The 72,089-nt window shown below is 36.0% G+C and overlaps 2 non-coding genes across 2 annotated transcripts; both read right to left on the bottom strand.

The window, feature by feature from the left end:
* Positions 1–17,963: 17,963 nt before the first annotated feature.
* LOC125998451 (small nucleolar RNA SNORA51) lies at positions 17,964–18,096 on the bottom strand. The gene has a single exon (XR_007492019.1). It is a non-coding gene; the product is annotated as a small nucleolar RNA SNORA51 (small nucleolar RNA).
* Positions 18,097–41,272: 23,176 nt separating this feature from the next.
* On the bottom strand, positions 41,273–41,439 carry LOC125998326 (U1 spliceosomal RNA). The gene has a single exon (XR_007491916.1). It is a non-coding gene; the product is annotated as a U1 spliceosomal RNA (small nuclear RNA).
* Between the last annotated feature and the right edge of the window lie 30,650 nt (positions 41,440–72,089).

Raw genomic sequence — 72,089 nt, 5'->3', positions numbered from 1 at the left:
GTAGTAGCAGATAGTTGACAGCCTCTTCTAAGATGATAGCTTGTCATTGGAGCTAAGTTTTTGAGTTCCCTGGTGCATGCTTAATTATCTCACTAGACTTAATTTATAAAACACAAATATATTTATTTTGTTATTTGGATCATATCCAGTGTTATACAGATCTTGAGTTTGGTTGTATACTTAGATATTATTGCTGGCAGTGTTGTTGTGGACTAGATAGAGTGCTAGGAATTGAATATAATTTGCCCACATTCAGGGCAAGTGCCTTACCCACTCTATCTTTTGAGTCCCTGACACAAATATAAAGAATATATATATTTAAAACTGTAAAGAGAGGCGCTAGAGTGATAATACAGCAGGTAGGGCATTTTATTTGCATGACCAATTGACCTTCACTGAATCCCTGGCACCACACATGGTCACCCTGTCAGTAGTGATCCATGAGTGCAGAGCCAAGAAAAACACTGAGAACTTCTGAGTGTGGCCCATAAAGAATAAAAAATTAGAGTGTCAAGAGAGTGATCTAAAGCATTAAATCTTGAGTGTGTTTAGATTAATGTGTGACTAATGGTGAAATATACTCTGCTTATACATGTTCTCCACTGTGCTTCACTTACTCATTTGCCAATGTTAGGTTATAAATGGATTTCATTTGGACAAAGGAATGACTAAACAAACACAATTGAAAAGACAAATAATAAAGGAATGAGGTAATTAATTATTAATCAGATAAACCAATAATCCATTGCTTCTTTTGAACATTTGTACCAGTAATTAGCTACTTCCTAATGATCAAAGTGACTAAAGCACAAAGAACTGAATGTTGTGTTGTAGGCAAAAGCTTTATGTCATGTTGTTTTCTGGGTTTATCCCAGTCTTCCAGAGGGTTGATAAAGAGAAAATAGAGTAAGATGGATGGCATTGGTTGTTTGCTAGCATTGGGCATAAAATTCACAATTTTCTCAGCTAAATTCTAGTTCTGAGCATTTTATCTACTTTGTATTTTAGCTATAGTATATCTGGGGACCTAAGGGGAGGCAAAACAGTAACATATATTGCTGTTTTATAGTATGTCAATACTGTCTTGAGTGTTTTTCAAATCATATTTTCTTGTATCATTACCAACCAAATAAGGATGTCAGTTCTTACTGTATTCACGGTGAGAAAATGGAACCCAAGAGAAATAAAGTAAATTGATTAGAAACCTTCTTATAAATAGTATACAAGAAACTACAACTGTTTTTTGTTTTTGGGGGGGGGTTTTGGGAGGGGGCACAGCCGGTGACGCTCAGGGGTTACTCCTGGCTATGCTCTCAGGAGTCGCCCCTGGCTTGGGGGACCATAGGGGACACCTGGGGATGGAACCTCTAGCACCATGGCGCTGGCCCCGAGACTACAACTTTTATTTTTTATTCCTAACTCCTAAATCTAGACGTTTTTTTTTTAATCTTCAAATAATTGAAAAAATTTACAATTGTTTATTGGTTATATTTGTTTTGTTCTTTTTTTTTTTGAAAAAAATTTTTGAAGTTTGAAGCCATTCCTTTTTGAAACAAATAGATCATAGTGAAAGAATGAATAACATATTGATTGAAAGCCAAAATGATAGTTTTTTTTTAAAACTTTCATTAGTGGCACTGTTTAAAAAAAAAAAACTAAACATTAAGCTCATTTGAAGATTGTATTTGAAAGAACCAGTAATCTTGAAATGTAGTTCTACCTCCTTTTCTATTTCAACAGAGCTAGAATTTCTTCCTTTAGTAATTATTTTCTGTCTCTTTTGTCTGGTGACATTTAGGTGAATAGTACCCCCCAAGGTGTTATAAGCAAATTAGACATACAGATAGTAATGAATAATTAGCCCTGTCACATTTTTTGGACTGTGAGCTCTGCATAAGATTTTATTGGGTAGATTAATTTCACCTAAATACAATGCCTTCTGCTCTTATAAGAAAACGAAGATTGTTATTCCCTTATTTATAATACCAGTTCTAAGTTTGGGGTTAGATGCTTTTGAATGGTCCAATACCGCCACATAGGATTTTAATGGAAATGTGACATAACAACTCTGCATTAATTTCTAAGCGGCCATAACAGCTATCATGCCCTAGAAATATTAGAATAAAGCTTTAAAAAATATTAACTCATTCTTTTCTCTTCACAGAACAATTATGTAGCACCATTTGTGCATAGAATTTTTGTTGTATGGAATATTATGCCGCCATCAGTAGAGATATAGTCATAAAATTTTCCAATACATGGAAGTACTTGGAATCTATTAAGCTGAGTGAAATAAATCAGAGGGAGAGAGATTGGCACAGAATAGCCTCACTCATCTATGATTTTTTTAAAGTAAAGAATTATTGTAATAATCACAAAGATAATAGAGTTTAGGGCCAGAAGGACCGGCTCACAACATGAAGCTCACCACAAAGAGTGGTGAATGCTGTTAATGAAATAACTACACTAACAACTAGCCTGGCAATGTTAACAAATGAGAGAAGTAGAATGCCTGTTTCAAATACAGGCAGTGGAAGGGGAGGAGGGAGATCGGGGGCATTGGTGGTGGGAATTTTGCACTGGTGAAGGGAATTCCAATTCCAATGTCAACCTGCTCCCTAAGAAATCAAAGGTTGGAATATAATATTGGAAGCTGCGGATTTTAACAAATGAATTTTAGGGACAGATGTATTCATTATATGACACATGCTTTACCCCAGAAAAAATATGAAAAGGGACCTTAGAGAATCTGAAGCAAGGAAAGATGCAGTTGAGAGAATAGGAAACACTTTTAGAATTTACAAAAAGAGGACAAAGTGAAAAATTGGAATTAAGTCATTTCCTCGGGCAAAGGAACATAATCTAATAAGAGTTTGTAGAGTTCATTGTTGGAAGCAGAAATTTATCTGATTCATTTATTTATTTGGTCATTGAATTTAGAGAACCATCAGAGACTTGTAAAAAGGGACCCAAAGTTTTTTGGGTCCCTAATTTGCTAACTTAGATGAGATTTGGGTTATCATCCTATTTGCAGATTCTCAGAACTCTGTTCAATAGAGTAATTTTTTTTTTAATATTTTTATTTATTTATTTATTTTAATATAATTTTTATTTTGATCATAGTGGCTTACATATTGTTGACAATAATATTTTAGGTACATATTTACATAAAATCAGGGGGGATTCCCATCCCCAAATTTCAATAGAGTAATTTTTTAGAATAAATGAGTTTCAGTAAATCATTCATATATTTCCTAAAATATGCTAATTAAACTTTTCTGTTAGAGCACTGAACTAGATCCAGATAGCGTGTAGAGAGTGATAATGTGGATGACCCAGTTTTATTCTCATAGCATAATCTAGATCATTTTTCTCTGTGTCTTGTGAAGTAGCCATAAGACTCAGAATCTGCATTTTTAACTATATCCAAGGCAGTTTATATAAAAGCTTCAAGAGTTTGAACTTGTAATCCAAAATGAAATAGAGGAAATAAACTGTAACTATGATGCTCTGGTGAAATCTTGATGGTACAAGTGAAGGATATATATGTGAGGGCTTTTGTTTTCTTTATTGAGAAGGAAATATGAGTGTTCAAAAAAAGTTCATTTAACCAATGGAGGGAAAGAGTAAAATCCTGGAAAAAAAAGTTGAATAATATAAAAAGCTGGGTTTTATTTCTGTCAAACAGCATTAAATAGCTGAAACCACCTGGATTCATTTGAAGATGACATGCAGAAAACATGCACTTTGTCAAAAGAGTTCCTGGGGTTTGAAAACAGGAGTATAAATTGGGATAGAAATTGATTGTTGCCTAAAGTAGAGACCTTTTTAAAATAAACAGTTATATCAGGTTCATATTATTAAGTTTTTTGTTTATTAAAGCTGAGCTTCAACAAGGATAATACTTCAAAACTAGTCCTGCTTAAGCAAATAAAATGTTGTCCTGTCCTTGGGATCACCACCATTTTTTGTGGACCATCTCTGAGAAGGATATCAGGAAGAGTATTGGAGACAACAGTTCTATGGGAGCATCTGAGGATTTTTTCCTTGTAAGATTTTGCTTAGTATCTCTCAATTTATGCATACAATAACATCAGCAATTACCAAATTTAAAAAGTGCTTATACGCCATGCAGTGATTTTGCAAATGTGATCATATTTGAGTCAGGGGCCGCTTCCTGAGGAAGATTATCCAATCATGGCATCTTGTAGAATTTTACAAGAATCAGCTGTAGGTAACTGGTTCAGCATCCGGGTCATTTTCAAGCTGATCGCAAAATTATTTTAAGTGTGGTCATCCATTTTTTTCATCTTTAAAGTGGAATACAAATACTGTCTCTGTGGGTTTGTACTGATATTTGAAGATCAGATACAATTTTAAATTCCTATAACAATGCACTATGCAGATATAATATTCAGTAATTCATATTTGAGAGCTAGATGTTCCAAAACCATGCAGGTACAAATATAAACAAATCCAAGTGATATCTTTTGTACTATATTTTATGTCAGTTATATGTTTTCCCCCCTTCCTTTTGGTTTAAGTGCCAACTGTTTGTTATACCTGTTAATGCTTGGCTTTTATTGAAACGCACTACTCCTCTTTGCACTCAGAAGGTTCTTTAGGGAACTGTTTTACAAAATTAGATTTTACCTAAGTTTTGAATGTTGCCCAAGGAAAATATGGGCAAATATCTAAGTGTCAGTAGGGATTCTTTTCTGAGAAAAATTCTGTTTAGTATAAACTTGTGGCAATTAAGATAAACGTTCTGACTGTCCCATATTGGTGAAAAAACAAAACCTGGTTTTATCCTGTATATTGAGCCATTTGCCAATAAACTGCTCATCAGATATTAAAGATGCTTTTTGTAATTACAAAAAAACCCTTTGATTTGATCCATGGACAAGAAAAATAATTAAAGGTCATTTAATAAAAGGAGTTTAAGGCAATTATTCAAGTAAAACTTATAAACCTTCAATTTAAAATCTAAAACAGGCAAAAATGTTAACATATATTTCTATATTTACTATATTTTTGTTAAAGCTATTATTTCCTTTTTAAAATATTTTAAGATAATAATTTATTCTCTTAAAATGTGGCCATTTATAATACAAGTGGTTATTGAATATGGTAATGGAAAACTACAATATCCTACCCAGTAAGTTGAATAAAAAATGTATGACTTTTCACTTGATAAAAATTAATAAGGTTATATTTAAAAAAGATGCTTTTTAGGTGATCAAAGGAAGACACAGAAATGAAAACCCCTATTTTTGTAACCACTTTTTGTTAATTAAGATTTCTCTTTCTGTATTTCTTCCTTCCATTTCTCTGTTCCTTCTTTCCCTTTTCTTCTTTTATTCCTTATTCCTCCTGTCCTTCCTTACCTTCCTCATTCTCTTTCTACCTTTTCCATCTTCTGTTCTTTTCCTTTCTCCTACAATTCCTTCCCTTTCCTCCTTTTGTTCTTTCCCTTTTCTCCTTCTCTTCCTTACCTTTTCTCCTTTCTTCCCTTCCTTCCCTTTCCATCTCCCCTTCCACTCCTTCCCTTATCTCTTACCCTTCTTTCCTTTCCTCCTTCCCTTCCTTCCTTCCTTCCTTCCTTCCTTTCTCCCACTCTTGCTCCTTCCTTCCTCCTTCCTTCCTTCCTTCCTTCCTTCCTTCCTTCCTTCCTTCCTTCCTTCCTTCCTTCCTTCCTTCCTTCCTTCCTTCCTTCCTTCCTTCCTTCCTTCCTTCCTTCCTTCCTTCCTTCCTGTTTCACTCTCTCTCTCTCTCCTCATATTTCCCATTTCGTAGTGTTTCCTGAAATGTATATGGCTTGTGTTTTGGCATTTTCTTATTTGTGAGCTGTCATATTACCTGCAAGTGGAATGGTATACAAATGCATATTTGAAAGTGGCAACTCAGATCTTATTTTCCCCCCGCAGTGGGGATGGGGAGGAGTTGCTGGGGGGAGAAAGAAATCGCTCTTTAATGAACTCAGTGCTAAAGTAGATTAGCTATTTTCTTCTGGTAAGATGAATGATGCTATCAACATTATTAAGTCACTAGGTCTGAATTTCTCTCTGTGCAAATCCAATGTAATAAGGGCTATTATGACCCCTGTCAATCCATCTTACTGATGTATTTTAGTGTTTTGGCCAAAAAATGAAATAAAACAAGTTCTGATTAAATAGTTACTTTTGTTATCTATTTTTGTTTTCTTGCTTCTGATGGCATGACTTTAGATACAGCCATTTGGCACTGGATTTTACTTCCCAATCATTTCATTCTATATTTGATAACATATGATTTGTTCAATTATATAAGACAACAAAAGCATAACTAGATTAACAAAGACGTTCCCTTTTATCAACTCTTATTCAGATTTTGTATGGGTTTTTTGTTTTTTTATATGCACATGAAACAAAACTTAAAAATTTCTGTAATCCTGGAGTCGGAGCGATAGCACAGCAGTAGGGCGTTTACCTTGCACACAGCTGAGGCAGGATGGACCCGGTTAGATCCCCGCTTCCTATATGGTCCCCCAACCAAGAGCGATTTCTGAGTGCATAACCAGGAGTAACCCTTGAGCATCACTGGGTGTGCCCCAAAACAAAACAAACAAACAAACAAACAGAATTTCTATAATCCACTCAAACTTACTGAAGAGACAGCTCACTATAGAAAATTGTAAAGAGGGCCTGGAGAGATAGCACAGCGGTGTTTGCCTTGCAAGCAGCTGATCCAGGACCAAAGGTGGTTGGTTCGAATCTCGGTGTCCCATATGGTCCCCTGTGCCAGCCAGGAGCTATTTCTGAGCAGACAGCCAGGAGTAAGCCCTGAGCAACGCCGAGTGTGGCCCAAAAACAAAACAAAACAAAACAACAAAAAAACAAAACAAAACAAAAAAGAAAATTGTAAAGAATGTTCTATTAGGATGGCTGATTTGAATAGGAAGGCCATGCTCCTGGGAAGAGACAGAGTATTTCTGACAATCGTGGGATTGATAACTGCAAATCCTCAGAGAAAATCGGGGAGAAAATTAGTAAATTTTATGTTATGCTAATTGGAGGGGGTGGAGTTAAGGTGAAGTTTTGTGGATGTGGTGTTAAGCTACTGTAACTTAATGTTTCCTTTACTATTAACAGAATTCTCTTGCCAATGATACAAGTTGCCTTTTAAAAAGGTAATAGTTTCAGGAATGTGTCTCAGAATTGTGTTACATAGGCCTGGCATGTGCCTGGGTCTCAGTTGGAGCCTCAGCATCACATGACCTGTATAATTCTGGTGGTTCCCCAACCATTGATCTATCAAGTTTGTATGTTATTGGAGCGATCTCTACCTATTCTTTAAAACCACTGCATGGGCATGACCTTTATTAAAAAGAAATTAAACATTGAGAATGTTCATAATTAGAGGTCAATTTGGTTGTTGCTTATTTAAAAAAAATTTTGGTTTGTTTTTGGGCCATGCACAGCAGTGCTCAAGTCTTCCTTCTGGTTCTGTGTTCAGAGATCATAGACAGTGCTGTTTCAGAGATCATAGACAGTGTTGGGAACCAAACCTTTGTCAAGTGCATGAAAGGCAAGAAGCTTACCCCTGATAATCTCTCTAGACCCCTGGTAAAAGTCTTCATAACAATGTTTTGACTTTGATTTGTGTATGCAATTATTTTTTTAATTAAATTTAATTTTATTGAAACCATTGTGATTTACAAAGTCTTTCATAGTTGAGTTTAAGATATGCAATGAATCAGGCCCAATTCTACCTCCAGTGTCAACTGCCCTCCACCCGTGTTCCCAGCTTGTTTTAAGTTTAGACTGTTAAAGTTTGGGTCTCTTGATTCCATTGTTGTTGACTTTGGTTTGAATATTTAATTCTGTCCTTTTTGTATCTCCACCAATACACTGAGTCCACTTGGCCCCTGACCTCCATCCTTTCATATTTATGTTTCTCCTCCTCTACTCAGTTTTTTTCCTTCTCCACACTATACTCTGGGGATAAGGGTGTTCAAGACAATTCCCATTGAGACCATTACATTTCTTCATGTAGTTATTCTAAATATCATATATAAGTGATATCATTCTGTATTTATTCTCCTTCTGACTTACTTCATTTATTACTTCTTCTGACTTCATCACTTCTATCTTCCAGCTATATATCTCTGCTCATAGAGACATTTTAGAAAGATTGAAATGCTTTCCTTTTATTATTATGCAGCCTCCTTGAGGTCAAATTTGTTACTGGCTGGTTTTGTGGAAGTTCTGAGTAAAATTTGCCTTCAGGCTTTCTTGGTTTAAATCCACTTGAAAGATTGTTGAGAGCCACTTGTGCCAAAGGGTACTAACTGAGCCTTATTTGCTGACATGGGAAAGCTAAATGACCTGGGAGTAACTAAAATTGGAATTTGCCTCTTTGATTTTTAAGAGGAGGCAGCTGTTGAATATTTGCAACATAATGTCATTCATTGAAGAAATGTGCTTACATTAATGTTCCATAGTTCAGAAGTTTTTTATTTTTACAAATAGACAAGTCATAAATTAGGAGAAAAAGAAATAAATGGAAAGGAGAGAATGTTTCACTGACATCCTATACTTGATGGTGGTGAGAAAAATGAATGAAAATCAGTATTTAATTGTGTTTCTATTTCTTAACGAAATGATGGTCTGCTCAAGGAAAGAAGGGACTCGCCTATATTTTTTCTGCCATTTGTATACAGATAGAATTCTGATTAAAATGCATTTTTGCTGTTTCTGACTAGGAAGAATTTTTCTGTGGAAAAAATAAAGCCCGAAAAGGATAACACATTTGTGTATGGTATTATCAAGGCCACAACTCAAAAACAATTTTTATAGAATCCTGTCTTACCAAGCTAGTAGAATCTCTAATACTCTTTTATGTGACTCACATTTTGTAGGAACACAGAGTTTGAAGTTAGAATGTTTCTTTTATCTATTTTTTAACTTACAATTCCTTCTAGCATTTTCTTTTTTCTTCTCTCAAAAATATTTTCTCATATAAATGAGAAAAATGTTATAAAAATATTGTTTTGAAGTCCTAAGTGTTTTTCTTTTTCTTAGAGGGGAAAGGTGCCTTTTACTATGATTTTAGGTAAATTGAAAGTGCTGTTTATTGTATGGAGGATAGGGGAGTTGTGGGGAAATTAATTTTGCTAATTCCTGGAAAGGGAAACTTGAACACTGACATTTACATACAATATAATGTGGCATATGGTCAGTCAGAGAAGGTATGTAATCCAATGTATGACTCAAAGTGTGATCCATGGACCAACAGCATCAGTAATAAGTTAGAAACAGAATTATGACTTCCCATTCTCCAAACTCCTTCTCTAGAGTGAATCAGAATGCATATTTCACACATCACTCCCACACATTTTGGAGTTTGAGAAGCACAGGGCAAGTGCTCTTACTATACTTCCTCAACAAGTTCTTCAGTCACAATAATTGTAATAATTGACTGATGGTTCGTAGACATAGATGTAATGTTAGATGTTTGTAGTGTACTTGTTTCATTTAATCTTCACAGTCCATGAAAAAAAATTTTCCTATATTTTATGCTTGAAATCTATTGGTGATATGCTTAAAGGGTTGAGGTGATTTTTTTAAGAACATAGAAAGCAGTAATATTTGTCTTTATTCATGAAGTCACTGAGAAGCAAGACTTTTTCCTCTTTTTAAATTTCTTCCTCTTGAGAGATCACTATCTCAATAGATTCACATAAGCTGCACTTTCCAGAACTGATAAATACAATCTTATCACTTTATGAGAAAAAAGTAATTGTTGCATTGACTGAACAAGTAACTGTGGGCTTGCTTTACAGCTTATCTATTGGGCAGCATGATAAGAAGAAAAGATAATGTCAGTTTTTATTGCCCTAGAATTAGAGTGATGGTAGGAAACTTAGTTGATGAGTTTAATATCATTAACAATATTAAGTATACCAAATTATTAACTGTTATCAACATTAATGCTAATAACTATTTTTCCACATATATTTATTGATTGATTGATTGTTTTTTTGACGTCCTTATTTTGGTGTAGATATTGAAGTTAATATCTCCCTTTTATTTTTTTTTATTTTTATTTTAATTTTTTTAATTATCTTTATTTAAACACCATGATTACAAATATAATTGTACTTGTATGATTACAGTCATGTAAAGAACACCCCCCTTCACCAGTGCAGAATTCCCACCACCAATTTCCCAGATCTACCTACTACCCACCCCACCCACACCTGTACTCGAGACAGGCTTTCTTTTTTCCTCATTTGTTCACATTGTTATGATAGTTTTCAGTGTAGTTATTTCTCTAACTGCACTTATCATTCTATGTGGTGAGCTTCATGTCATTAGCTGCACCTACATGGGAGGATGGGGGGAAGTAAGGGTTGGGACTGAGGCAGTAAAATATTAGAAATGAGCTTTGTAGGGCAATATCAAGGTCCCAATACAAGATGGATATTATGGATATATAGAATATATGCACACAATAATATCAATATAAAAAAAAGAGAAAAAATTTACACTGACTGTCCCAATATAAACCAGTGCTAGAACAGCCTGCCCTCCTCCCAGAGTGCATTCCCATTAGTGTAGGGAGAGATAGGGGGAAAGCCTGTTGACCCCTATAGAGTCCACCTAGACCAGTGTCCAGGGAAAGACTGAAGTCCAGGGGAGAAAAACCCTATACCTGGCAAGAGCTGGTCTCCAGAATCAAGGACAAAATCGGAAGCCAGATGTCTGCCCGCCCTCCTCCCCATGCACCTCCCCCCTGGAGTACGGAGGGAGGGGGGAACCTGAGGACCACTAAGAGTCCACCTGAACCCACTTCTGGCCATCTGAGCTGGCACCCAGGGCTAATAACTATTAATAATTATGTTATCTTATACATTAATACACATTATCAACTATTGTGTTATTATAATATATGGTATGATATAATATATTGTATAATATGATAAATGTAATATTAAAATATTAACATATATTAACAATTATTAATGTTTATTAATAATATTTGGTTTAACCTGGACCTCTACTCTAGATCATGTTTATATTTAGGACATTAACAGTTGGAGTTTGATTGATGGCCCTGCAGCATAATTCTAAATCTGTCATATATTTTCAATTTGGCTATGCTATTTTGATATTATTTCAATTCTTTCCATTATAGTCACATACTGCTGTTATTTTTAAGCTCCTGAATATTCCTTATTGTGGTTATGCTGCATAGATTTTACTAATGTAGTATAGAAAGACATGCTTCAATGTTTTTATGGATTTTTTCCATTTAAAATCTTTGTTTTCAGAAAATAAAAGACTAAACAAATTACTTCTTTGAAAATGAGAATATTATATTACATAGGGTATACAGATAAGTGTATAATTATACAAATTACTACATAAAACATTTAATACCTATACATATACATATATATATATATATATATTTTAGTTTTGGGGCTACATCCAGTGACACTCAGGGGTTCCTCCTGGCTATGTGCTCCTGGCTTGGGGAACCACATGGGATGCTGGGGAATCGAGCCACGGTTTGTCCTAGGCTAGTGCATGCAAGACAGATGCCTTACACCCTGCCCATGGTTCCAGCCCCTATATTTATATTCTTAATTACAAAAAATAGCTGCCAGTTACCAAGACTTTATAGTATATAAAGTACTATAAATTATTGTATAAATACAATTATAACTTGATATTTTACTTATTTCTTATACATGAGGACAAGACATAAATATTTCAAATTTTTTATCTGATAATATTAGAGTGGGTAAAGTTCATACATGACATGTATTTGATACTCAGCACCACAAACTCTTCCCCAAGTTCCACTAAGAGTTATTCTTAAGCACAGAGTCAGGAGTAAGTGTTCAGGTCAGCCAGGAAATCCATATTCCCTTAACCCCCCAAATAAAAGCTTCAAAGGAGCAGATTAAGTTAGATTGAGATCAAATAATTCTAGTTCAGACAGGTGGTAAATAAAGAATATTAATCTAGATAACTGTGACAAAGCTTTAAGTTTTCTGGTTACTTTCTCTCCTCCTTGGTAGTCTATCTGATGAATATAGCCTTTTGATATTTGTATAATAAGTGATTTATATACCAAGTGGCATACAGAAAAATGCTTTGCATCACTAATCATCAGGAAATTACAAATCGAAATAGCAGCAAAATACCATTTCATACTAGTGAGACTGGTATACATCAAAAAGAATGGAAATGAGTATTGGTATGGATGTGAGGTTAAAAGGACCCTCATTCTCAGCTGATAGAAATATTAGTTGGGCCAACATTTTAGGAAAACAATATGTATACCTCTCAACAAAGCAAAACTAGAAATTGAATTCTACATGACTCAAAAATTCTAATTCTACTTCTTGACATTTATCAGGGCTGCAAAACTCTATTAAGAAAAGAATTGTTGGGGGCGGAGCTGTGGTACAAGCAGTAGGGCTTTTGCCTTGCATGCGGCTGACCCAGGGCAGACCTCAGTCTTCCATTATGGTCCCCCTAGCCAGGAGCAATTTCTGAGTGTAGCCAGTAGTAACCCCTGAGCTTCACAGGATGTGGCCCAAACAGAAAAAAGGGAGTTGTTCACTTCTAAATTCCTTGCAACACTTTTCACAATAGCTCAAATTTGGAAACAATTCAAGTGTCTAAGAACAGATGACAAGATAAAGAAACTATTTGACATATATGCAGTGACATACCATTTGGCTTTTAAAAGATAACAGATGAAACTGTGCTAGTAGCTGATATGTGGAAGGATCTGGAGAGATTCATATTGAGTTAATTTAAAAGGAGACATACACAAAATGATCTCATTCATATAGGGATATAAGAAAACTCAATAGAAAATAACAAATGACCAAAGACTAAGAAATCTGAGAAATGATCTTCATTAGGAAACTTACCATGTTCTCTACTGAAATGATAAAGAGGCACTGAAACATTGCTTGAGGTAGGAAACAATGACATTTTAAGGGGTTAAAAAGGAAATACTATGAAAAAATGAAATACTATTATTTACAATTTTGTATACTATGGTTCCTAAAATAAAATTTCTGAAAAACAAGGCAAAAAGTGGTAAAAAAGAGTAGTACAAAATAAAAGAAAAATCATATAGTTTTTTATTTATAAAATCCTATTTTTAATGTCTATCTCTCTCTCCTTTTTGTCACACACAACAGTACATAGGGTTTACTCTTGGTTCTTTGTTCAGAATTAACTCCTGATACTGCTCAGGGGGACATATGCAATGATGGGGATTGAATCATTGCTTGCTGTTCACAAGAGTAGAACATTAATATTTGTATTGTCTCACTGACCCCACTTTTGTAGATTCTTATGACCATTTTGGCTTCTACTCCGGATGAAATAAGGGTGGTTGTTACTGAGACCAAAACAAGGATTTGATATGGTAGTATATTTTAAATGAGCTATGGAAATAACACATGTCACATAATTATTGTTATAACTCTTGAATGAGATAATGATGACTTAGGTCAGAGAAAAAAACAGTAGAAATGAGAAACATTCGGACTATCTGGGTATATTTGAAGGCAGAGATAATTTTTTTCTTATGAGTGTATGTGAGCCATACAAGGTAGAGTGCTCAGGTTGGTTCCATGATTTTTTTATCTGAACAATTTCAGGAATAGAGTAAGCTGAGATGAAGAAAGCTGTCAGTGTCAGATTGTTTTAGGAGGCAGACAAAGATGAAAATGTAGTTTTGAAAATGTTGCCTCTAAGAATTTGTAATTATTACTTGAGTGCTACTAGAAAATTGAGCAAAGAGATTTTTCAGTATGGAGAATATATGGCTAGAATGATAAAATTTCTGTTTGTGGGCTTGCATGTTAAGATAATCAGACTAGATATAGTCATCTAAGGAGTGAATATAAATTGAAAATGAAGAAGAATAAACAACTAAATTTCTAAAGCCCTGATATTTTAAAAGTCAGAGAGAAAAGGAGTCAGCAGCATATAATATAGAGGAGCTTTCTCCAGGGTTAAAAAGAGAATTGAGATATTATATGATTCCAGAATCGAAGGATAACTCATATATCAAAATGAAGAGACTATAACCTGTGACTATAACATGGTTGCAAAGTATTGTCTTCTAAACAAAAACAAAATAGATAAATTACCAAATCATAGAATTTTTTTAAAAAAGCTTTAAATTTAGATATTTAAAAATGTGAGGTCTATATTTCATTGGTTATCATGAAATATACTAACTTTACCAAATGTTGACTCGATTCCAGGAATCTGTCAGAGAATTATAAACCCAAAATTGTCTGATCTTCAATTTACAAGGTAAAAATAAAACTATGAAAATAGACTGCTATGTATAAAACCTTAATAAAATAGTATATACTGTTTGTAATGGTAATATATTTGAGAGGGGTTCCTTTTGGATAATATGGTCTTTATTCAAACATTTAATAACATTTTCTCATTTACGTTTTTGTTTTTAAAAATTTAATAAAGTTTTTAATAATCTTTAATAAAATAATATGATATATGATAAGGTAAGGACTTTTATTAACTTGATATTAAAAAGAAAGTATAAGAAAAATATCACCGGGGCCGGGCGGTGGCACTAGAGGTAAGGTGCCTGCCTTGCCTGCGCTAGCCTAGGACGGACCGCGGTTCGATCCCCAGGCGTCCCATATGGTCCCCCAAGCCAGGAGCAACTTCTGAGCGCATAGCCAGGAGTAACCCCTGAGCGTCACCGGGTGTGGCCCAAAAACCCAAAAAAAAAAAAAAAAAAGAAAAAAAAAGAAAAATATCACCTTTAAAAAAGCAAAAAATATTTTAGAGAAACACTAAAGTAATAAGTATATTAAATTAGTGAAATGTTACAAATTATTAAAGTTGATTGTTTTACCCCATAGAGATAAAAATATATGTATGTATATAAATATGTAGATATAAATTTCTTGGTTTAGTAGATTATATAATTCTAGTCATGTTTAAAGAACAAGCACAAACTATATTTAACATAAAGGTCTCTAAAATACTTTTCTAATTAAAATGCTCAATTATGAAAAATGCTGGTTTAAAATTTAGTATTATTAGAGATAGATTTTAATAGGAGTATACACACACATATACACACATACTAATTAATTCTCACCTTCTCCAAGTAGAATTGGTTCTCAAAGTATTTGGCCTATGATTAATGGATATATAAACAAAATTGCTACACCAGCAATCTCTTTTCATACTAATTCTTTCACACTAAAATGTATTCTTTTAGCTGTACTTTCCTATAGCCATTTTTTTCTTTGTCTTTTTTCCAAGATTTGAAAAACTACCAGGTATTTGGTAGGGGAAAACTGCACCAAATAGGAAATTGTCTAAGATTGGCTTAGGCTCTGAATAGAGGTTAGGGCCACAAGTGAGACTTCAGTTCAATAATTCACTTTATGGGTAAGAGAATCAAATAATGCCAGGTGTTGCTGTGGAAGCCCCTGAGCACAATGGAGAGTCTTCTTATTCTTCAGTATAAGGGTTTTTTGAACATAATCCACAAGTCTTCTAAGCCAATACCCCAAAGAAAACTTATAGTGGTAATAATATACAGCTTTCCCGACTGCTATAAAAGATTTTATTTTCTATTTGTGACAGAAGCTTGGTTTTGAGAAACCAAGTGCAGTTTTACAGTTAATGCATTCCATGAATGAAAGCACATTGCTGTTGTAGTTATAAGTGCTGGGAACACTGTGTAGTCTCCTATTCTTTCATTCTCTTTTTCTTATACACTAATAGAAAAAAATAAAATGAAAAATAGAACCATCAGAGGATTACACTTTGTACTAATGGGAAAGTCAATGGGCAGTCAAAAGGGCAGACTCATTTCCAAGAAGTTAAAAAAAAAAAACAGAAAATAAAGATATTTTTACTGGTTAAAGGAATCTATATACAGAAAGCATAAATATATGAAGTACATTTCCAAACATGGAATGTGTAAAGAATGCTTACCCTTTTAATTATGTTCCTAAAAATGGGTATCTGAAAACTAGTGTTTTTAATGTCTTCCTGGCTATGAAAGTTGTATGTTTACTTTATTTGTGGGGGAGTGTACACCTGGTGATGTTCAGGGGTTACTCCTGACTTTGCATTCAGAAATCGCTCCTGGCTTGGGGGACCACATGGGACGCCGGGGGGATTGAACCGCAAACCGTGGCCCATCCTGGGTCAGCCACGTGCAAGGCAAATGCCTTTCCACTTCGCCATTGCTCGGTCCCAAGCTTATGTTTACTTTTGCAAATTTACATAACATTTTAAAATATTACTTGTAAAGGGATATTTTGTAAATGAGTCTAATGTATCATGAAATATACTAACTTTCCCAAATGTTGATTCGATTCCAGGAATCTGTCAGAGAATTATAAATCCAAAATTGTCTAATCTTCAAAAATTTCTGTGATATTCTAAATTTGATCCAAGAGGAAATAAATAGACTTACACAATTAAAACAATCTGTCAGGACTCTTAGCTCCGAAAAGCCAGAAATTAAAGTTGAAATTGGTCTGTTTCATTTGAAAAGTCATGATCCAAAAAGCAAATCATGGTATCCATAATCAATGCATTGTTGATGTCTGCATTATTTTACAGGGAATTCACTAGCTAATCTTGCAGAACAAAACAAATACAGATGGATTTTTCCCTCTAGTTAGTAGATGATAAATCTCTCGTAGTTTTATCATAATTTTTATTATAGTTCATTTTGATATTCAATAGATGATTTTAATGGGCAGCAAAATTTGAGTAGTAAGTCACTCAGTTGCCTTCCCCCATTTGTCTTTCTACCTATGCTACTTCCCAATTCCAATTTATCTCTTACTAAAATAGAGTTTCAAAAAGGTGATATTATTTAACATTCCAGTATTAGTCATAAGTTCTTAGTCATTAAAAAGTACATGTTAACCATCTTTCTCACTTTGTACATCACTAATTTTTTTTTTTGTTTTTGGGCCACACCCAGCGTTGCTCAGGGGTTACTCCTGGCTGTCTGCTCAGAAATAGCTCCTGGCAGGCACGGGGGACCATATGGGACACCGGGATTCGAACCAATCACCTTAGGTCCTGGATCGGTTGCTTGCAAGGCAAACACTGCTGTGCTATCTCTCCAGGCCCGTACATCACTAATATTAAGTTAATAAAAGATATATGTGATAGTCTTATGAGTATAGCTTATATTTAATATTTATCTCATACCAATGCATACAAATATACTTTTAAAAATCACTAGTTTTTATCCATTTGTAAAATTTCTTGTCTAATGCAAAGGAATTGTTCCTTGACTTTGAACTGTGTTATGTGCATTAGGAGAGATTTGGCTGGATTTATCTTTCTAATGAAAAAATTAATCCAAATTTCATTTGGGACTTTGGAACTGGTTAGCAATTCAGATATGCTTTCCACAAACTGATAGTGATTATTCAATGTGCCTGATATTGAGCAAACAGTTTTCTGGATGATATAATCAGTTTATTACCCCAATTTGGTGTTTAAACAATGCAATCTAAAAAGATCCTAGGAATTGCACAAAAGGGAATAAGCCAAACAGAGGATTTTAATAATAAGCAAACTTTTCTATAACTTCCTTTTTCTTTTTTTTTTGTTTTTTTCGGGCCACACCCATTAGATGCTCAGGGGTTACTCCTGGCTACACGCTCAGAAATTGCCCCTGGCTTGGGGGGACCATATGGGACGCCGGGGGATCGAACCATGGTCCTTTCCTTGGCTAGCGCTTGCAAGGCAGACACCTTACCTCTAGCGCCACCTCGCCGGCCCCTAACTTCTTTTTTCTATACCCCAATTTAAATTCACTTCTTAGCTTGAAATATTTGGCAAACTGATCAGTTCATTATCATTATGAATATTTTAATAAATAATTATGGATACTTGGTATAATTTTATTTTTTAATTTTTTGTCCCCCCATTCACAATACAGACCAAGCAAAGGGCCTGGGTTGAGGTGTATCTGGGGTGCATTTACTGTACCTTCTCTTTCTATACAGTCAATGTAAAGAACACAGCCTGTGGTAAGCATTGGGAGGCCTTATCTTTTCTTTTTTCTTTTTTAATTTTTTTAAATATATATATATAAAACCCTTCACCAGTGCAACATTTCCATCACCAATATCCCAAGTGTCCTTCCCCCCACCCCACTCCGGCCTGTACTTTAGACAGGTTTTCTATTTCCCTCATTCAGTCACATTTTGTTATGACAGTACTCAGTGTAATTATTTCTGTGACTGCACTAAACAATCCTTGTGGTGAGCTTCATGTCGGGACCTGGACCCTCCAGTCCTCCTCTATTTTGTCTCTGAGAATCATTACACAAATGTTTTTCATTTTTCTCAAAACCCATAGATGAGTGAGACCATTCTGTGTTTATCTCTCTCCTTCTGACTTATTTCATTCAACATAATAGATTCCATGTACATCCATGTATAGGAAAATTTCATGACTTCATCTCTTCTGACAGCTGCATAATATTCCATTGTATATATGTACTACAGTTTGGCATAATTTTAAAATTTTAACTTTATAATTTGAAAGAAGAGGATTTCACTGGGTTGGAGTGGGTCACTTAGGTTAGGCTCACGATATTTTGTTAGTAATGTGTAGTCTCTCAACTATGTGTTAATTGAAAAAATGCTGAGCTTCAGATAATTTCATTGACTTTATGATGATTGATTGTCTCCCCAAAGTTCAGTAAGCCAAGGTATCCCTATCTAGAGCTTGACCTGACAATTCTTATGCAGGAAAAATTATTTTCAAAATCAACCCCCTTCACAATAGAAGCCAACTCTTTACTGTCGTTATCACTGATATTGCTTCCTTCCTTTAATGTGGTTCATTATATATGTCTATATATAAATATACATATATCTTTTTGAATATAATGTCCTTTGTTTAATAAATCCAAAATATTTTTCACTCTACTCTCCATTAGCACCCTCTGCATTCTGATTCAAATTATTTGAGATGCATCTCTAGTGTTTTTCAAAAGATCATCACTTTTTCATATAGGAGTCAAATGATAAGGGCCTTAGTGTTAAATTCAAGTCCATATATTATGAAAAAGGAAACAAAGGGGGTAAGAATAGGAGCTAAAGTGTGAATGAATATAAAATGGATAAATAAAAACAACAGGTGATCATTTCAAGCATAAAATTCTATATTCCATTGAGATAGATGATTGGGTCCTTTAAATTTAAATTTAAATCTTGATAAGTTCTTGCAGTAAAAGAACTATCAAGTTTGAGTCAGATGATTGTTGCAGAGTAAAGCATAGGAAAAGGTTATTTAAAATATAATTTTAATAACATGTTTAAATAACAAATATTTGAAAAAATTAGAAAATGATATTCACACATAAATGTAAATTGTAGTTAAGATTAAGAATTTGTAGTATCTTAATAATTGTAACTTAATATCATGTGTGCATTCTGTACTTGAGAATAGTGTTAATGAACTGGGAGGTTTCTTATTGTGGAAAGTATCCTACTGTCAAATTCTATTGTTTATCTAATGTCAAGAACCAGAATATTCCAAGTCACATATGAAAATTACTTAAATAGGGACAATGGCCCAAGACTAAGGGGCCAAAGAGTGAGATCTAGTGTAGGGTGCACAAGAAGTAAACAAGCTAAGAAGTGGATCATGTTCTGAATAAGGTTGAAGACAGTAGAGGAGAAGATATAGCAAATGTCTTCTAAAATGTAATATATGAATAATTATTGGCATTATACAAGCATCAGAATGATAAGATTTAATTTCTCAATTTGTAATTAAATAATTAAAATCACTTATTGGGTTTTAGACATCATCTGGACAATATATAGCTTTTGTCTGCTATGTTGGGCCTAAAACAAAACTTTATATAAGTTTTATAAAAGATTAAAATCAGGCTTTTATGATATATTAAAATAACACATTTAAGAGTTTATTTCACCTATAAACAGGCAGATGTGAAGCTCACCACAAAGAGTGATGAGTGCTGTTAGAGAAATAACTACATTGAGAACTATCATAACAATGTAAATGAATGAAGTAGAAAGCCTGTCTAGAGTACAGGCGGGGTGGGGTGGGGAGGAGGGAGATTTGGGACATTGGTGGTGGGAATGTTGTACTGGTGAAAGGGGGTGTTCTTTACATGACTGAAATCATACAACTATAATCATATTTGTAATCATGGTGTTTAAATAAAGATTAAAAAAAGAACTTGTTCAAAAGAGCATTGGGGTAAACATTCATAGCTTAGGACCATTGAAACAAAGGAAATAAAGGAACACATTGAGACAAAGCTAACTTTGCATGGATAAATGATTGTTGTAAGTATCCTACTATCAAATTCTATTGTTTATCTAATGCTAAGAACTATTATTCATTGCTCTCAGGTGTTTATAGCATAGAATTATAAGATAGTTTCATCTAGGATCAGGATCAGTGATGCAGAAAGAAGTGCTATAGGCAACACAGTTTTCTATAAAGCACAGTTTTTTCCAAAACCTGCATAAAGTGTGTATCTTGTAGTGAGACAAAAACTTCCTCGGAATGTTAGAGGTTTAATATAATTCAACCAAAAAGAGTCCTATATAATAGTAGCTGCAATAACCAAGTATACACCTTCTCTCTATATAGCCTAGATGCCATAAAATTGAGATCCCTGCAAATACAGATAGGTAGACATGAACTTACGATTTTGGAAAAAAGACAGGATGGAATCAGAGATGCTTATGATGAATGTTATCCCTTTCTTTGCTACTACTTCTTAGCTATCTTGAAATAATATGACTTTATGTGGACAGTTGAATTATTTTGGGCGCAATTCAAATGAGACACACACATACATATTACTAAATTAAAGAGTGCTGGAAGTAAAAGATTATTAGTAGAGTACCATAATTAAATCCCTTAGCAAATTCTCATTTATTTTTGTTTCCTCTAGTGACTTTCCTTTACACTTAAAAAATGACAGTCTTAAGTTTAATTCTTTGCAAAAAATGGTTACAGTAATTCTTCCAATGATTGGCTCCAGACCCTTTGTGATTTGTCCCTCTGTTCTTCAAGAGTGGTGTATATTTCTCCCTTAAATACAGACTAATAAAGTATACTAAAATTATGTAATTTCTGTCGTTGGCCTGAAGCCCTGGTATAACCCAACCCAACTCCCAATTATAATTTATAATTGCTTTCTTAGGCTATACACATCGGTGCTCAGGACATACTCCAGACAGTACCTAGGAGTCCATATGTGGTGCTGAGGCCTGAACCTCAGTTGACTGTATGCCAGCACAATGCTTTACTTTCTTGCCCTCCCTATCTCCCTATTATGAATAATGAAATTAGTTGCTGCTTTAAGTCACTATTTTGGAATGGTTTGTGTTATAAAAATAAAAATAAAGAGTAGGATTTAATAGTTTTTTTTCATTATAATATAACTCTTTACTAGCCCTTCAGATTTATCATCTATCATTCTTTTTGTTTCTATTATTTTTTTTTTTTTTTTTTTTTTTTTTTGGTTTTTGGGCCACACCCTGTGACGCTCAGGGGTTACTCCTGGCTATGCGCTCAGAAGTTGCTCCTGGCTTCTTGGGGGACCATATGGGGCACCGGGGGATCGAACCGCGGTCCGTCCTAGGTTAGCGCAGGCAAGGCAGGCACCTTACCTCCAGCGCCACCGCCCGGCCCTCTATTATTTATTTTTAGGGCTACATCTAGCAGTGGTTAGGTGTTAGACCGAGCTTTACACTCAGAAATGATTCAAGGCCAGCTCAGGGGAAGATATAGAATGACAGACATTGAACCCAGGTAGGTTATGTGCAAGGCAAGTGCCCTATCCACTGCACTATCTTTCCAACCACTTTACCATTCTTCTTCAAGCGTATTAGGTTCCACCTATATTAGTAGATTTCAGAGTTCATATTTTCAGTTCAATGCATTCTTAATTTTTTTTTTTAATTGCGTTAGTCCTTTTTCCCACACACATAAATATTCTCATAGTTTTTTTTAACACATCTACTTTTTTTTCATTAGAGCATCATGTAGAGCTTATAATCAAACTTTTATAAATAATTTTATTCTCCAGCTGAGAGTGAGTTTTACAAAGGCAGGATTGTATTTCACATCTACCTCTTCTACAGTGTAGGCTTTATTATGTTGGGAACTGTTCTTAACTCAGTGCTCAGGGATCCCTCCTTTGAGTGCTCAGGTGGATATGAGGTGCTGGCGATTAAGATCCTGGGTCTCTTCAAAGCAGTTGAGCTGGCTCTCCAGTGTTGGGTTTTTGTATATATAAGTATTTAACAAACATACATCTCATAAATACTTTCTACAAATGTTAGGAAATATTGTCATCTTTATCATTTATGTTTTCTGAAATTAATTCTCAGTACTGAAATACTTCAATTTCCTGTACCATGTTTTACGTAACTCTTAAAATTAATAAAAAATTATGCAGAAGTGATTGGAAATCTTATTTTATTAATTACTAAGTAGAGAAAACTTTAAAAGGGATTTGGGGAGGTAGAGAAGGGAATTGCCATAATATCGGTGTTAAGTATCACATTTAAGGTAAAAAAAATTATGTGATAGAATGTTGAACTCAAAAAGAATGTTCCCCATCCCTTAACCCTTAAAATGGCATTAACCAAGAGTAGTTAAAAAAAGTAATAGTAGTTATTAAGCCTCATATTTTAGAAAAAGATTATTATTATTTAGGACCTGTAACTAATAATCATGTATGTCACAAACATTTTTATTCTTCAAACTTATGCCTAGGATGTATGGCATCACTATTTTAGATGAATTTAAACCTTTGCTCTCTATAAGTAAAATAACTGCAGAAATGGAACTTTATAAATCAAATCTTCAACAAATTGCTAAGACAACAATGTTTTGTTATTGTTCATGGTGATTGTAGAATTTTGTATAATTTGTATGTTTTATAGAATTTTAACACAGACATATAAGGTTCTATAGAACAATAAGGCTTTTGCTTCAGGCCAAGGGTTTTAGGGCTTATATATAATATAAACCCCTAATACATATGAAATATAAATTTATATATATATTTGGGGTTTGGGGCCACACCTGGTGGCGCTCAGAGGTTATTCCTGCCTCAGAAATCGCTCATGGCTTGAGGGACTATATGGGACGCCAGGGATCGAACTATGGTTCGTCCTAGGCTAGCGCGAGCAAAGCAGACACCTTACCACTACACCACTGCTTCGGCCCCAAATTTAGATATATTCTTAAAGCAATCTTCCAAAAATCTTCAATAAAACAAAAAATTTCAGTCCAGGCTACTGATTTCTATGCTAGATCACAGAATTTGGTCAAGACTTTTGTTTTTCACTCTTGGTTTATTCATCTCTAAATTGTAGGTGGTTGTATTAAGTGATCACAAAAGCCACTTCTTCTGGGTTAGCCTTCTATGATCCAATTTAAACATGTGGATTGTCTGTCACATCTGCATCTAACACAAAACAGGTGTTAGCATGCAAGTTCATAGGCTCTTGAACATATGTAAGAAAGCAGAGTGTGACTCAAAAACCAAAAAAAAAAATCTCCAGCTGTTTCATGAGTACATTTATATTCAAACCTCACTTCTTAATAGTTGAAGACTTGTGAAGACTTGTGATCATGTAATTATTATATTTGTCCTGAAAATAATACTGTGTGTGCTTGGAGAAACAATGGTTTAAACATACTAGAAGAAGGTAAAACTGGACTTTTTTCTGACCACCTTTCTTGAGATATTAAAATTGAAATCATTATAGACAAAACATTTCTCATATAAGTTTGTAAATATTTTGCATCATTTAAAGTCAAACTATTCAACAACAGTAAACTTTTCACAGGAAATATCTATTAAATGTGCTAAAACCTATTAATAACATATTAAGTGTGCTAATATCTATATTATTTTGAGTTTTCTGTTTTCTCTCTTACTATAAGATATGTGACAATAACAGTACTGTTTATGTCCTTAGTTTGAAAATATATTATGAAAAATATATTATGGATCTGTTTATATATATATATATATATATATATAGACACATATACTATTATAGCAGATATAACCTTTGGTATTCCTGGACAGTGTGTAAGATTAGCACACTAATCAGATGTCTTCAGTATGTTTACTCTTTATTTTACAGCTCATTATAGGCATCACTCTTCTGATTGTTTCTTTGATTTACTGTTCAACAGCAGTAGTATCAGCAATCTCTACATCTTAAACAGTAACCCCATATACTGGACTTCCATCTTTTCCTTCTCCTCTCTTCCTCCTTCTCTTCCTCTGCCTATGTAATGACCTGAATTTATATAGGTTTCATATCCCACCCCGTAGGGGTTTCTGCTACCTGATTGCTTACACTAATCAGCTTGCTTATGCCCTATGACTAATCATCACATATGAACATATACTATATATGTATATAAACATATACATGTATCTGCATATTGATGAATAGCTAGACAGAATAATAATTACCCTCATAATTGTCATGGTCAATTGCCTTCATTTTTCCAGTCATATTCATGAGTTATGCTCATTGATAATTTTTATCTAAAATTACAAACGTAAAATATATGAGTTGAGAGATTCTCAGTTCTACTTTCTCAGAAGGCTTAGCACATTTTGAAATGTGAAGTTCTTTGGTGTCTTCTAGACATTTCTGTGAGATAGGAGCATTAGCATGGATGCACTAATTTTTCAGTTTGATGCACTGCCACAATGATACTAGACTCAAAATTATTTTCAAGTTTGTTTTATTTTTTCAATTAAATTTTGGTATTATTTGACAGTTTTTTACATCACACAACAGAAGTCTCCCCTTTTTATGTCTTCCTCTACCTGTGTTTATGAAGGTAAGTAAAGAGTTAATACATTCATTTATTGACATTTTTTTCAAGATTCTCATTACAGCAATGACTATAATAAATATATAGTATGAAAATGGCTATTCTAAAAAACTAAAGTATAAAGTTTATTATTACATACCCACAAAGGAGACCCTATAAGAGAAATGATGGGCTAGATCAGTATTTTACTTAGACAGATAAACATCTATTCTTACAAAATAACAATTTGCTCCAAACTTTGTTCTCCACGCTTCATTTTTTTTACCACAAACTTCAGTTTGGCTTTGTTCAGATTTTATCTGACACATACTAGGTATCAGAAAAAAACAAAATATGAGAAAGAAGGGGATTATAGCTAATTCTAATTGATGTTAGCCTTCTTAGTTTTTTTTGAATGAATGCTTTTTATTTTAATAATTTTTACTTCAATTATTATAAGATACAGAGTTACAAAGTTATTCATAAATTTTAGTCATAGAATATCCAACACCCCTTCATTTCTTTTGTATAATGTTATAATACAATGTCAAGTCTTCTTAATTTTTTTAAATTGACTTTGCATTGCATCCTAACCTTACATAAATTTTAAATGTGTACCATAAAGAATCTATAGGGGCTGGGATAATAAATACCTTAAAAAAGAGGACTATAAATGCCTTCCCTTTAGTTATGTTTCCAGTCCTACATACTTTATCCTTGTCAGTAATAATTGGCAGCTCTAGTTAGCCAAGCCAAGAAGTATATAATTTCAGCACATACCAACCAATTTAAGGTATCTAAAAGTAAAATGAGTATCTCTAGCAATGGCACATGTGCCCCCAGCACTGGTGGAACGTTTGCCTCCTCCTCCACAGGAAAATTCAACATATATATGATGAATTAAATTCTCCTTTCTATTTGAAAAGAAACTTGGAAGTTGCAGCAGAGGATTCAAACCTCTGAGGGATTCAAAGTATAGCTTTCAATTCCCATACTCCACTATTCCCTGAATATTAATAACTTTTACAGGCCATGAAATAGACTTGAGGGACATGACTTTTGCAGCTTCAGCAAGGGACTCTTTAGCACTTTTGATTTATTATCTGTAATATTCAGCTTTCTAACAATCTATGCACTCCATTTGGCTACTGAAATATCTCTAGCAAGAAAATGATCCTATCTGATGAGAGTTTGAATAAAATCCCATACTTCTGGAATCTTGCTGTTCATAATTTTTTTTAGTTTATGAATTCATAAAGAATAATATAAGAATTAGAGTCCATTCTGTGAAAATGCTAACAGAATCCTGGATATAGCATGGCTTGCCAACCTTCTATGTGCTGGGACTCTTTCAGAAACTCTTCAATCACTCCTTTGGGGAAAAGGATGCTATTTAATATTCATAATCTGCAACTGTGTCTGTAGGCGTGCAATTCTATGGAGAGCAGTGAAAAACAAAGTCAGTCAAACTGCCTTTTGCTTTCATTTTTAGTTAGGTCATTTACCAACTATGCTTGGAAGGGATGTTTTATGATTATAACAGCCCACATAGAATCCAATATTACTATTAATCAGAGTAGTTTCTTTGATTATCTAACAGAATTTATATAACAGAAACTTAAAGACAGAATAATAGCCGCCAACTCTTGCAACCATTGCAAGTAGAGTGTACTGTAAAAACACTATCTGAAACTTAAACTAGTTCAGAGGCATGAAAGCCTTCATAATAGAGGACCCATTTAAGGAGTCTAGAAAATCCCTTGAAATACTAGGTCTAGAGTTCAGGTCTAGTCTCACAATTGTCTTGTTCCCTTGAAATGACTCAACTTTAGGAACAAAGGCTAGGCTAAATTATAAAAGAAAGATATCAATGGTTCTAATTTCTCCTAATCAACAATACCCTAGCAGTAGACTTTGGGAACAATTTAGTAAAATCACAAATTTACAGGGACAAATATTTCCATATTCCCATTCTTGGGAGCAGCTCATAGCATCACACCCTGTGCATTCCCACTGTACTTTCCCAAAGAAGAGAGGTGCTCCTCTGGATCTCTGTGTAATTTCTTCTTCATTTTCTGATGCATATCCTCCATTTTGGGAATTCATCCACAGGAACATTAATTTGAATGTGTACTTTGTTCTCTCCACTCTCAAGAAGTCTATATTCTCCCTTGGGTGCATTTTGTTTCTCTCCACTCACAGCTCCCTATTAAAATGATCTTAATTCAAAATTCGTGATCATACTGAAATTTTTATTGTCAAAGTTAGGCAATGCACAAGAGAGAAAAGAACCTAAACAGAAAAATAGGATTAATTATCCTTTTCATGCAAAGAGCAAGACGTCCACATGAGAGTAAAACTCCCGCCAAATTTGTCAGATGATGGGAACCAACTCTGGCTCCTTGAAGATCAAATGGAATTCAGGGTCTAATGATGGCCACATGGAGCTAGTGAAAAACAAAGTTGCATTGCACAGGCACTCATTAGAAGACATTTTTGTTTTTGGGGTGGCTATACACAAGTGCTTAGGGTTACACCTGGTTTTGCACTCAGGAATCACTCAAGGTGGACTGAGGAGATGTGATAGTTTCTGGGATAGATGTGTGCAAGGTAACTGCCTTATCCACTGTATTATCTTTCAGCCCCAAGTTAGCAGACTTTTATCAAAAGTATTGATGACTTTCAAAGCCCTAAGGAAAAGCTGTTAGAGGGTAGAATGTACTATAGGAGTGCAAGCAAGCTTAAACAATGAAACAAGCTAGAGTCATAGACACTCATTTAAACCAAGAAAGCAATGGAAATAACACAGGCTTTTAGGTCCCAGTGACATCTAATGGAATCTAAATTTTTTAGACACTACTGAGCACTGATACTAATTATAATGTCAGGACAACTCCCATGATTTAGTCACTTAGTCATCACAGTTAATTCAGAATGAGAGATCATTTAAAATATTTTATTCCTTGGGCCCGGAGAGATAGCACAGTGGTGTTTGCCTTGCAAGCAGCCAATCCAGGACCAAAGGTGGTTGGTTCGAATCCCGGTGTCCCATATGGTCCCCCGTGCCTGCCAGGAGCTATTTCTGAGCAGACAGCCAGGAGTAACCCTTGAGCACCGCCGGGTGTGGGCCCCCCAAAAAAAAAACCCAAAAATATTTTATTCCTTTTCTAAAATATTTTTTGTTCAGGGGCCACACCAAGAGATGCTCAGGGCTTACATCTGGTTCTGTACTTATGAATCACTCCAAGTGATATTTAACTAACTGTTTGAGATGTCTGGGATTGGAACCAGGCCCACTTCATGTAAGGCAAGCACCTTATCTCTCAGACCCAATTTATTTTCTTTTAAAATAATATTGTTACTGACACAATGTGATCACACTGATCTTTGTTTGTTTTTCTAAAAGTAGCATTTTATTACATAAAATAATATATGCATATCACCCTAATGATAAAGTGGTATTTTGTTAATATTTTTAAGTTAACCTTCTTTAAGAAAAGGAAAACATATCTGAAAGTATTTTTATCCCTGAGTGTTTATTAACTATTTTATTCTTTGCTCAATGCAATAATATCAAATCTCTGAATCTCAGCAATACCTTCACCAATCAGCTGAAGCCTTTGGCTTGTGGTTTTTCAGGCAAATCAATCTTGAGGGCATGTTACATGCATCTTGCTGTCATATTTCTAAAACTACGATAATCTTGCATTCTCAGAGTGTCTTTTCAGAGTGTCAAATCAATTGCATATAAGTACATTATGGTTTTGTTGAAAGAATTCTATATTAAAACACATTTTATTTTCTTGCTTTATATAATCTTATATTGATTACATCACCCTATTTGCTATATCTTTTGCATAAGGTGGTACCTCCTTATCAAAATGGTCTCTACCTTTTCATATGCTAGCATAATTAAAATGTCCAAAAGCATATTTCAATATCAATGCATATGATAATATGCAATATCAATGCATATGATAATATGACACATATAGTTATCTAGAAATAAAATTAAAAGGGTATATTAAGGAATACCAAAGAACATTCTTTTGAAAAATATGTAAAATTTTCTATGATGAGCCTAGTCTTATTCTTGTGCTTAAATAGATCTGTTTTCCTGTCCTGAATATTATTTAAAAATTCACAGTATTGTTGTGGAGATTCAGAGCAAAAATGTATATAAAATATCTGGCAAAACATTTTCAACAATGCTCATCTTTTTCTTCTAATTTTTCTAATTTAAATGGTATTTGAGAGATATCAATAGGATGATCTCATTTCACTTAAAACTATAGATTGTTCTATAGAGAATAGTTCTTTTTTTCTCTTTCATTTAGTGTTAATTGGACATTTTCTGTAGGTTTGAGGTTACTAAAAAGGTCACAAGCAGATGTAGATAATGACCACTCAGCAGTTTTCTTCTCCTTCATTTCATGAATATCAAGCATTCATAAATGTGAAAAGGAGGAGAAAATTGACGGTACTCCTTTTCTGAGTATTGCTATTAGTTATTAAGAGTGCACTTATAGAAGACATTTCAAAACAAGTGCAGAAGCAAATAAAAAATGGCACTCCAGAGTTTTGTCCATGAAACTATGTCTATGCTGTTTTGTTTTATTACCAGTCTTTGCATAAGGATTTACTCTGCTAACAAGGGTACCCAGTATTGATCAGGACTAATTTAGGAGTCCAGTTGGCATCTCAACTCCTAAATTTTACTTCTTCTTTGAAAAAAACTTTTTTAATCTACTCTTTATTTTTTCTTCTATCCAAGTATCCCTAGGGAAAGCCAAACTTGAATAGTCTTTTGAATGTGATACCAGAATAGACTCCTTGACTGGATTTGAAAGGAAAAAATAGGCAAATTATGTTAAAACACACAAGTTTGATGATACACTGTATTGGCATCTTTCTGTGTAAAATACCATACAGACTATTGGGCAGCTTCTACATCTGAAGTCAGCCCAAACTTGGTTAAAATTCTGGTTATCTTATTTACAAAGACCAAAGCTTACACAAATCTCAACCTTATTTTTCTCATGTCTACAGCAGATAGTAATATTTCTACATTAGAAGTGAATACAAACTTTGAAAGATTGTTATAGCAAGGATTAATTGACTTACCCTCTGTAACACACATATAGTATAGTAGAGATTTATAGGGTGGATTTATAGGGTATATTTTATAGGGTGGCTTTATCTTTTTCTAATATTTGTAATCAAGATATTTTTTAGAAATATCCTCTAAAGATAAACCTGAAGCAGTCTCAATGAAAACTATTCATCCTATAAAATGATGAATTTCTGTCAGGTTTACATAACCAAAAAAAAAAATGGTGTTCCCTACAATTTTGGAGTTTCAATTGTCTTACACTTTCATCAATACAAAATTATGAATTTACATTTTCTTTTTTTGTTTTGTTTAGTTTTGCTTTTTTGGGCTAACCCGTATGATGCTCAAGGGTTACTCCTGGCTAAGTGCTCAGAAATTGCCCCTGGCTTGGGGGACCATATGGGATGCCAGGGGATCAAACCGTGGTCCTTCCTTGGCTAGTGCTTGCAAGGCAGACACCTTACCTCTAGCGCCACCTTGCCAGCCCCTGAATTTACATTTTCTTGTAAGCAAAAAATTATATTATTTTAGGAGTTATTATTTTTCTAAGTAGTAATAGTCTGATTCTAATATGTTCATTTATTTATAAATAATATGCAAGATCCTAGATAAACCAGGGCTTAGCCATATAATGACTGACTTAACATCTATTTCCATTTTTAATTTCTCCTCTCTTCCTTTGCTTACTGAAAAATTTAACCTGAGATTCACTCTGAGGACTTCAAGGGAAACTTCTCCTGCTCCTGTCTACCTGTGTTTCTGAATCCCTGAAGGTCTCCTCAGAGGCCTAGGGAGCGCACCCCCAAAAAAACTGCATTTTGAAGCTGCCCAGTGAGTAAATTCTGGCTGTGGTGGTCGCCATCCAATAAGCTGAGCTCTCTGGCCTGTGGAGGCTCCACCCTGCTGTGCCTTTTTTCACTCTGAGGAATTCAAGGGAAACTTCTGCACCTGTCTGCCTGTGTTTCTGAATCCCTGAAGGTCTCCTCAGAGGCCTAGGGAGCACACCCCCAAAAAAATGTCAACTAGAGGCAGCAGAAGAGCACGGCCACTACGCTTCACAGCCACGCAATCTTTCTAACCAATGAACCCCACCACAACACGCAGGAAAAACCATACTACAAGCGTGACAATGGGGAAACCTCGCAGGCAAACACCATGCACAGAGAAAGAAGAGGAAAGCTCGGATGACCTAATAAATTTCAACCACCTGATTAACCCCTTGTATAAGGAAGTTAAAATAGCACTATGGAAGATGTTTGAAGAACTCAAAGAAAGCATAGATCGCTCTGAACAGAACACAAAAACAGAAATCAGGAAACTCCAAACTGAAATAACAGATCTGAAAAACATGGTAGCTCAACTGAAAACCTCAATGGATGGCCTCGCCGACAGGGTATCAGTAGCTGAGGAGAGAATCGGAGTACTGGAAGATGTGATGCAGAATAACTCAACACAACAGAAGAAATTGGAAAAGAACCTCAAAACAAACAAACAGGCAATGAAAAAAGTACTCAAGGAATGCGAACAGATGAAAATAGAAGTCTTTGATAAACTCAACAGAAACAACATAAGAATCATTATAGTCCCAGAGACCCAGGTAGATCTTCAGGAAGAATCAACTGTCAATGACATCATCAAAGAGATACTCCCAGAGTTAAAGACTATATGCAATCAAATCCTGCATGCCCTAAGAGTACCAGCTAAAAGAGACCCAAAGAAAAAACACCCCAAGACACATCCTCATTACAATGACAAATCCCACAGATAGAGATAGAATACTGAAAACAGCAAGATCAAAAAGGGAAATTACATTCAGAGGAGGATCCCTAAGATTTACAGCAGACATGTCACAAGAAACTCTCAAGGCCAGAAGACAGTGGTGGGATATTGTGACAAGACTGAATGAAATGAATGCCTCACCATGAGTACCGCACCCAGCCTGACTCACGTTCAGGTTTGAAAAAAGAATACATAGCTTCATTGATAAACAACAGCTCAGAAACTTCACATATGATAAACCAGCCTTAAAGGAAAAACTGACAGGTCTACTCTAAGACAAGACAGACCAACAAATACAGCAAATTTATCTACAAAGATGACATTAAATCCTATGACAATCATCTCCCTCAATGTCAATGGACTAAATTCACCAATTAAAAGACACAGAGTGGCAAAATGGGTCAAAAAGATGAATCCAACATTCTGCTGCCTACAAGAAACACATCTGAATAATCAGAACAAACATAGACTCAAAATCAAAAGCTGGAGGAAAATCATCCAAGCAAACAACACTCTCAAAAATGCTGGGGTGGCCATATTAATATGTGATGACATCAACTTTATACTCAGAAAAGTTGTAAGGGACAAAGATGGACACTATGTACTAATCAAGGGATATGTGCAACAGGAAGAAATCAGACTATTAGACATATATGTACCCAATGAGAGACCAGCAAGTTATCTAATACAAATACTGACAATTCTGAAAGAAGAAATCAATAATAACACAATAATTGTGGGAGAACTCAACACAGCCCTATCAACACTTGATAGGTCAACCAGACTGAAACACAACAAAAACTTACTAGCCCTGAAAAGAGTAATGGAAGAAAGAGGACTAGTAGATGTATATAGGACACTCAATCCAAAGAAAAACCTGGATACACATTCTTCTCCAATGTACATGGGTCATTCTCCAGAATAGACTACATGCTGACACATAAAACATACCTCCATAAAATCAAGAGGATAGAAATCTTGCACGCTACCTTTGCTGACCACAAGGCTCTGAAATTGGATGTGAATGTCAAAACCACACAGAAGAAAAACTTTAACAATTGGAAATTAAACACCCTGCTACTGAACAACCAGTCGGTCCGAGATGAAATAAAAAAGGAAATCAAAACTTTTCTGGAAACAAATGATAATGAAGACACAAACTGCCAGAATCTATGGGACACAGCAAAAGCGGTCCTGAGAGGAAAATTTATAGCTCTACAAGCACACATCAGGAAGGAAGAAGGGGCATACCTGAATAACTTAATGACGCAGCTCAAAAAATTAGAAAATGATCAACAAAAGGAACCAAAAGTAGGGAGACAGAAGGAAATAACAAAGCTGAAAGCAGAACTCAATGAAGTGGAAAACCAAAAAGCAATCTGAAAGATCAACGAAAGCAGAAGTTGGTTCTTTGAAAACATAAACAAGATTGATAGACCATTGGCAAAACTCACAAAGAGAGAGAGAGATAAATATGATAAACTGTATTAGAAATGAAAAGAACACAAGAATGCAACACAAAAAACCCTTCCTCACACCTATATTTATTTGAGCACTATTCACAATAGCCAGGTTCTGGATACAACCAAGATGCCCTTCAACAGACGAATGGCTAAAGAAACTGTGGTACATATACCCAATGCAATATTATGCAGCTGTCAGGAGAGATGAAGTCATGAAATTTTCCTATACAGGGATGTACATGGAATCTATCATGCTAAGTGAAATAAGTCAGAGAGAGAGAGAGAGAGAGAGAGAGAGAGAGAGAGAGAGAGAGAGAGAGAGAGAGATGCAGAATTGTCTCATCTATGGGTTTTAAGAAAAATAAAAGTCATTTTTGCAACAATCCTCAGAGACAATGAGAGGAGGTCTGGAACTTCCAGCTCACTTCATGAAGCTCACCACAAAGAGTGGTGAGTGCAGTTATAGAAATAACTACACAGAGAACTACCATAACCATGTGAATGAATGAAGGAACTGGAAAGTCTGTCTAGTGTACAGGTGGGGTGGGGTGGGATTGAGGGAGATTTGGGACATTGGTGGTGGGAATGTTACACTGGTGAAGGGGGGGTGTTCTTTACATGACTGAAACCTAATCACAATCACATATGTAATCAAGATGTTTAAATAAAGAAAAAAATTTTCAAAAAAAAAAAGAAAAAAAAATTTAACCTGAACTGATTAATTCACTTGAAGTAAAATATGTCATGTAAAATAGTTCTGATGCATTTTATGTAAGTGGAAATATGCCAAAAAGCATTTGGAGAAATGTATTTTTTAGGCTAGAAAAAAGAGAATAAAAAAATTGTAGGGCTGGAGCATGCCAGGAGTGATTTCTGAGCGCATAGGCAGGAGTAGCTCCTATGTGGCCCAAAACCAAAACAACAACAACAAAAAGATTGTGAAGTTTCTCTACCATCCTATTCTTACACGTGATTGGTACTTAAGTGGAAATTCTTTTAAAAAGTAAATATTTAGGATGCTGAAAATAAAAAAGTTCTGACATGATCAATAAACACCTGAATCAATGTTTTGCCTATTCCACTTTCAACAACAAATATTTATTGAGCATTTATGTATTACATATTATCTTAGGCTTTGGTTAAAACCTAAGATTTGGAGGAATGTGACCCTGGGAATATTAAGTTATATTAAGTTTGTGTTACTTGATATACAACTCCAGTCATAAATGTGGCAAAAACAGGGGAAAGTTACAGGGGTGTAAGGTCTTGGACAAAACCTTAAAATAAAAATAGAAAAATCAGTATCAAGGATCATGTATTGTGTGGGAAAAGAAAAAAAAATCAATAGGATTGTGTGTATTTATGGCATACCAAAATGATAAAAATATATATGGGTTAGGAGTCAGAGTGATACACAGTGCGTAGAAGCTGAGTAACCCCTGAATCCTGTTGGTGTGGCCCCCAAACAAACAAAAACAAAAAGGGCCTAGATAAAGAAGTAAAGAAGTTAAGTTGCTTTCCTTGAATGATCGTGGTTAACTAACCAAATACCCATATGGTAGGTACCCTGATCACCACTAAGAGTGATTGCTAAGCACTCCTGAGTGCCCATCTAGATAAATAAATAAAATTATTTTAAAAATGGCCATAATAGGGGGCCGGGCGGTGGCACTAGAGGTTAGGTGCCTGCCTTGCCTGCGCTAGCCTTGGACGGACCACGGTTCGATCCCCCAGCGTCCCATATGGTCCCCCAAGCCAGGAGCAACTTCTGAGCGCATAGCCAGGAGTAACCCCTGAGCATTACCGGGTGTGGCCCAAAAACCAAAAAAAATGGCCATAATAAATATGAATTAAAATATAAACTCTGAGAAGAGCAAAAAAGTAAGATGGGGACAATCCAGTTAGGAAATACTGGGTCTGGAGTTTTTTCCTTACTGAAAGAGGCTTATAATCTTCTTCTTCTTCTTCTTCTTCTTCTTCTTCTTCTTCTTCTTCTTCTTCTTCTTCTTCTTCTTCTTCTTCTTCTTCTTCTTCTTCTTCTTCTTTTCTTTTCTTTTCTTCTTCTTCTTCTTCTTCTTCTTCTTCTTCTTCTTTTGTAGTTTTTAATAGAATCTTTTAGGATTTCCTTTTTATATATTTTTATTTAGACACCTTGATTACATACATGATTGTGTTTGGGTTTCAGTCATGTAAAGAACGCCACCCATCACCAGTGGAACATTCCCATCACCAATGTCCCAAGTCTCCCTCCTCCCCACCCAACCCCCGCCTGTACTCTCGACAGGCTTTCTATTTTCCTCGTACATTCTCATTATTAGGAAATTTCAAAATGTAGTTACTTCTCTAACTAAACTTATCCCTGTTTGTGATGAGCTCCATGAAGTGAGCTTTAACTTTCACCCCTTCTCTCTTTTGTGTCTGAAAAATATTATTGCAAGAATGTCTTTCATTTTTCTTAAAACCCATAAATGAGTGAGACCATTCTGCATCTTTTTCTCTCTCTGACTTATTTCACTCAGCATAATAGATTCCATGTAAATCCATGTATTGGAAAATTTCATGACTTCATCTCTCCTGACAGCTGCATAATATTTCATTGTGTATATGTAGCACAGGTTCTTTAGCCATTCATCTGTTGAAAGGTATCTTGGTTGTTTCCAGAGTCTTGCTATGGTAAATAGTGCTGCAATGAATATAGGTGTAAGGAAGGGATTTTTGTATTGTATTTTTGTGTTCCTAGGGTATATTCCTAGGAGTGGTATAGCTGGATCGTATGGGAGCTCGATTTCCAGTTTTTGGAGGAATCTCCATATTGCTTTCCATAAAGATTGAACTAGACGGCATTCCCACCAACAGTGGATAAGAGTTCCTTTTTCTCCACATCCCCACAACACTGCTTGTTCTTATTCTTTGTGATGTGTGCCAATCTCTGTGGTGTGAGGTGGTACCTCATAGTTGTTTTGATTTACATCTTCCTGATGATTAGTGATGTGCAGCATTTTTTTCATGTGTCTTTTGGCCATTTGTATTTCTTCTTTGTCAAAGTGTCTGTCCATTTCTTCTCCCCATTTTTTGATGGGATTAGATGTTTTTTTCTTGTAAAGTTCTGTCAATGCCTTGTATATTTTGGAGATTAGCTCCTTATCTGATGGGTATTGGGTGAATAGTTTCTCCCACTCAGTGGGTGGCTCTTGTATCCTGAGCGCTATTTCTTTTGAGGTGCAGAAGCTTCTCAGTTTAATATATTCCCATCTTTTAATCTCTGTTTTCACTTGCTTGGAGAGTGCAGTTTCCTCCTTGAAGATGCTTGTAATCTCAATGTCCTGGATTGTTTTGCCTACATGTTGTTCTATATATCTTTTTTTATCATGTTGCCTTTTTTTTAATATAAATTTTTATTTTGATCATAGTGGCTTACATATTGTTGACAATAATATTTTAGGTACATATTTACATAAAATCAGGGGGGGTTCCCATCACCAAATTGTCCTCCCTACCCCTCCGTTTCTGTCCTACCTCCCTTTTCCTTTTCCCTCACCCTAGGGCTGCTAGAATATGTGGTCCCCTCTGTATCTAACCCACTACTTAGTAGTCTTGCACCTGTTTGGTCTTGATGCCTCCCTTATTTCCCCCTCTAACTGGAGTCAGGACTAGCTAGTTCAAGTTGCGTGGTTTTGTTTGAAGGAGAGAAAAGTAATAAACTGGGATAAGAGTCTAATCCCCCGAAATTGGGTGGAGTCCTTCTAAAGGCTCTCATCATCAATTTGGGAGATGGAGAAAAAGAAGGTGAAACACTCCACTAGTACCAAAAGAAGTGTCAAATATCCAGTGAGGGCTCCAGCTATATCGATAAGCACCACACAGAGCAGACAAAACAAACAAACAAACAAACAAATAGAAAAAAAACAAAAACAAAAACAGACAAACAAAAATCACGCCATGGTCATGAATTGAGAAACATGGCATAGCACATAACGAAAGAGAAGAAAGGAAGAGAGAGAGAGAAAAAAGTATAATTGGGGACTACACTTTCAATAATCACACCCAAATAGAGAAATCGACCAAAATAGATTGGTAAATCAAAAAATAATAACAATAGGTTTTGTGCTGTTTGTATTTTTGTTTTTTCCCTCCTGCCCTGGCACAGTAAATATTGGGGTCATTCGAAAAATAATTCACTTGGCCTAAGAGATATGGGGTTTCTCCGTCCTTGGAGCATACTGTCATGGGATCAACTCTAGACTTTGCTCAGGATCCTTTACTTTCCCGTTGGTGTTTTTTTTTTTTCCATTTTTTTTTTTTTGTGTGTGTGTGGAAGACTTCTGCTCTGTGTTTAGATGTCTCAGTATCTGCACAGATCCTGAGGTGGGACTTATGATGAAGTCAGTCTTTGTGGTTCTAGCGGTTCTGTTACCTCAGTGTCATTTTAGTCCATCTTCTGTGGTTGGTGATCTTGGTCTTTGCACTGAACCTAGGGTGGCACCTAGGATAGCGTCTTTCTTTGTGCTTCCAAAAGCCTCATTCCGTTACTATTGCCTCTGCCGGACCTTTGGGACTGGGGATCATGATTATTGTGCAGGTCATAGTTCAAACCCTAAACTAGGGCTTTTTTATTGGACCCAAGATGTATACAGTCTGGTCGTGGATCTAGCAGCCAGTCATTTGTAAATCCCGATCTTGGCTTTTGGACCTACCAAAGGGTGCCATGACTTCTGTTTTTGTCTTGTCGTTAGTTGGTAAGGTAGGCTAATCTGCTCTAAGGTCAAGATGTTCACATTTTCCTCGTTGTCAGGATATCATGTTAGAGCTGGGCCTTGTTGTTGGTCTCGTCCTATTAAGGCCGTCCCAGATGGAGTTTGTTTCCTGCAGCTGTTGTAAAGAGCTGTGCTGTTTCTATGTCGGGGATCAAGGGTTCACGGTTGGATGAATGGTATCTAATCACCTGAGGTCTAATTTGATTCCACATGACATATTTTCAAGGCAGGAGATATCCCTATATTTTAAACAACTGAGTTCCTATCTCTAGTAAATAAGAGCTCTTTTTTTATATATGTAATATTTCCCCTTTACTTAGTGTGCCTTTGCAGAGGGAAGTGGTGCTGCATTATAATGTCTGTGTATTCGTGGTAGGACTGATGGGATAACAGACACAGGTCACATACCAAAAAACGAAGAGAGAAAAAAAAAGAAAAAAAAAAGGGAATTAAAAATGTATGTGCTCACAAATATATATGTAGGACGAACATTTAAAAAAAGATAAATAAATAAATTAAAAAGAAAAAAAAGAAATAAAATGAGTTAGCGAAATTTTTAAGTGACCAAAGTGGTGCAAAAGATTACCTTACATTTGGGGGAGGGCAGGTAAAGAGGTGGTGTATTACAGGTCTTATGCCTATGTTGGAAGTACAGTTTTTCCCATTGTCTTTTGGGTTTTTCTTGTGGTGTGTGGGTTCCCAGGCATCTTCCTATCCCACCCCCTGACCTTCTTCAGGTTGGTAAAAATTTGCGGCAGGGAGGTCTTGGAAGAGTTCTTGCATTGGGGATACTTTTGGATCTAGGCCCGGTTTCAAGGAGTAGTCCGCGTTAGGGGGAGTTGGTAGGGAGGGCCTCGCAGCGTCAGTCCACAGGGAAGTTGGCTGTCTTTTCTTTCAGGAGACGAGGTGTCGGTTTATCTGGGTGTCCTCTCGCCTGGATGCTGGGTACAGGTTCGTTGGGTAGGGGGTCGATCTTGATGCCTAATAGAATAAGGACTGGGGGTGAAGAGTTTTAATATGGTGGGAGATCTGGATGGGATTGAGGGGTGAAGGGATAGTTGGATTTCTGGAGGGGGGAAAGGGGAAGGTATATGGGAAAGGTTTGAAGGGAGAGAAAAGAGAAAATACCTTAGAGAGAAAAGGGGGAGAGAGAGGGAAAAAAGTAATGCGCAGAATAGAGAAAAAAAAAAGTAGTGAGAAGAGAGGAGAAAATAGCAAGGGAATGCTGGTTTGATTGAATGTGTTCGAAGATTAGAGCCTGTAGTTTAAGTCTGTATGTCTCAGGTACTGCTTCAGTGGTCTGACTGGTCTCGTGCTTTAATTCCTAAATGTAGGTATTACCTAGAGATAAAGTGTATGTTAAAGAGTTTTCTTGTGGCCATCTCATAGTGCAAGCAAGGTATGGTATCCCATGTGGTATCCCGAGTTGCCACCTTAGTTTGTTCGCCCTTTGTATCCAAGGGCACCTGTGGACAGAAAAGCTGAGAGGTTATTTAAAGTATAGTAGGGATAAAGGTATTAAAAGGTTAGTGTTATGGTATGTTGCCATTGCAGTCCTCATGATTTCCCCTTGGTGTTATGTTCTATACTTTGTGTTTCCTGTATACGGAACTCTAAGGGGTTATTGTGGACCTTTTGTTGTAGTAGTATGATTACATACCTGTTCTCCTCTATGCTGCCTGTTTCTGTTGTTGCTGTTTTCTTTGTGGTATAATGTGTAGTCAAGAGTTTGCGTTGTTCCTTTTTTCATGTATTTTGGACACTGTCCCCCACGTCTATGTTGACTATTACAGTGTTCGGAGTTTCTACCCTGTTGAACCCTGTTATTTGATTGTTAGGTATTAGTTGTGTATAAAATATGTGTTCTAGGTGTTTCAGAATAGTGCTATCGTGCTGTGTTTATCTTTTGTCTTCTGACTTACTTCGTTTAACATAACATGATCTAGGTCCATCCACGTTGCTGCAAAGTCTGTGATTGTATCATTTCTGACTGCCATGTAATATTCCATTGTGTATATGTACCACATCTTAATGATCCATTCATCTGTTGTTGGACATCGAGGTTGGTTCCAAGATTTGGCTATTATACTGAGTGCTGCAATAAATAGTGGGGTGCATACATATTTTGGAATGAATGTCCTTCCATCTTGGGGGTATATGCCTAGAAGAGCAATTGCTGGGTCAAATGGCAGCTCAATTCTGAGTTCTTTGAGCACTCTCCAGACATGTTGGACTAGGGGGCATTTCCACCAGCAGTGGATGAGAGTTCCTTTCATACCGCATCCTTGCCAACAAAGGTTGTTTCCATTATTTTTGATGTGAGCCAACCTCACTGGTGTAAGGTGGTATCTCATTGTTGTCTTGATTTGGATCTCCCTGATGATGAGTGAAGGTGAGCATGTTTTCATGTGTTTGTTGGCCATCCTTCTGTCTTCCTCAGAGAAGTGTCTATTCATTTCATCTCCCCATTTTTTATGGCTTTATTCGGTTTTGGGGGGCTCAGCTTTCTGAAGTAGCTTTGTATGTTCTAGATATCAGCCCTTTATCTGATATATCAAGTGAAAAGATTTTTTCCCCATTCTGTTAGCTGTCTTCTTGCATTAAGTAGGGTTTTCTTTTGCCATGCAGAAGCTTTTTAGTTTGATGTAGTCCCAGTTGTTTATATTTGATGCTATCAGTTCTTGCCATTGGTGCTCCGTTCTCAAACACCTTTTTTGATATAAAAGGTCGAGTGTTCTGCCTATTTATTCTCGATATACTTTATAGATTCAGGTCTGATTTCAAGGTCTTTTGATCCATTTTGAAGTGACTTTTTGTATAAGGAGTGAGGTATGGGTTGATTTTCACTTTCGTACATGTGGTTTTTCCAGTTGTGCCAACACCATTTGTTGAATAGGCTTTCTTTGTTCCATTTCAGATTCTTGCCTCTTTTATCAAATATTAGTTGGCTGTATATCTGGGGGTTTATGTCTGGGAATTCTGTTCTGATCCCACTGGTCTGAGGTCCTGTCTCTGTTCCAGTACCATGCTGTTTTTAATTACAATGGCTTTATAGTATAGTTTCAAGTTAGGTAAAGAGATGCCTCCCAGCTTCTTGTTTTTCAGTATGTGTTTGGCTATCCTGGGTCTTTTGTGGTTCCAGATGAATTTTGTGATTGATTGTTCTATTTCTTTAAAGAATTGTGTCTGGATTTGGATAGGGATTGCATTAAATCTATATAGAAGTTTGGGCGTAAGATAGTGATATTTTAACCTTTTTTTTACCAGGGGAGAGCGCGAAACACAGTCCCCCACACTACCACAAATTATGCAGTCAAGTTTCCCACTTTAGGGGAAATCGCAGGGGTCAGCACACCCGGAGTGCAATGGGTGAGCCTCGCCCTGGGGAAACCACCTTCGTGATCATGGTATCTCCCCTGCCAGGTAAGTATAAGATAGTCATTTTGACTATGTTAATTCTACCTATCCATGAGGATGGGATGTTCTTCCATTTCTTTAGATCGTCGTCAATTTCTTTCTGAAGTGTTTTGAAGTTTCCCTGGTATAGGTCTTTCACTTCTCTTGTAATGTTGATTCCTAGATACTTAATATATTTTGATACTATCTTAAATGGGATTGTATTTTTAATCTCTCTCTCCTCAACTTCATTGTTTGTATATAGAACGCTACTGTCTTTTGTGTATTGACTTTGTATCCAGCCACTTTGCTGTATTGGTTGATTGTTTCTAGGAGTTTTACTGTGGACTCTTTAGGGTTTTTGATGTATATCATCGGCAAATAGAGCTAGCTTGTGTTCATCTTTCCCTACTTGAATTCTTTTGATTCCCTTCTCTTGTCGGATTGCTTTTGCTAGGACTTCTAAGGTTATATTGAATAAGAGTGGAGAGAGTGGACAGCCTTGCCTAGTTCCTGACCTTAGTGGGAATGCTTCTAGTTTCTCACCATTAAGTATAATGTTGGCTGTAGGCTTTTTATAAATAGCCGTAACTATCTTGAGGAAGGTTCCTTCTAACCCTATTTTGCTGAGTGTCTTTAACATGAAAGGATGTTGGATTTTGTCAAACGCCTTCTCGGCATCGATTGATATGATCATGTGGTTTTTGTCTTTCATGTTGTTGATGTGATGTATCATGTTTATTGATTTGCGTATGTTGAACCAACCTTGCATTCCTGGTATGAATCCCACTTGGTCGTGATGTATGATCTTTTTGATGAAGTGCTGGATTCGGTTTTTTAAGATTTTGTTGAGTATCTTTGCATCTATGTTCATTAGTGAGATTGGTCTGTAGTTTCCTTTCTTGGTGGTGTCTTTGCCATCTTTGGGAATGAGTGTGATTTAGCCTCATAAAAGGAGTTGGGGAGGATTTCTGTTTTTCTATGATTTGGAAGAGCCTATGGAAAAGTGGTAGTAAGTCTTCTTGGAATGTTTGATAGAATTCACCTGTAAATCCATCTGGGCCTGAACTTTTGTTCTTAGGAGTTTTTTAATTACATCTTCAATTTCCCTTTAGGTGATTGGTCTGTTTAGGCTTTCTAGTTCTTTCTTTTCCAGTCTGGAAGAGGGTGTTTTTCCAAGAATCTGTCGATTTCTACTGGGTTCTCTAGCCTAGCTGATTATAATTGTTCACAATATAATCTCATGATATGTTGTATTTCTTGGGGTTCTGTTTTAATCTCTCCCCTTTTGTTTGTGATCAACCTGATTTGGATGTTTTCCCTCTTCTTTTCGGTGAGTTTTGCCAGTGGTTTGTCTATCTTGTTTATTATTCGAAAAACCAATTCCTGGTCTCATTGATTTTTTGTATTGTTTTCTTAGTTTCTATGTTGTTTATTTCTGCTCTGGTTTTTATTATTTCTTGCCTTCTGGTCGTGGTTGGATTTCTCTGTTGCTGTTGTTCCAATTCTTTGAGGTGATCCTTTAAACTGTTGGTTTTGTCATTTTCCTGTCTCTTGACATAGGCCTGTATTGCTATGAGTTTCCCCCTAATTACTGCTTTTGCTGTGTCCCATAAATTTTGACATGTTGTCTCTTCATTGTCATTTGTCTCAAGGAATCTTTTTATTTCTTCCTTGAGTTGTTCTTTGACCCAGCTGTTGTTAAGCAGCATGTTGTTTAGTCTCCAGGTATTAGTTTTCCTCCATTGCTTCTTCTTGACATCAATTTTAAGCTCTGTTGCATAGTGATCTGAAATGGTACTTCTAATGATCCTTACCTTTGTGGTCTTACATAGGTTCGCTTTGTATCCTAAAACATGGTCTATTCTGGAGAAGGTTCCATGTGGGTTTGAGAAGAATGTGTATTCTGCTTTCTGGGGATGGAGGGCTCTATATAAGTCTATTAGCCCTAAATCTAATTTTTCATTTAGAGCTCTTATTTCTTTGCTATTTTTCTGCTTGGAGGATCTGTCCAGTGGTGATAGTGGAGTATTGAGGTCCCCTACTATTATCACAATTCCCTTCACGTGTTTCTCCAGGTTTGCCAGTAGTTGCCTCACATATTTTGGTTACTCTATATTAGGTGCATAGATATTGACCAGGGTTAGTGTTTCTTGATCTAATGTTCCCCTGATCAGTAAGTAGTGACCCTCTTTTTCTCTGATCACTTTCTTGAGGTTGAATACAATTTGGTCTGAAATAAGAATGGCTGTCCCTGCTCTTTTTTGTTTTCCATTGGCCTGAATAATTACTTTCCATCCTTTTATTCTAAGCCTGTGCTTATCCTGTAACTGTAGGTGTGTTTCTTGTAGACAGCAGAAGTCCGGTTTATTTTTCCTAACCCAGTTCTCTACTATGTGTCTTTTAATTGGAGAGTTTAGTCCATTAACATTTAGGGAAATTATTGATAGAGAGGACTGTTGTGCAGTTGTATTGTTTGGAGTGGTTGTTGTTACTATTGGGGGTTTGGATTGTGTAATTCATCTCTGAGTAAGTCGCTTAGGGTCGGTTTAGTTTGCACAAATAGTTCAAGTTTGTTCATGTTTGAGAATGTTTTTAGTCTGCCCTCCCATATGAATGATAGTTTTGCTGGGTATTGGACCCTGGGTTGGAAATTTCTTTCATTCAGTCGTTTAAATATGTCATTCCACTGTCTTCTTGCTTGAATTATTTCAAATGGGAGATCTGGTTTGATTCTTATGTCCTTTCCTTTGTACTTGAGGTTTTTTTCCTCCCTTATTGCTTTCAGGAGTTCCTCTTTCTCTTTGTTTTTTGCCATTTGGATTATTATGTGTCTTGGTGTGGGTTTATTAGGGTCTATTTTATTAGGGACTCTCTTGACTTCTTGGATTTGTCCTGAATTGTCTTTCCAGAGGGTGGGAAAGTTCTCTGTTATTATCTCCCTGACTACCTGTTCTTCACCCTTCCCTATTTCCTCCCCTTCTGGTATACCCACAATCCTTAGATTGTTTCTTTTGTCCTTGTTCATTAGATATTGGATTTTTCCTTCCAGTGCTTTGCCTTTTATTTCTTTGTTGGTTTCTTTATCATTTTTTGATTGCAGTTTTCCTTCGAGTTCTTCGATGTGCTTCTCCAACTCTGTGTTTCTGCTCGTAAGGCTTGTTACCTTGTCTTTTAATTCCTTCACTTCTTTTTGTATGGAATCTCTCATGTTCTTTAACATTTCTTCTTTAATTTGGCTGATTCGTTCGTCCATGGATTTCTTATACTCGGTTGCTAGGGTTTCTTTCAATTCTTTTATTAATTCTTGCATTTCCTTCCTCATGACAGCTTTTAAGTCTTCTTCCCGTGGATCTGTGCGTTTTGGTGGACTTGGAAATTTGATAGGGTTTGTCATGGTGTCTCCAGTTATTAGAGATCTCCTTGATTTACGCATTGTTCTTTGTATTTAATGGTGTATTTTGGAGTGCTGTGGCTTCTAATTTTGGCCTGCTTTGGTCCCCTTCCTGGCGGTGTTTCTAGAGGGGCCTGTTGGGTGAGTTTGTTGAGCCTAGCCCTTTCTCCTCCCCTTTGCTTCCTAGAGTTCAGCCTTCCTGCTGTGGGTCTTTTCCCTTTTCTGCTCCTTATTTCTGTCAGCGGTGCAGTTCCACTCCTGGCCACAATGGTTACTGGCGCTGCTGAGCCTAGCTCTCAATCCCCCCTCCTTTCTCTTGGAGTCAATGGAGCTCCGCCCCCTCCACGCCTCCCTTGAAGGGTTCCCTCAGTCCAACCCTTCAGGCTCTGTCCTCACCTTTGGGGAGTCCCTGGTCCACTCCAGGGTCCAGGGGGGTGGACTGCTCTAGATCACCTGCGAGTCCAGATAGCTGGCCCTATCTCTCCCGTCTATTCGGGTCATTCAACTTGCCTTTCTAGGCACCCACCTGGGGGAAGGGAGTCACTCAACCCTCTCTGGCTGGCATGCAGGGGTCCCTGGGGGGAGGGTCCGACCTAAACGCCGCGTGCAAAGAGACAGAAATTCCCTCAGCCCCTCCTCACTCACTCCTCCAGCTGGTACGCCAGAGGGTCCGATCCAAACGCCGCATGCAAAGGGACAGAAATTCCCTCAGCCCCTCCTCACTCACTCCTCCAGCCGGCACGCCGGAGGGTCCGACCCAAACGCCGCGCTCAAAGAGACAGAAATTCCCTCAGCCCCTCCTCACTCACTCCTCAAGCTGGCAAGCTTGAGGGTCCGACCCAAACGCCGCGCGCAAAGGGACAGAAATTCCCTCAGCCCCTCCTCACTCCCTCCTCCAGCTGGCACGCTGGAGGGTCTGACCCAAACGCCGCGCGCAAAGAGACAGAAATTTCCTCAGCCCCTCCTCACTCTCCTCCAGCCGGCACGCCGGAGGGTCCGATCCAAACGCGGCGTGCAAAGGGACAGAAATTCCCTCAGCCCCTCCTCACTCATCCTCCAGCCCGCACGCCGGAGGGTCCGACCCAAACGCCGCGCGCAAAGAGACAGAAATTCCCTCAGCCCCTCTCTTCTATATATCTTATGGTTTCGGGTCTGATATCGAGTTCTTTTCAACAAGTTGTGTTGGCACAACTGGCTAGCCACTTGCAAAAAATTTAACTTAGATCCCCAGTTAACATCATGAATGACGGCTTATAATCTTCTAAGCAAGAGATAAGTTAAGTTTTGGGCTTAGATATAAAATGTAAGTTTGGATAATGAATATGTATATAATAGCCACCATAAGTCATAAAGTAAATATTTTGGTAGTTGAAGGAAGTTTTCTAGGAGCAAGCAAAATTTGAGGTTAACTTTCTCTAACGTGATAATTGTAGTGGTAAAAATAGACTAAGATCTTTTATGATTCAAAGCTATAGACTTAGAAAGCTGCTGAATCTACACCTGACTTTTTTGCTGAATATTAAGAAATGGTATCAAGATATAATCATAGATAAAACATATTTAGCAGGAATAGAGTATGAAACAACATCATTTATAGACGTACTAAGTGTCAAAAGCTAGGTCATTTCATCTACATATCAATACTTTAGATATTCACTATAATGTGATCAGATAGATAATACATTTATTTATATTTTATGGCCAAAGAAAGTAAATGACTTGCTCAACTATTTCTGTTACTAAAGCCTATATACTTCTGTCTAAAAAATCCTTGCTTATTTATTTAGTAAATATGATAACAATAATGGGGGTTTTATATAAGTCAAGCATTTTTCTGTGTACTAAGATTAACAAGAGTTCAAGAAAATAGAGTCATAGTTTTCAATAAATACCTAACAATTATAAAGTCTAATGGAGAAGTACAGTTTGAAAAAATAAATTTGAATTAAATATTTATGGAGTGTTCTAGAACTTCAAAAAGACACCTACAAAAGCATGAAAATTCATGATTTTTTGTAATTTATTGTAAGATTTAAGGTGAAAGCAAAAATTGCTAATAAGGCTTGAATTTTTGAGAAAAAAAGTTATGAGCTAACTTTGAGGGGCCATTATAGCAGGAGGTATAAGTAGTAATAAATAAAGAAGTTAATTGTGTTCCTGGCAAAGAAAAGACAATGCAGAGGTATTAAAATGTGAAAAAAAACATGGAATTTTAGATCTTGATATTCCACTTGAAAAATGGAAGTTATGGGGCCAGAGAGATAGCATGGAGATAAGGTGTTTGCCTTTCATGCAGAGAAGGTCATTGGTTTGAATCCCGGCATCCCATATGGTCCCCCAAGCCTGCCAGGAGCCATTTCTGAGCATAGAGCCAGGAGTAACCCCTGAGCGCTACCGGGTGTGACCAAAAGCCCCACCCCCCAAAATATGGAATTACGAACCCAATAGTGAATATAAATATAAATATAAATGATTCTTTTGAATGATTTGCTTTTCTCTTGTATATAACATTTTAAACTAGTTGATGGAATCATCACATCAGATTTTAGAAAGATAACTGACAGATACCAGGGAAGGCTAATACATGGACTATTTTGAATATCCCTCCATATATAATTTAGATTTTATACTATTTAGATATCCATTTCCACCCTTTATATTATAATCAAGAGATTGGTGTTTCTCCTTTATGGAATGAAGCAAATGCTGCTTGCTATTAAATATTGGTTAAATGGACTTATGAATTAAAATTTAACACTTGTATAACCTTTGAAACCATTTAATATGCCATTCCCTTTCTTGCAGAAAAAAAGTTTATTTTGGATAAATAAAGGATCAGTTAGTATATTAGTTATTATATATATATATATATATATATATATATATATATATATATATAGTTAGTTAGTTAGTTAGTATATAGACAAGAAGCATTCATCCCTTATATTTGACTTTTGCTCAATTTTAACAGCTTTTTACATTATAATCTAGTTACTTTTCCCCCAACCATGTGTGATGAATGAATGCATCATGTGTTTGGCCACAGCGATAAAATACAGGATGCTCAGAAATTATTGCCTTCTGTTAGAGGAAAAAAAAACAAAACAAAACAAAATGAAAACAAAGCAAACTCTTGCATTTGAAAATATGAAGGTTCTTAATGTGAGTTTTATCCTCACCAGGTAATTTCCTCCAGCCCTGATTCAGCGGAGATTTGCCATCATCCATTATCTCCTTTTATGAGCTTCAGGTTGCTTTATTGTTGCAGTGCTTGGCAAAATACTTCTCTTTTACAAGTAATCTAGATCCGTCAAGCTGTCTAGTTCTACTACATCAGTCACTACTTTGTAGTTTATTTGGTGACAGTGACTGCCAATAAAATAATGCTGTAAAATATTCTAGTGTGAGGAGGCTAATTCAGTATAGGTTAATAAAGCTGCTGTTATTCATCTTGCTATGTAGCATGATGTTTTTTTCTGCTGGGCTTCTTTCAGGTAGATGTGCAGAATCATATTGAGGTTTGCGGAAATTGATGCTATATAAAAAAGAGTTTACTTAATTTATATATTTACTTTCTTTCAGGCCTATGGTTGAAATAAAATATATAGGATTCTCCCTTAGATGATGGAGTATATATCCAGGGGTAAATTCTGAACAGGTTTGTGAACCCTAGTAATAAAACAGAGGCAAAAAGAGAAAAAAAATGACAGCCCCAATGCCTGGTTTATTATGTCTTTTCAGTGAATCTCTGCAGAGCAGAAGTGGCTCCCAAACCCTCATAGAGCTTATTTAAGCAAGCTTTTTGCGACCCTGCTCATGATTATTTTAATGACCACAGTTAAAGCCAAGAGCAATAAACCTCTCAGAAAGAGCCTGTTAATTGAAAAGACTAGAGATTTCAGAGGGATTAATATTACTGTCAGACCCTGCTTGCTTTCTATCCCTTTTAATTTTGCCTTCTGTTTTAATTTACAAACAGCCATGCAGATTGAAGCTGCAGAAGGCAGGCATCGTAAACAGATTACAGCTGAAGAGCTATGCGCCAGTGCCAGAGTTAAAACGCTTGGGAGATAGAGAGAGCAAATTTCGGCTGTGCCATCACTTTCCTCATCTGTAAACTGGGCAGTTTTTACAAGATCATTTTAATTGAGGGGCTAAGATTTATAACGCTGTCATTTACACTTCTCAGGAACACATCATTCCAATATCCACCCTATAACAAGAGGGAGGGTCTTCTTCCCTCCACCAGAATCCCAGGGGTCCATGCACCACCCCCACAATTTAGGTTTTGTTTAATAGGCAAAATCTTTGCCAATGAGTTCCAATGAGTTTGATTACTTGCTGTTTCCCCACTGTTTTTTCCTCTTACATATGCGAGAGATCTCTCCTCTTATTTTTAAATTGTGGATGTGTTGATACCTATACTCATAGTCAATAGTAAATTTATAAACTAAAATGTTATAAAAAACTATCTTGCTTTTTTTAAAGGTATATAACTTTAAAATAATTTTATGTATAATTTTATGCTAAGCCACTTAAAATTTAAATGAAATGTAAAATTTAGTAAGAGTGAGGAGAATTTAGAAAATTTTGAAATAGGGAAAAATTTGAATAGGTCTCTAATAGTATGTTTTATCCTAAAAAATGGAATATTGGCTTTATAAAAGAAAAATTATATTAAAGATCCTACTTAAATATGTGCAGTAATAAGTTAAAATTATGATAAAAATCTCTAATGAGAACACACCTGATCAGACATAGAAAATTCAATACAGATAAAATGTCAATTCATTATAAAAAATGTACAAAATCCCTGGGCAAGCTAAGAGTAAACATACATTTCTTATACTAATACAATGCAACTATAGTGTCATGAATGAATGTCATATTCAGAGCCAAGAGTCATGAAGTTTGTCCTTTCTTTTTTTTTTTAATATAATTTTTATTTTGATCATAGTGGCTTACATATTGTTGACAATAATATTTTAGGTACATATTTACATAAAATCAGGGGGGATTCCCATCCCCAAATTGTCCTCCCTACACCTCCGTTTTTGTCCTACCTCCCATTTCCTCTTCCCTCACCCCCAGGGCGGCTAGAATATGTGGTCCCCTCTGTATCTAACCTACTACTTAGTAGTCTTGCATCAGTTTGGTCTTGATGCCTCCCTTGTTTCCCCCTCTAAGTGGGGGCAGGGCTAGCTAGTTCAAGTTGTGTGGTTTTGTCTGAAAAAGAGAAAATAAATAAACTGGTGTAAGAGTCTAATACCCCGAAAATGGGCAGAATCCTTCTAGAGGTTCTCATCATCGATTTGGGAAATGAATGAGAAAAAGAAGGTTAAACACTCCCCCAGTACCAAAAGAAGTGTCAAATATCCAGTGAGGACTCCGGCTATATCGATAAGCACCACAAATAACAGATAAAAAAACAACAAAACAAACAAAAAACAAACAAAAACAAACAAACAAACAAACAAAAAAACATGCCGTGGTCTTGAAATAAGAAACATGGCGTAGCACAAAACAAAAGAAGAGAAAGGAAGAGAGAAAAAAAAATAAAAAAAATAAGAATAATTGGGGACAACAATTTCAATAATCACATCCAAACAGAGAAATCGACCAAAATAGCTAGGTAAATAAAAATAATAATAACAATAATAAATGAAGGTAAGATATATATATATAAAAATATCCAAGGTTTTGTGTTTTATGTATTTTTGTTTTTTTTCCCTCCTGCCCTGGCACAGTAAATATTGGTGTCATTCGAAAAGGAATTCACTTGCCCTATGCAATATGGGGTTTCTCCGTCCTTGGAGTATACTGTCATGGGATCAGCTCTAGTCTTTGCTCAGGATCATTACTCTCCCGGTGGTGTTTTTTTGTTGTTGTTGTTGTTGTTTTGTTTTGTTTGGTGTGTGGAAGACTTCTGCTCTGTCCAGGGTGATACAATCAGAGCTCTGTGTTTAGAGGTCTCAGTATCTGTACAGATCCTGAGGTGGGACTTATGGTGAAGTCAGTCTTTGTGAATCTAGAGGTTCTGTTACCTCAGTGCCATTTTAATCCATCTTCTGTGGTTGGTGGGTTTCTTGAAAAGCTGGTTGCAAGGATATGAATTCCTTAAACTGATGCCTCGTCATGACACTTTAGATTCTCCCTTCAAATTTTTTTTTTGGAGTCAAGATGATTTCTGAATTTATTTTGATGAGCACATTCAGCTCTGGATTTGTATATCTATGTAGCAAGACAGGCTGAAGTTAATTTCTTTTTTTATTATATATAATTTTTATTTTGATCATATTGGCTTACATATCTTTCACAGTAGTACTTTAGGTACATATTAACATTGAATCGGGAATTTCCATCACCAAATTTGTCCTTCCTCCACCCCGTTCCCATCTTTTATCCCATTTCCCCCACCATCACCTCCTGGGCTGCTAGAGTAAGTGGCCCCTTCAAATTTTAATGATGATATAAAGCTTTCCCTTTTGGGAGGTGGGAGATGTGGTTGGAGCATATACAGTGATGCTCAGTGTTTAGCTGGGATTGAATCCAGATCAGCCCAGTGTAAAACAAATGCCTTGATAGCTTTACTCTTGCCCTGGGCCCCCCAATTTGTATGATAATCTAGCTAGATAAAGTATTCTTAATTAAGTGTTTATATTTTGGAGTTTTTGCACTATCTCCCTTCATTCTGGTTTGTAGAGTCTCTTAAAATGTCTTTTAGAACACTTTATGATAGTATAATAATCTTTATCTAGTTAGTGACAAAGTACTCTCTAAAGTATACACAAAATAAAAATAAAGTAAAATAGTTAACACAAAAAATAAAATATACAATTTAGAAGAAATTTAGAGTAGATTTAATATAATATAATTCATTTTAGTACCTGAGGGCTAATAACTTGAACTCTTTTCATTTCAGTGAATCATTTGAGCTTCCACAGGCTCCATTAAAAATAATGCAAATAATGCAACGTTGGGCCTGAGTGGTAGCATAGCAGTAGGGCATTTGCCTTGCACATGGCTGACCCAGGACAGTTCGATCCCTGGCATTCCATATTGTCCTCTGAGTCAGGAGCAATTGTTGAGAACAGAGCCAGAAGTAACCCCTGAGCACCGCTGGGTGTGGCCCACCTAGAAACAAAGAAACAAAAAAATAATGCAAACAAAAAATAAAGCCATAGTACAGCTAGTTTGGCATTTGCCTTGCAAATGGCCAACCAGATTTGATTCCTGGCAACACATATTTGGGGGGGGTCCCCTGAACCTCACCAAGAGTACCATATTTTCTGGCATATAGGGTCATCTTATATGCCAGTAAACAACATGCTGAAACTTACTCAGTTTCAAGGACGAGTGATCTGCCCCCCTCTTACCGCCACATTCCATCCAACTGCCAGGTGTCATCACTCAGTCCTCTTGCTTGGTCTGATTCATCTTTCAGGGCACACAGAGGATCTGAGTTACTGAGCACTGCATCCCCTCCAGCTGCCAGGTGTCATCGCTGGTATGCAGCTCAGTCCTCTGTTCAGCTTTTATGGGACACAGAGAAGGCGCTCTGTCTCCCACTAGCGGTCCATTAGTCATTGCACCCCAGCCAGCTGCTCTTGCAGGAGCCCACAAGCCATGTACTCAATGCTGTCTCCCTCTTGCACCCCAGCCAGCTGCTCTTGGAGGAGCCCCCTCTCCCTGTTCTCAATGCTGTCTCCTCTAGTGGTCAATTTTAGCAATGTACCCCAGCTAGCTGCTCTTGGAGGAGCCTACTCTCCCTATTCTCAAGGTTGTCTCCCTCTGGTGGTCAATTTAGAGCACTGCACCCCAGCAGCTGCTCTTAGAGAAGCCCCCTCTCCCTGTTCTCAATGCTGTCTCCCTCTCCCCGTCAATTTAGAGCACTGCACCCCAGCTGCTGCTCTTGGAGGAGCCCCCTCTTTGTTATCTCAATGCTGTCTCCCTCTGATGGTCAATTTATGCACTGTACCCCTTCCAGCTGCTCTTGGAGGAGCCCCCACTCCCTGTTCTCAATGCTGTCTCTCTCTAGTGGTCAATTTAAATACCGCACTCCAGCCAGCTGCTCTTTGAGGAGCGCTTCTCCCTGTTCTCAATGCTGTCTCCCTCTAGTGGTCAATTTAGAGCACCGCACCCCAGCCAGCTGCTCTTGGAGGAGTCCCCTCTCCCTGCTCTCAATGTAGATCACAATTTAAAAATCACAGTCACTCACTACAATGACAAATGTAAAATGATTGTTGACACTCAAAAGTCTAGCTTTATTAAACGTATACTGTTAATCTTGGAGGGTTCTTCTCTTTTTCTCTTACGTTTTTTCATTTCTATTTGGTGTGTGCATTAAAAGAGAGGCAGTCTTATATAGCGAATATAGCTCAAGCCCTATATTTTAACAAGAAAAATTGGGGGTCATCTTATATGTCCTGTCATCTTTTAGGCTGGAAAATATGGTAAGTCCTGAGCACAGCTGGATATGGCCCAGAAACAAACAAGAAAACAAAAGAGCAGCGCTTGAGAACCAGCTATCTCTAGTGTTACACAAGCTCTAATGCAGCCAATGCAGCAATTGCAAGGGCAATCCTATTAGTTTCAACAGACCTGCTTCTATGTGGCTTCTGCTGGAATACAGGAGTTTTGTCAAGTAGTTTATTCTGTTCTTTATCTCTCTTTTAATGCTTGTCTAAATTTCCATTTCCTTTCGCTTTTAAGAATTTTTTCATATGTTGTCATTTCTTGTCTACATTTCTTTATTCTTCATTTCTTGTTTTGCTTTATTATTTCTTAGTTAATGTTTAAAATTCAATTTGCACTACTGTTTCTTCTCAATCTTTATAATATTTTTGCATTATTTTCTATCAGTTCATTTATTGTGTCAGCACTGTCCATTATGAATTCAAAAGTAGAAAATGAGCATTTTTATTGTAGATTGACTTTTCAATCTTTTGAAGAATTAGCACATATTACAAAGTCAATAACTGTTGAAAAATGAATCTGTGGTATAGAAGTCATAAAGTCTACCCCAAAGGTTCATTGTTAAACTTAAATAGGTAAAATACATTGAAATGATTTATCACCTTGCCATTTATACAGGCTTTATATCTCCTCCTATTTATAATGACTTATATAAATCATAATTGCTTAAAGATTATGGATATTTTATAAGTATAACTATAAATTTTATTCATATTTCTACTAAATCCTGCAGGATTTTGACTACTGATCCTTAAACTTAACTGATGAAAGAGTTTAAGAATCTCTTTGTTTCATTAAGACATTGCAGAATGGCCAAGTTGTTGAAAGATCGCGAACTGCAAATCAATATCCATTATACCTTTTCTCCCTTTTGTAACTGATCTTGCTATCATCTCTGTAATCTATAACCCAGATTGTCTGTGCTCTGATCATTTAAGAAAGATTAAAGATAATTAGAGAAAACATCATTTTTTGTTCTTGTTTTGGGCCACACCCAGCAGTGCTCAGGGGTTACTCTTGGCTCTGGGCTAAGAAATTGCTCTTGGCAGACTCAGGGGACACTATGGGATGCCGGGGATTAAATCCAGGTTCATCTCAGCTGGTCTAAGTGCAAGGCAAATGCCCTACTGCTGTACTATTGTTATGGCTCTGAAAACATTATTTCTTAGGCATGCTCTACCTGGGGCTGTGAAATCCAACATTGGTAAATTCAAGGTAACACAACTAATTAGGGAAAACTTGAGAAAGTAGTAGTAGTACTTAGTTTTCTGTCTTATGTTCACAGCATTTCTTTTTAACCTGTTAATTTTTCTTCCAACAACTTGTCAACTTCTCTCTACCAGCATTCCTAAGTTCCCTTCCACCCTCCATCCAATCCCCCCAAAGCTATCACCTCCATACCCTCCTGCCACCCTGACAAGCACATTTTGTTTGTTTGTTTGTTTTGTTTTAGGGCCACACCCAGCAGTACTCAGGGGTTACTCCTGGCTGTATCTATGATCAGAAATCCCTCCTGGCAGTCTCGGGGATCATATGGGATGCTGGGATTCAACCTCCTTCTGCATGCAAGGCAACAACAAAACAAACAACAACAACAACAACAACAAAAAACCTCTTGCATCTTTGCAAATAGCTTATCTTTAACCCATTCAAGATAACATAGTAGAGAAGCTATTTTCAAGCAACTGCAGAAGATTTGAGCAAATTGAGAATGATTCTTAATTCTATAAATCTGCTTTATCAAAATTGTCTATTTTGCAAGAAAACTTTTAAATTTTATGAATGGCAAAGGCTTGAAGGGTGTTTTTTCTAAAAAACAGTTTATGTTTTTTTGCATTTACGCATTTTTGTCTTCTTTTCTCAGTGATGTGCAGACCCTCTTTATTTTTATGTGTTTCATTTTATTAAAGAAGAGTGATTTACAAAGTTATTGATTGTTGAGATATAGGCATGTAATATTCTATCACCAATTCCACCATCAGTGTTGACTTCTCCCTACCAGTGTTCCTAAGTTCCCTTCCACCCTCCATCCAACCCCCCCCAAAGCTCCCACCTCCATTCCCTCCTGCCATCCTGACAGGCACATTTTGATGTTTGGTGGCTATAGTTTGGATTTTATCCTTTCAGTGTTATTGAGTCTGTGGTTTATATAATATAGCTACAACTATATTAACGCACATTACCTCCTTGTTTATTTTAAAGCACCATCCAATTTTGAAAACTCAACTGAAGCATTGCCTTCTCAGTGAGAATGTCTGTAGAACAGTGCTCATTCTTAGATGTTGTTCTCTTTTATATTTGAAATAAGCTCCTAACCAATGATGGTAGGAAACCAGTACCATCTGGTTTCCTAGAAAAAAGAAATTTGGAATGTACTTTTTTTGGGACTTCCAAATTAGTGACATTATAAAAACAGGGCAATAAAGGCCAAAACTTTTAAGTACAAGTGCTCTAGGAAAAGGCCCAACCAAAAATGTATAATAAAATCAAGTGACAGAGAGAAACTCAGTGCAAACAGAATGATTGATAAGAGATAAAAGCCAGACAGCAGAGGAATTTGATTCTTCAATTCTTGGTGTTCTTTTACGAAAAAAATTCATTGCTTTAGGAATTTCTGGACTTTAATTTTCTGATTAATAAAATATGCTTTTAATCTATCCAATAGTATATTTGTTTTGACAAACTAGTTTAACTGATTTTTGACCTCAAACAAATAATCTCCTAATACCTAATAAATGGACAATGCTCTGCATTTCTCTTATCTCAACAGTTTGTGATTTTTCCCTATAATTATACTAATGATACAATTATTTATCAGTTTTTCTTGTAAATCCATGACATCTTAAAACATTGAAGATCTCAGCTTATTCTTATTAGATTGTTAGCATCCACAAAGAAAATCTGGCCTTTTAGTATTTAATCAATAATGTATTAAATGAATATATCAAGGCCCTATTTATTCTACAGCAAACTTTATTTCTGAGGAACAATAATAGAAGTCTGTAATTTATCACAATGAAGGCTAAGTAACTTAAACAAGTGGCAGAAACGTTTTGAATGTGTTTGCTCTTTCAACCCTGAGAAGTTTTGAATGCTTGCATAATTGTCCAATGAAGATTCTATTGTCTGCTCTGATGGTTTTGCATTTTCTGTCAATGAGCCTTAATAGTCACTGTTATCATCTGAATTTTTCCTTGTAGCATCCCACTTATCTATGCAACCTGCCTTCTTAAAATGTAATGCAAAAGTATTCTGTAAGAGCTAAGCACCTGGACTAACAAAGGGAATGATTAGCATGGTAGTCTCCTGCCTTTCTTTTAAAACCTGCAGTTAATGTGTAGGGTTTGGAAATCTTTATAAAGATTCAGTATTTGGAAATTTTCATTTCTTGCTTGGGTATCGTCTAGTTTATCCCCCAGTCGTACATCAGTGAGTAGAGCATAAACTCTTATATAGACATGTACTTCTATCATTAGTGTTCATCTTAGTGAATTTGGAAAATTTTATTATATTTGGGTCAAATGGTTACATTAATGCCCAAATATATGTGCCCATATATGATGTACAAGTTACTTTACTCCCCAATCACCAAAGTGTCCATGGCTGTCAGCCAAATTGTTCCTATGTCACATAGAGTTGAGCTGTCATTTCCCTTCTCCAGGGTATAGTTCTCAGTATTATAATCTGAGGTTAAGTTTTTGTCAATCTTTGGTATAGTCTTTTTATTTCCATTTTTCCTCACTATATATTTCTATATATATATATTATATATATAATGCTGAGATCATTCAGCATTAATCTTTTTCTCTTTGACTTATTTTGCTTAGCATGATGCCTCCCAGTTCTATTGCATTGCAGTGAATTAGCTTTTTGTAGAACTGCATAGTGTTTCATTTTGTTGTGTGTGAAAATATACATTGTGTCTATACTACAACATTATCAATTCATCTGTTGTTGGATAGTTTGGTTGTTTAAATGTTCTGGTTTTATACTATGTGATTTAATAAACAGAAATTAATAGAGCTTTATGAATTAAGATTTTATAGACACCATGTGGTAAATGACTGGATCATATAAAAATTCTTTTTCTACTTTTATGAGAAATGTCCAAATTCCAGTCTTAAGAGAGATGACAACCCCACCAATGGTGAATACTTCTTACACATTCAACCAACACTATTTTTTCCTGTCTTTTTTGATATATTCTATCTATCTATCTATCTATCTATCTATCTATCTATCTATCTATCTATCTATCATCTATTGTTAAACCCAGCTAATATTAAATCCATCTAACTGGCCTAGCCCCAGAATGGGGTCTGGGGCTGGAGAACCCTTGAGCCCTGGAAAGGTCCCAGGAGTCGATGATGTCCAGAGGTCCCAGGAAGAAAAACGCCTGCCACTAATGAGGAGCCACCAACCTTAAGGATGCAATCACAAGCAAATTTATTTCCTTTCCAGAATTCTGGGGTGTCACTGCAGGCCAGAAATTGGGGCTGCAGTGAGACCCTGATTATCCAAATTTACAAACATTTCAGAGAATTTATATGATAATGAGCATACAGATCAAAGCATTTAATAGGTTTATACAGTTTGAATCATCCAATGATTTTTTACAGAAAAATCACAATTTTCTGTCTGTTCAGTCACTTCATGACATCATTAATTGCAGCCTTCATTCCGATGACATTTTTGTGATATGGGTAGGACCTCCAGGTGGTCTTTAGTTGTGTACTGATTTGACCTGGGAGGACCCAATGCTAGCAGGGCAGAGGTGCCCCATGTGACCAGGCTAGAGTTACTGGACTGTTGGGAAAAGGGAGTTTGGGGTCCCATGTTTCTGCCTCACGCAAGCTAGTGACAGAAGCAAAAATAGCACTAAACTAGATTTCACCCTATTCTATACCTATTTGAAATTGCAGCCTATGACTAAACTTGCCATCCCATTTATTACTAAGAAATCATTATTTCAATTAAAAACTAAGAACATACTATGTCAAAAATATCCATTCCAATATAGGTTACACAGATTGTATAAGTTTAAATTTTTTGTCAAGGAAATATTTGTCAAGTGTGCCTGGGTTCTCCTTATTTTCAGGGGCCAGGTTACCTTAGGTTTGGGGAATCTTCCAGGCTATGAGGGCTATCAGTGACCTTGGGCAGTTAGGGAAAAACTAGCTAATATAAAAGTGAAATAAAAAACTAGCTAATATAAAAATAAAATAATATTTCAAGTCATAAAAACACAAAAGTTAAAAGGTTACACCCCAAAATCAAAGGTCACCTTTTTTTCCAGACTCAACACAATCTATCATCTATCCATCCATCTATCTATCTATCTATCTATCTATCTATCTATCTATCTATCTATCTATCTATCTATCTATCTATCTATCTATCTATCTATCTATCTATCATCTATCTATCTATCTAACTATCTATCTATCTCTATCATCTTTCTATCTATCTATCTATCTCTCTATCATCTATCTTTCTATCTATCTATCTATTTATCTAACTATCAATCATCTATCTATTGGCTTTGGAAGAGGGCTTTGGAGTTTCTGTTCAGAAAGATAGATGTGCTGAGGGCATTCAATCTCTGTAAGGGCTCCTTTTTCTCAATAACGATCAATAATGATACTGTGGAGCTTGTCTCTCCCATCAACTTGGTGGCTGTATCTTGGGGGCTAACTCACCCCAACAATCCTCTTCTCTACGTTGGGCTGGTGACAATGTTGTAAACTCGGGGTACATCTCTCTGGATTTCAGGAGTTTATTCAGATCAAAGACATATGCACAATCAGCAGCTAAAATGCTATTCTCAGGATCTTTTCTCACCACCACATTACTATCTGAATTGTCACTATCATAATTCTAAAAACATAAATTACTTTTGTTCATTTGGTCCCTTATATAAATATAATTATGCAGTATGTACTCTTTATTTAGCTTCTTTTGGCCACTGTCAAAAGATTCATCTTTGGTGTTTTGTGAATGTGTTTATTTTAACACCATAATTTATTTATGTTATCATGTTGAATTATGAGGATATAATCAAATGATATTATTATAAAAATATTTAGTATAATTAGTACATTTATACTCAAATTTAAATGAGATTCTTCTAAAATGTTAACAATTTGAACCACCCTAATAAACATTGTAAATAAAAGAGTTTACAGAGAGTTTTGCTGAATTTTTGGAGTGAAATTAATTTCTCAATTGAGGCAGGCTTGGAGCCACTATCCTAACCAAGGGAGCAACTGTTCTCTGACCATAAAATCTAATAGAACACTGCAGGATTCAACTATCATCCTGTAGATGATACATAATCTGATAACAGACAAAGAAAGTACTCCTTGAATGCCAATAATCTGTGGTTTAAAAGTAAGCACGAGAGCTTAGCAGGAATGAAGCTTTAGATAAAGGGCATATCCATGACTGTTCATTCCCTGTGAGAGATGAAGTTTAGTTCTGACTTTATTTGGACTTATCCTCTTTTTTCCTATGCCAAGCCACACATCAAGAGGAGTCCAGAAACAGCTCAGCAGAAACAGATACTATGATGTTATCACAGTGAATTATAAATCTCTCACTTAGTATCTAGATGGAAAATAAAACCTTCACTTTTAACATGATCTATTTTTAATAATTACTTTATTTAAGCATAGTGCTTAAAATTGTTCATGTTTGTTTCAGTCATACAATGTACACCCTTCACCCGTAGAACCCAGTTCTCACTTCCAATGCCTCCAGTTTTCCTCTTACACACCCCACATCCATCTGTTTCTGAGTCAGATATTTTACTTCTCTTTCTCTTTGTCTTCCCCTTTTATTCCTTTATGACACTGTGCTTTAAACTACTACTAATAAAGAGGTACCATGAGTATCACGTTATCCCCTTTCAACATCCAGTTTTTGTCCAGAATGACTAATTTTAACTAGCATTGCATAGTGTTGGAGACAGTGTCCTGTCAGAGATCAATTTTTCTGTCTTCTGTCTTTATCTAAAAGCTGCCTACGTGCAGTTTCTACTGTGCGTCCTTGAGCTAACAGGAAAGGTATTTCGCAGCTGAAGGAGATTCTCTTTGAAGCCAGAGAGAAAGTAAACATCCTGATGCCATTTCCAGATTTAGGCTACTCCCTTTAGCTTCTTTCTGGAGTTAATGGCTATGCTACAAAAACTTGCCCCATCACAGACTGCTGATAGTGGGCTGCAGATGCCACTTTAGAGTCATAGGGCAATCCTTTGAAAGCTGCTGACTTGGGAATGATTGTAAAATTGTCACCCCTTCTCCCTCCCCTCTGGAATGATTTACTGCCTTTGTTCCATGGCCTTCGCGCCAAAAAGTATGATTGACATGTCTTTTTACCTGCCCATTTCTCCTCCTCTATATAAGAGATGCTGGACCCCAATAAAGGTCACCTTAGACCGGTTATATCGCCTGAGGTCATTATTACTAACCTCTCTCAGATTTTTTACAGGTGTGGTTATTCTTCTGACCCAGCCAAATAAAGGTGCGGACGTCCAAGAGCCTCCCAGCCGCTTCCCGCTGGCCGGGCCCCTTCGGGGGGCTTATAGGACCCCGCAGCATAGAGGACCCTTCTCTACCCTAACAGCACTCACCACTTTTTGTGGTAAGCTTTCTACCATGACTGGATCTTCTGGTCCTCAACTCTAGTGTTTCTGGATATTATTACCATATTATCTTTTATTTTTTTTATATTTCACAAATGAATGAAATTATTCTATATCTAACCCTCTCCCACTGACTTATCCATGCATTGCAGGGTTCCAGAGTAGAAGGACAAGACCACACAATTGGAATAAAGTTCAATATTTTAATCTGTCTGCCAACAAAACCTCCAGCCTAGCCAGCCAGGGTCATCCCCTGAAGGAGATGAGCCCCACCCAAGGTCATGAGGAAGATTATATAGGGAAGAGATATAGGAAGGTTCCAGCTTTCTGATGATCTTTAAAATGATGGACTCTTGTCTAGGGATATCTTCCTACTGCTCCCTTGTCTTTCCCTGATAGGCAACCAGGTATGGCCAGGTAGCTTGGGGCGGGGTCTATGCAAATAGGCTTGTGAAGCTCTAACATGTGGCTTACACCATGTGGTCCTTACAAAATGGCATCTCTTCCTGCTCAGAACCTGAGAAGAAGCCTGCCATGTGGCTTTTACAAAATGGTGTCCCTCCTTGTTCAGAATTCAGGTCCCAACAGTAAAAGCAAATTTCATGACTTCATTTTTCCTAACAGCTGCAGAGTATTCTATTGTGTGGTTATGCCACAGCTTCTTTATTCATTCATCAGTTCTCAGCCACTCGGGTTGTTTCCCGACTCTGACTGTTGTAAATAGTACTGTGATAAACATAGACATGCAGAGGGCTTTTCTCCATGATGATTTTGTATTCCTAGAGTATATCCCACGTACAAGAACTGCTGGATCATATAAAAGTTCAATTTCAGTTTTTTTTGAGGAATATTTATGTTGTTTTCCAAAAAGAATGGACCAATTTACACAGAAACCAGCAATAATGAGAGTCCCTTTCTCTCTGCATCTGTGCCAATACTGGTTGTTTTTGTTCTTTGTGATATAAGCCAGTCTCTGTGATAGGAGATGATATCTCACTGTTGTTTTAATTTTAATCTTCATGAGAAAGTACATGTGTAAAATGCACATTAGGAACATTTAGATATAGACACCAGAGATGCCATACAAAATAGGCTACTGTGGGAGGTTGGGGTTGGATTGTCTTTCTATTGAAATATCCTCAGTAAATTATATAGAATGAAGATTTGGCTTCTATCTGGTATGCTGAAAATTGTCTTCTAGGAATGCTGAATATACATGAGATGTACTTTATGTACTCTTGTCCCTTATCAGTGTGGGATCAGTTTGAACACTTAGCCAGTTAGGATGCTGCAGGTCTCTTTGACAATACTATCCCGTAAATGATAAAATGAACCTCAATTTGAACCACATGCTTTTTTAAAAACATTGTCTTTTGGCTATATATCATAAAAAGAAAATTATATTGTCGAATTATTCTTAGAGTAATCTATATGTAAAGTGATATAACCAATATGAAAATTACTGAGATGATTTATATTATATTGTTAAAAATCTGGAATATATTTTATACTCAAAGAATATCTTGATATATACTAGTTACTATCCAAAGAGTCAATTGTCACACATGGTTAGTGGTTGGCATATTGAACAGCATAAGAAAAAATCTAGTAAATAGTCTGAAAAGATGAAAATTATGGTTAGTGGCTGACAAATTGAACAACATAGGAAGTGTTCTAGTAAATAGTTTGTGTGACAGCATAAAAATATAGAATATATTGATAACTCTATAAGTAAATAATTGAAAGTGATATTTCTCAGATTATTATTTGTTTTCTGTCTTCATTTTTGATACTTAGGCTATCAACATGTATACCTAGTAGATATTTGGAAGAGAGACTGGCAAAAGAAGAAGAGGCATATATTTTCTTTCTTTTGAAGGTCTCTTAGGTTCTGAAACTTATTCATAAACAAATGACTTATCATCTCCCCTGAAAATGTACCTCTTTATGAGTAAGGAACTACACTACCCAATTTCAGGGAAACCTAGTCCTTCATCTTTTTCTTTAGTACTTGAGAGGCAATATTCTGAGCATCAACTTAGAAAATAAGATAGAAATAGTGTGATTAGGATGAACATTTTAACAAATATCTGTTTAATTTTGATGTAACATAAATCAACTTTTTGGGAAAATATATTCAATGATCTAGCCTAGTACTGGTCCATGAAAAAATAAACTATTTTTATTTATAATAGGTTACACATTGATGAAGACACAATAATAATTGTTTCAAAGGAACCAATGAAATATAATTAAGTGGGAGACTAAATATTTAAATATTACTTGGAAAAACACCTAAAGAATTCATTATATGTATTTCTACCTTGAAAATGTTATAGGAAACCATAACTTTTCATTGGAAAATATTATGTGAGGAAACATTCTTTGTAGAATGTAACATTAAATCCAATGCCTGACAGATGAATGAATAACTTTATCCCTCCTCTTTTAAATTTCTTGAGTATTTAGGTATAACTTAGCTTTTTTAGGTCCGATCATGTATATCAAAGAAAGGAAGGTTTTTACCTAAAAAAACCCCAAAGAGACACGTGGACTTTTGAGTGTCAACTAATCAACACCAGCTTAATATATTGGGCACTTTATAAATGTATATGCCACAAAGCAAGCAAGCACAAGAAAGTATTTTTTATTAACTGTCAGTCTGTCTTAGAACAGCCAATGTGTGATGAGAGAGTACAGAAAACAGAACGAGAAACAGGAAGACATATAGAAAGGCCCAATTAGAAGTATATCTTAGACTGGGGAAGTAATGACACCAGGCAGAGATAGTACAAGTAGAGGTTTGCCAACAAAAACCATATGGTGCTATTCTTCAAAAAAGTTATTAGGGTGGCAGAGGAACTAACTACATGGAGATCAAATGCTCATGCACCATTCTAACATATTATTCTTTTATTTTTTCCAAGTTTATATTTAGCTTAAGGTATTACCACCTATAAATAGCTTGTCTCAGAATGCACAAGACAGAATTTGCTTTATATTTTGTGTCTTAGTGAAGTTAGTGATAGTCCTCTCTTCTCTCCCTCGAGGTCCCAGTTTAGGTATAAATTATATGGTCATTCTACCATGATGTAAGGTTTATCTCTTTGTAGTGATTCAGGAAGTACAAAGGGTAGGAGAAGTTGGTACCTTACTTAGACAGTGAGACTGAAAATACACTATAATTATGCATACTGATTCTATTATCACCTAGACAAAGGAACTAATCCTTTTACAAGCTTTCTAAAGAACAAACTAACTTCTGTGAGTCAATTTCCTCATCTTTAAGGTTCAGATGATATAATATTCACTGCCCACATCTCTTATCCAAAAGCTTTAGAAGAAAGAATGGTTTTGAAATTCAGCATTTTTCAAATGTTAGAAAACTATTTTTTAGATAAGAGAGGTAATTGTATACCTCCATCCCTATAATATTTAGTACTCTGTAATCATCATGATTCTATTTCTGCAGGAAATGTATGAATATTCATACAAAGTGGGATAAACAAATAAATCTTTTATAGGCAGATCAATGCTGCTCATGTTTTGCCACAAATGGTTTTGCCATAAACTTATAAAAAAGAAAAGTTATTTTGTTTTGTGTTTAGAACCATTGAATATCTGAATGGCTGGTAAAGGGTTCATTGTAAAATTGTATTTCACTCAAAGAGTGATAAATATATCAAATTAGATTTTCCATGTAAAGTTAGGCAGAAAGCCCAAGGAATATGAGTTGCTAAAAATGATTAGTATTATTTCCTAGAAAGAACTGAGAAAAAGTTGCACAAGTTGATAAACTGTTATTTCCCAATGATGAATATCCCTGTCTCTGCTCAGAATCAGACCCGTTGTCAAATGCTTGAAGCTTGTCATCCATCATTTACAACAAATACTGACCCTCAGTGGTCTTCATATGTTGACTCCCTAATGTGATAAAATGAAAATAAGTAAGTCCCTATGCAAATTTAATCAAAATACAAACAACAAAATAAACTACAGACATCTGCTCTTCTCTATTAGTTCAGCTTTATTTGAATAGTTTTTCTGGTCTTAAAGCAAAAATCAAGAACAAAAAACCTTATATTTTTAGAAACTGCTTATTTTTTCCTGTATGACTGCCCGATGGCATTGGAGCATTTTATTCACAAAATAACTGTTTGTACAAGAGCAGAAGAAAAGAAAATTAATAGGTGAAAGGCACATGGGTTTTATATTATGTAGCTCTTCTCTTTCAGGTTTGCATTGTTAGATGAACTCATAATTCCTTTAGATAACAATACAACAATGTTGTAAGTTGTTTTAAAAATGGTGGACAAACCTTTTTGTTTGTTTTTGGGTTACTCCTTGCTCTGCACTCAGAAAATCACTACTGGCAGGCTCAGGTGACCATATAGGATGCTGAAAATCGAGCCAGGGACCAACCCAGGTCAGCAGCAGCCAAGGCAAACACCCTACTGATGTGCTATTGCTCCAGCCCTGGATTAGCTTTTTATTCATGTATATCAGCCATGATTGTAAAGAAAGCTAGTTCTAGTATCTGAAATACACATAAAATAACACACACATCCTAACTGGACTCACTAGAATAATTATCCAATTGGTTCATCCACAGTTACATATTCAGTTAGGAGAGATTTGTATTCTAATTCTCCATAGTTCAACTTGATATGGTTTTTGTACAATTTTTACAGCCAATAAATAAGCTAAAGTTCCATGGCATGTGAAAGCACAACCTATAGATGGAGAATCATAATGGGAACTAAGCCCAGCAGATTAGAGGAAAACAGCTGCTTTGTTAAGATGGGAGGGGCGACCACACAAAATAATAGATTAATAATTTAAACTATCAACATTGACTTCTCACAGTTGTGAAAACGGATGATCAAAGATCAGGGTACTAGTTGTGTTAGTTCTTGGTGAGTGTCCTCTATCTGTTTAAAATAGCTCTCTTGCTTTCTTACAATCAGAGAAGGCAGGCTGACTTTATGCTGACAAATACATCATTCTATCATTAGTTTCTACTTTCATAATTCCTCCCAAAGAGTCCTCTACAAATGTCATCCTTTTAGGGTTTTACTGTGTGAGTTTTAGGAGGATTTTCAATCAACACATGCTGATGACCTTGGACACAATGCTTAGACATAATGATGGTTGAGTCATATTAGCAACTTCAGATAGACTGCCCAATCCAAATTGATTACATTTACAAGGCTGAATGCTTATTCACCCTTGAATTAAATATATTGCTGTCCAAATTATGCTTGCTCTTCATGCTACCTATGTGGACAAACTGACTTCTCAGGTTGTACTGAGTAGCTCAGATATAAAGTAGAGCTGGAACCAGCCAAAACTCAGTTTATTTTAATGGTTCAAACCAGTGTGGAACAATTCAGACACATTTACCACAGTAAATCTCAGTGAAAAAAAACCAGACTTTGATTTCAGCTATATGGATGAGACATGAACTATTCCGGATATAATAGCAATGCTGGAATCATATGGTTTTGTCATCCTAGGTAAATAATTAGGTTCTTATCACCTGGATCCACAGATTACTTTCTCATTTTTACTCACTATCTCCACTCAGCATTCAAGGGAGTTAGACTGAAACCCAACCACAATCATGTTTGTAATCAAGATGTTTAAATAAAGATATTAAAAAAAATAAAGTATTCTGCTAAGTCTAACTTCAGGTGTCCCCAACAGGGAAGAAATTGAAATAAAACAAGTAGAATTTTCCTGTGACTGTCCTCTGTATTTTATTTATAAAGCCCTAAACTAAGCTAAAATAGATGAATAAAATGAATTCATATAATTATTAGACTTCCATGATCCTCTTAATTTGTCACAGGGAAGATGTGAACCAATTTGTACCTCATTTTAAGAGGTTTATCATTGAATGCATTAAGTGTTGAGTCTGAGAGAGTTGAATTATTAATTATGTTTATAATGGAATATAAACACATTAATAAAGTTCTAGTGTTTTAATAACTATTAAGAAATTCTCAGATGGCTTATGTTATGCTGGGTAAAGCTAGTTACTTACAAATATAACATGGATAAATAAAATAGAATGCAAACATAAAATACAAATATTTATCTTGCAGTTGGCTTCAATTCTACCTCAATTATATTGGTTGTCCCAGTTCATCAACTAGATGTTTTGTGCAAACATATTTGTTGTCAAAGCAAATGGTCTGCTAAAATGTGAATGCTAAAAATCAAATAATTTATTATGAAGATATAATAATTAGCTTTCTTCTCTTTATCTCTTTTCAAGTTTAAGTTCTTATTTGATCAGTGATGGTGATGGGGAATATAGAATGTAATATCAACATCTAACAATGTCCGGATATGTTATTGTCTTTCCTTATCTATGTGATTGAGACAGGCTGTTGCTATACTCTAAAATGTATATAATACTTATATGGCCCACATGTTAATAATGATAAGACTGTGAAAGTCTGCTATACCTAACAAAACAAAATATGTAAAATTTCTTTGACTGGTTCTATAAAAAAATTGTGACATTGGGATGATTTCTCCCTATACATTTAACATTACACGATTCTGTAGTAAATCTTATTGCAGAGATGAAAAATAAACACAAAATAAAATTTCATAGCACTAAGTATACAAAATAATTTGCAGACTTTTTCTTAGTAATGGCATTAACATCCTCTGAAGCAAAATATGTTAAGGCATACATTATAGAAATGAATTTGAGACTCAGAAAGCTTGACCATTGGCAAAATTTTGTGATAGAAGATTCTGTTTTTGAAATCATGCCTTTACCTGCTGTTCTGAACAATGGCAAACTGAGCAAGGAGAAATGCTTCATTTTTAAGACTGATCATCAACATCATTAAAAGTCATGTTATTGGGGTCAATCTTTTATTAAAGTAGAGTACAACTCTTCAAGATATTATCAAAATTGAATTCTAGTTGAGAATATCCTGAAACCAAGGTATTTAGTCTATAATAGTTTAATTTCTTTATCAACAGACTATGGATAATAATTACAGAATCTGATTCTTTTAAATCTTTGGAGAAGGTTGAATATTTGTGTTCCTAATATCTGCTTAGTGTAATATTGCAGTTGGTTTAAGACAGTGCTTCTCAATTATTTTCTGTCATGCCCCCCTAGAAAGAAGAAAACATTTTTTGCAAACCCCCCGCATGACTGTAAATAGTATTTTTTTTATTAAAAAAGGCTTTAATCTGCAAAACAAAAATATATAAAATAATTTGAGCTGACTTTTTAATCAGAGGTGATGTTTGGATTAATGGCTACAATGAGCACGTTTTGCAATGCATAGCTTATCGAAGAGGGGTTTAAAGCGGGACACAGAAACTCTCAGCTCCAGAGACATACGTACATAAACACTGGGCTTAGCTTGTTAGGACAGTGTTTGCCGAGGTCAAACGCGCCCCACATTACAGAGCCTCGTGCCCCCCCCGGGGGCACGCCCCACTATTTGAGAACCACTGGTTTAAGACAACACACTTTGAAGCTCACACTAAGAATACTAGGGCTTAATTAAGAACTCAACACTCCAGGTAAGAACTCTAGAAATTCTAGTTATTTTACTCTACTACTACTTCTATTTCTATTTATTGAATTAATTTTCTCGATTAAATGTATTACAATAATGTTATCTAAATCATTCTTGGTTTGAAGTGCAAGTTGGATTCACATATTAAGGGAGATGCTATGATTTGTCTGTGTAAGACGGCATATTGTGATATGGGGTATCTATGGTATGTCTGCCAGGTGACCTGGATTTATTTTGCCGCACCAAGGCAGTGCTCAGGACTTACTCCTAAATCTATGTTTAGGAATCATTTCTGGTAAAACTCAGGGGACAATATAGGATGCTTGGAATCGAATATGGACATCTGCAAGCAAGGCAAATGCCCTACCCACTGTACTATGGCTCCTATTGTGTGCATTTTTTTCCTTACAGATACTTACTATGATATGTTTTTCTGTAAGTTTATTATCAACACATTATATTCAGCTGAAGATTGGGCATTGAAAGGCTCAGTCACACTTCAATACTATATATGTACTTGGCATCGTTTGCCAACTGTTTTTTAAGAGAGAAAGCAAATTCTCTTTCATTCAGTACTAACAATAATTGCACAGGAATAAAATATAATGCTTTATCATAATAGCTTATTTTTAATTAATCTAACTCAATGTGCCTTTATATCACACAATGTTGAAAATCATAGCAATCATGAATATGAGACAACTGAATATTAAAGTGAGAAGCCAAGCCAAAAGCTTTTCTAAGAATCCTCGGTCTCTACTCACCTTGTGATCTAACTCATTACAGATCTAACATAAGTTCTATGAGTGTATTAGTTTGAATGTAGCTAGAAAATAAATCTACTGTGTGAAGTTATTATCACCACCAGACTTCATCATATTATAAGACAGATGCAGAATGGGAAATTAATAAAAAAGGTGTTAGAAAAGCTGAGAAAGTACACATAGAAATAAAAAATATATATGCATAAGCAATTCTTGGAATTTGTCAGTGGTTAGACAGAATAAGGGTAACTAATTAGAAATAGACCAGCCTAAAGAAAACAAATGGAAGTACAAGTAATACTGCTTAGTGAATAGAGAAACTGCTTAAAGAATAGAGGGGAGAAAAGATATTTTGGCTTCTCATTTTGTTCTACTTTGATTCCCATTTTTTCCATAATGAGTACTTCATGGACAGAAAATATATATGGAAAATATTATTTTCAATCTTCTCTGTTGAAAGCAAACAGGCAAACAGATTTTACAAGACCCCACATCATTATCTATACATGTACTCAAGTAAAAAGTAGCTTTTACCCAGCCGTCCTTGTCTTTCCCCTGACTCCAGGCCTTCCCTGGGTGCCAGCTCAGATGGTCAGAAGTGGGTTTAGGTAGACTCTTAGTGGTCTTCAGGCTTCTCCCCTCCCTTCGTACTCCAGAGGGGAGTGCATGGGGAGGAGGGCGGGCAGACATCTGGCTTCCGTTTTCCTCTTTGATTCTGGAGACCAGCTCTTGCCAGGTATGGGGTCTGGGGAGGCCCCATACAAGAGCCTTTCTCCCTAGCCTGGGGAGTGCTAGGAGGCTTGGCAGGCCCCCAGAAGTCCTTGTCTTTTTTCCCTGACTCCAGGCCTTCCCTGGGTGCCAGCTCTGATGGCCAGAAGTGGGTTCAGGTGGACTCTTTGTGGTCCTCAGGCTTTCCCCCTCCCTCCATATTCAAGGGGGAGGTGCATGGGGAGGAGGGTGGGCAGACATCTGGCTTCCGGTTTCCTCTTTGATTCTGGAGACCAGCTCTTGCCAGGTATAGGGTTTTTCTCCCCTGGACTTCAGGCCTTCCCTGAGCGCCGGTCTAGGTGGACTCTATAGGGGTCAACAGGCTTCCCCCTACCTCTCCCTACACTAATGGGAATGCGCTCTGGGAGGAGGACGGGCCATTCTAGCACTGGTTTATGTTGAGACAGTCAGTGGAAAATTTTTTCTTCTTGTTTTCATACTGATAGTATTGTATGCATATATTCTATATATCCATAATATCCATCTTGTGTTGTGATCTTGATACTACCCTACAAAGCTCATTTCTAATATTTTACTGCCTCAGTCCCAACCCTTACTTCCCCCATCTTCCCATGTAGGTACAGCTAATGACATGAAGCTCACCACATAGAGTGATAACTGCAGTTAGAGAAATAACTACACTGAAAACTAACATAACAATGTGAATGAATGAGGGAAAAAGAAAGCCTGTCTTGAGTACAGGTGTGGGTGGGGTAGGGAGTAGTTAGATCTGGGAAATTGGTGGTGGAAATCCTGCACTGGTGAAAGGGAGTGTTCTTTACATGACTGTAATCATACAACTACAATTATATTTGTAATCACGGTGTTTAAATAAAGATAATTTTAAAAAAAGTAGTTTTTATTAAGTAACTTACTCTACATAATCAAGTTAGCTGGTAATATCTCTTTGCTGTTAGGTAACGTAAAAGTAGAAGATCATAGCTGAATATGAAATTCTCTCATCATGTTCTTGTTCTATGATTTTGTCCAAAATATTTCTAAAATCTAGTTCTGCCATTTTCAAAATTAAAAATGCTTTTAGGTACTTAATAGGTTTAAGTAAATTAATTTATTATTGATTTAATAAGTAATAGTAAATTAATTAATTTAATGTAGATGAGTAAATAAATTAATGTTCATAAGGATATATTAGTACAGTACCTGACATAAAATAATAATTATTATATACAACTGGTATCCATAAAATGGAATCTTCATTTTGTCTCTTATACCTTCTTACATATTATAGACCCTCCATATTATAGACTCAAGTGATTGTTGAAGACAAGTCTATAATTAGTGATATCTACCTTTTTTCTTCACATTTATTTATTTGAAGCTTATTCTATATTTAAGGCCTAATATGGAGAAAGTACCAAGTGTACTGGAATGTTTTTAGCACGTCAGAAATTTTTCACTCTCAGCAGTCCTAATCTGAATTTAGTGCTAAACTTGGAATTTTTCATGGTGAGCTGGTCTTTGATGTGAAGCCTTGTAGCAGTTCTTGTGAAAGCTGTCACTTGGATACCAATTATGTTGTCATTGCTGTTATTACATTAGAAGAAAGAGTCAATTTGCTTTTTGTTTGCCCTAAGAAGACATGTCATCCAGGTCAAGTGGTCACCATTTTGTGCTATTATGTTTGAATAAACAGACAATAACCCTGTTGGTAAGGCAAAATAATGAACACTTCTAATTTCAGCATCTCTTTGTCCTAGTGTGTCTCTACTTATCTAGGGTCATGTCACTTATGCACTTAAGACTGACTTTCAACTTTAGAAAGTGCTTGGCAACTTTATTTATATAACGATGCATTTAAAGTAAGATGGATTGAGGCCCCATAACCTTTGTTTGGATCCTGGCAGATGTAGAGTCATCCATTTTTTTTTTTAGTGAATTGGGGAAAATAAACCACTTTTGGTTCAATCTTTGATGGCGTGATTATGGGAATATGTCACTTCACAACTAAAGGAATAAAAATTTAATTACATATTGTTGGATTATAGTTGTTTGAATATGAGTACTACAGCTAAACATTTAACTTTTGTTTACCATATTTATTGATGTCAAAGATTCAGCTTTTATG

This window comes from Suncus etruscus, chromosome 20 (genome assembly GCF_024139225.1).
Source record: "Suncus etruscus isolate mSunEtr1 chromosome 20, mSunEtr1.pri.cur, whole genome shotgun sequence".
Taxonomy (NCBI): domain Eukaryota; kingdom Metazoa; phylum Chordata; class Mammalia; order Eulipotyphla; family Soricidae; genus Suncus; species Suncus etruscus.
Note: the sequence above shows the minus strand (reverse complement) of the source record. Positions and strands in the feature narration are given on the sequence as shown.